Genomic DNA, 69,244 nt, shown 5'->3' with positions numbered 1-69,244 from the left:
TTTTTATAATCTTCTCTCATAAAAATAAAAACATGTTTGCACCTGGGTCATTGAAAGGTACCAGTATGTAAGCGGAGGGCTCCTGCTGGGTTCCCCTCTTACTGTCAATGATGGCGAAGGAAACCCTCTTAGCTTCGGCTATGTCATCGCTCATACTGCCTGTGGTGTCAATGACAAAACACAGCACTGAGGACTGGGAGAGGCCCATTAATCTGCAGGAACAGAAGGGAAAGAAAACAAGTACAGTTGATCACTGGTAATTTATCTGTTAGTCATTAATGATTACCATTTGACCTCGGGGAGAGAATATAAGTATTTAGGGACAGCCCAGTAAGTGTCAATGTAATGCTTTGCAAGACAAAAGACATCAAGCAGTTCTGGTAAAAGCTGAGCTATATTTGTTTGAAATATGCAAGCTTTCCAGGTGTCTAAGATACATAAATATGCTGTTTCAACACTTTATCAGTGACTTTATTTCATTGAAAACATTATTATAATATAACTTCCAAGTGGTTAAGGTGTTGGTGGCCCATACCGCAGGAAGTTCTTGTCTCCCACTGCTACTCTGACGTCCTCTAGTAGCTCCATAGTGGCATTCACAGCCAAATCAGCTGCTTTTGGGTGAAGTGAGCCATGACTGGACCCAAGGTCGTCCTTACTGATGCCCCCCACTGGGTCTTTTCTGCTGGTCCGGTCAAATGATCCACCGTGGCTGCATTTGCCTTGATCAAATAAATTATGTTTGTGATGATACTTATGTTCCTAAAATACTTGACTACAAAAGTTAAATTGTTTCTTAAATTCACCTGCAGGTTTTGCTGGAGAGAAGATGTTGAAGTAGCCTGAGGTGAGAAGCCCTTGCTGCAGCAGGTCAGGAAGAAGGTTGTTCTCACATTTTCCTCCAGTACAGTTTCTACAGGTGGGAACACTTAGGCCTGCAGAAAAGGTAACAAAAATAAATAATACAAAACTGGTCAGGTTCTTTTTCTAATTTATTTGTTTTACACATACATTATGTGACACATTGCACTACCTTAAATCGGAGAGAAATATATATATGTGTTGATAATGTAGAAGTTCCCCTTAAATGATTATTAATGTTCTTGGTTTGAGAAGTTAAAAGGAAACACAAATCAAGTACGGGAACTAAACTGTGGCCGTTTCTCAATGTCGAGTAGAGCTGCTGCAGAGCCACTATTTCAAGTATACTACGTCATCGAGTCCCGCCGAAGGACTGTTTAAATGCATGTTAAATGCCCAGCATTCGGCGCCACTCGATGACGTAGTATACTTGAAATAGTGGCTCTGCAGCAGGTATACTCGACATTGAGAAACGGCCTGTATGCTTGTGTGCTGAGTACATTGTTACTCAATATCTCATTGAGTAACAATGCACTGTACTTATTTCCACGAGTGGTTTTCGTATGCACATGCAGGGTGGGTGTATGTTAACTGACAAGGTGTCTAGTGTGATTTCTCAGTGAAGTATAAAACCAAATATATGAAAGTATTTTACCTGCCAGGTTTTCAAGAGGTTGGTCTGGGCTGATCAGAGTGCTGTAAGGACTTTTGTTCCCCAGCTCCACCCAGTTACTGTGGCTGTAAAAGTCCTACAATATGACATGAATCGTATTAAACACCACTATTGCTTTGTGTTTAAGATAATATCTTTCACCAAAAGACAACAACTACCCCCACAACAATCTGAACAATGATCATCATTGTGACCTGTAGGGTGTGACAGACTTGTCCAAGATTCCACCTCCCTGCGACGAAGCTCTCCAGCTTCACACTGGCCTTCACAGCAGCCACACCTTGGCAACATAATAGAAAGATTCAGTCAAACAAAACAACACATCTCCCTTCACTTAACATTCGCTTTTCATGGTACTCAGTCAAGGATGTAAATTCCTATTGATGATTCAAAAGTGTTGAAACCTCATTGTTCAAACCTTTCATTACCTCTCCGACCAAACAGTTTGGTGCAGTTTTCGCTGTTTAAATGTGGTAGACTTTCCTATTCCCCTGCACTGAACTTCATTTTCCATTCGTAGAAAAGTACTCAGAAGTCATGGAACTGTGAAGGGCATGGCTGCCTACTTGTGTTAACCAACAGTAAAAGTTAATTGATTTAAGATTAGTTTGCCTTAATGTGACTGTAAAAATGGTTTTCTTTCCAAAATAATTTCTTTAACTAACAAGCTGGTACCATATCTACAGCAATGAGACCACTGCATTTAAAGCTCCATAAATACAGTATAGAATCTTTGGAAAACAATGTTGCTAACAAATAATATTGAATGTTTTTTTGTTTCATGAATGTTCTGAGTAGGAAAGCATTGTTGATGTGTACCTGCTGTGATGACATCCCGTCCGTCTTGAAAGGTCTCATCATCAAAATGATGCTTCTCACTCAGCGCAAAAAGCTTGTCCACTTTTGCGTTGCTGAAGTACATATTGGCGATGGATGTTTGGAAAAGGACAGTTGAGAGGAGAGAGGTGGAGGTACCTGTCGTAGAACAGGCCCTTTGCACCTCATCAGTTGACAGGCTGTCATCAATCTGGAGACAAAGACATAACAAAAGACTGACTGCATGTTTTAAAATCTACGGTTAAAAATAATACTCATACGTGCCTTCCTCATGCAGTTTTGCACTGAATAACTCTTAAGTTCATCAGTGGTAGAAATGTGTACCTTCATCTTCCTTTAGCAGCAGTACATATTTGAAAAGCATTCCTAAAACAATAATTAGAATACCAAATACCTCCAGGAATGTCTGTCATACTATTGTCAGTTTCTCCAAGTGCTAAAACTGATACAATGTCACATTTAGTTATGAATGAATCTACTTATTTGCCATTGTAATGTCCAAAGGGCTGACCCTAACCACAAAAGTATAAGAGGACAAATTGTCTTAATGTCACACTATAATAATAATAAAAAAAAAAAATCATATAATAATTCATACTGATTTTTTAACCATAGTTGTCACATTTTCTCTTTTAGCGCAGCTTTTCAACTCACAGTCAGGCGGAAGTCCCGTCCCTCCGAAGCAGCCATGTCTCGGCAGACCTCAGCTGTCTTTCTGAGGACCGCCCTCAGTGTGATGTCACGGTGAGTGGATGAATTACCATCAGGTGAGAAGAGGGGTTGGAAGCTATGAATGAAGTCTGACAGGGAGATCACCACTGCCACGAGGAACACGACTGTTTGTCTGCTGGCCATGTTGGAGGACAAGGATGATGAAGTCTGATAATGAAGAAATCTGGATGGTTACGTCCTCTTCACCTTTTCACCTCTCCAAAACTTTCCTATTTTCCTGTTTTATTTTTTTTCCACTTCTTTCCCCACACCAAAACACAACTGAACACAATAAGGTGATGTCTCTCCCACTGTGTTTAGTTTTTGATCTATGGGTTGCCACAACAATTAAAATAATGTGGCCAACCACAGAGAGGTGACTGGCAGTGAATCAGGTGTATCTCGGCAATAAGTGACAAGTGAAAACACCGGAGGAAGAAAGAGGAAGTGAAATCAGTACAAAAAGAAAAGGATAAAATGTTAAGAATATACCAATCTTCAGTGTTTTTTGTATAATTCATGTTTACTTTTATTGAAGCAAACTTTTATTTTAATTTTATGATTTCTAAATCGTTGTACAATGCTTGTTAAGTTTTAGGGTGGCATGGAGAATGCTATTTAGTAAATAGGATAACTTGTTTTTCCTACATTTCAAAAATAATCCTCACCAATAAAAGGATAGCATAATCTCATATGCCTCCCTTTACATTTGAAATCAATAATTCACATAATCTGAACATATGTAACCTCTTAGTTTGAATAGAGAAATCTAATAAGAAAACAAAAACAGAAATTATACATTTAAAAAAATGAAAACAATTCAATATGGATCAATATTAATGAACACAGTGTAAATAATACAAAAGATTCATATACAATTTAAGGTCTTACCTGTGTGCTTTTTAGCACTCGTTGTATTCAGTCCCACTATGTCAGCATCTCATGTGAACACTGTACAGATTATATTGTGAGCAGATGTATGTGTTTCCTATGTTATCTTGAAAATGTATGTATGTCGATGTGTGTGTGGGTGTGTGCTGAGAGACGTGCGAGAATGAGAAGTGTGTGTCCTCATTCCCTCCCCTTAATGATTAATCACCCCAAAGTTGGCCAGTATGGAAAGTGTAGTTAGAGCAAGTCAAGACAAAAACGTTGTCTTGTGTTGCCTCTACCTTGATCAACATTGATGAAAAGAAAAATCTCACACACCTACAAAACCTACGTCTGTGTTGCATTGTGGATCGTTGCAACAGGCATGATCATTTTATTGATGTGATATTTTGTTGATGATGCATCCAATTTCTAATGTTTTTATCTTCAGTTTTGGGTGTATCTGATTGGGATGGCATTTATTTCAAATCAAATAAAGTAGAGACATTTTAGACATGTACATGCACAATGGCCCATTGAGTTGATTGCAGGTAAGAATCCTGTCACACATACAGTAACCCTGCTTAACAAGATGTTGCCTGTCATTCATTTATCTCACTGTACAGAAACTAAAACAACAAGTCAAAACCCTATTTCTCATCATGGGCAGGGCTCGGATGCAGCTGACATACCTCTTTGACCTCTTCTCAATAGGGTTGTTGAAATGTTAAAGGAGCTTTGTCCTACTATAACAACAAGAGATTGTGAAATATCAGAGAAAATGTGTTTATTCATGAGTGTAACAAAGATCGGTTGTCATAAAACATTCCTCAATTATGAATACAAAGTAAAGGTGACCAACGTTGGGTAATCTTTCTGAAAAAACAATACTCATGGTGTTTTACGGGAATCGGGTTGTGTAATATGCTCTTCATCTATTTCAACTGTGAACTGAGGAACAAATGAACAAATACACATGGTATTGTAATAAAGAAATGAATGAAAACCCAGTATTAGAAATAGGAGGATTTTTTACTTAATTTGAACATGTTTTCTGTCAAGTCCGACAATTTGTACACACTTATCTAAAGCATGGACAAATCCGCTGTCACAGAGACGCTGTGATTCCCTCTGTACTATGTGAGCTACACAGGGCATTATTGTATGGTAGAATTCAAATTGTGATGACCCTCTGTATAATGTGCCTACACAGAACATATTAAGTGTGTGTTTTTTAGCAAAAAAGCGCAGGTTTAATAAAATGTATCATTCCTGCTTTTAGTTTCAGGGTCCTGATATTATTGTTCATTGCCTTAGATCAGGGATGGGCAACTTTGATGGTGGTGGGGGCCACATAATTGATGTACTGGCCACCAGGGGGCCGCAGATTAACTTGGAACACACACACACAAATTCCATGTATTGTATGTAATTATTAACAAATATACTAAGTCTGACATCTTCATTGACATTTTACAATCTTTCAGGGAACATCCCCTAATAAGCTCACTAAACAAATATCAGTTCACAGACATTTTATTTTATTTTTACAAGTTGCATGTTTGTATTGAACAGGTTATTTAACAGTGGAATAAAACTATTTTAAACTATTGGAAAGCACGGAAAATGTGCTTGTCATGAACACTACCCCAGACATTAGTTGTCTAACTTGAACCTAAGACACTTGTAGCCTGTCTCTGCATTCCCCTTATTCCACAATAAGGGGAATGTCAACACAGACACCTGTCAACCCGCACTCTGCTGTTCCTCAGCGCCGCTCCCCTTCCCTCCCGCTGAAATTATGAATGAAAAGCGTATAGTAATCATAGATAACACGGCAGGGTTCGTGACAGTTTGTTTTCATCTGATTTTAAATAAACAAAGGCTTGGTTTTTAGAATACTAAACTTGTTTCGCCAAATTCAGATGATAAATACAACATTGAAGCTTGTAAAGGCATAATTACAAGCAGTAGCTTAACGTCACAGCAGGCATAACAACAGCCGGTGTTTCTTGTGAGTTTTTCTTATTTTTTAAAATTAATTACGTTGTTTATAAATGTATCTGAGGGCCGGAATAAGAGGAGGTGGGGGCCGCATGCGGCCCCCGGGCCGCCGTTTGCCCATCCCTGGCTTAGATGCTCCGTCAAATAATATATATTCATATGGGGATTTATGTTCTGATTCTTATGTCAAAAGATTGATAAAATAAGATTTATGGATAGACAATATTGACAAAAGGTTGGCAGTCCAAGTGATTTCTTATTTCTTAGCACACAAATCCTAAACTAAAGACAATAAGATATACTCAAAAATAAAACAATTCAACTTACACTGCTCTGTTGACTATTTTGCTACAAATGAAACGGCATTATTTATATGTTTTGATTTGTCCAATTATTTGTAATGACCCTTATGACCTGATTGTATTTCCCAGGCTTACTCACAACATTTCCTAGTGAGTTGCAAAGGCTTGAAACTTGGAAGTCATTGATTGAGTAACAGAACACTTTATTACAATTTGGCAAGTCAAATTTTTGAATATTATGTCATGAAAAGAAAAGTTAAAAAAATGTATGCATTCCAAGAATACGCTAACAATATTTACTTATACATGAAGTTTTAAACACGGAATTTTTGGTGTATGAATGAATTAGAATCAGTTGAAATGAAACCTTGCCTTTCAGATGACAACTCCAGCCGTGTAGTAAGAGTTGTTATGTAGATATGGGGCACTGTATACTGCTTTTTTATTATGATTTTCTAACACCTTCACAATGACAAAGGGTAGCAAAAGAGATACAATAATTACACAGGCAATGACAACAATTAGCCAAAACCCATCTGCAGGTAACGCAGATATAGGTTGCAACGTATTGCTCTCTATATCATAAACACAGTTTAGGTTGCTCTTCAGTCTGTATAAGACTGTATACCTCTGTGTGTCCGTGTCTGTGTCTGTGACTCTGAAAACCTCATAGGGAGGAATCAGCACCTGGCTGTTTAGCTGTAATGCAGAGTAATGTGTTATGTCAGCACCGAAACACGTGTATACTTCAAAACATGAAGCGTTCCTGGTAAAATTCCATCCGTCAGTGCCTAATATGAAGGTGCTGAACCGAATCAGTTTGTCAGAGATGTTCAGATTCAAAAGCGTCTCAGTTCGGTAATTCGTCCAGAGACATGTCACCTGGCTGTGCTTCAGAATCTGAATGGCTTTGCTTAAGGAAGAATAAAGGGAGTGTGGCTCAAATGTCTTGTTTAGTTTTCCAGTAATTACTTTAGTATCAAGGTTTGACTTGAAAGGTTGCATCATCACTTTTGTGTAAATGTAAATGGCTGTTGAAAGGTGTTTCTCCATATACTTGTGTGCTGGCTCTCTAGCTCTGTGCTCTGCGTTGCTCCAGGTTGTAATGACGTTTCTGCTGGTGTTCCATTTCTGCATAATAGCTTTATCCGTCACAACCGTAGCTTTGGTCTGGCAGTCGTCATACATGTCTTCATTCAGATCATAGGTCACATCCTGCATGATATGCTAAAATGAGGAAAAACATGTTGTTCAATAGTCATCCAGTAGATGGAGATATACACTAAATGGAACCTTGAACCTCTTTTGCCAATCCTTAACAAAACAATGACAGACCATGTAGGTTGGATACCTGTACTAGTGCAACATTACAAACATTTAAAACATGTGTATTTGTCACAACACTATTTGTTATCAGAGTATCACAATTTGTATTTATTATTCAAGTCCTGTCAAATATGTAGTTGTGTAAATAATACATTTTAAATACCTCCTTAACAATATCCTGCCAGCTGAGAGTCAGATATATGGTGACAAACATGAGCAGTCCCACCAAAAGAACAAGGGAACAAATGGCAGAAGCAGATACAGTTCGTCTCTGACATTCTTGGTTATCCGAGGAAGGCATAGTGCATCTGAAACAGAGGGAACATCTCATGTAAACCAGAAGAACTCAGATCTGAGTGACTGAGCAAAGTCCTACAGTGGAACTGAGCACTGTACTGTAGCGTATATCATTCATCCAGATGTATCATACTGTGTTATAATAAAGGGTCAATCTACTCCCATTTAATTCATCAAATTATATACATCTCTGCTGTAAAAATATTACATCTACATAGTAATTGATATGTGTGACTGCATATTAAAGTTATTTGCAATTTACTTTTCACTGCATTCTCTTTGTAATCCAAGTTTTAATAATGTGAGATGTTTTGAAATAACTCACCACATCCTGAGCAACACTACTGTGCAGTTTAGTCTTTTATTAAAAATGGGGCTGTCATCAGTCTTTTTCAGAATAAAAAGTGTACTTTATTTTTGTCGACGACATACAAGACCTTTGTTTGTTTGAACAAGCTACGGAACAAGTTTTACGAGTGTTGGCACATATGGAACCTCCCTCTTGCAATAATAGCAGTGAACTGACGGAGCCAGGGTGGGGCAAGGGTTTTATTTTTTCATTTGACAAATACACATTTACACATAACTTAAGAATATAATGCAAACTAGCAAAGGGTTAAATCAGTTTCTTTCTACTAAATGCTTTTTAAAATAGCATCAAAAGTGTAAAACTAAATTTCGCTGTACAGTGACACAGTGACACAGTGATTGCCGACAAACAGCAATGGCTCCACCCTTTTTCTAAAGAATATCATGCTGCTGTGGAAAGCCCTCGGCAGGAGAAAAGTAAGTCAAAAACAATCAGGTGTTATATTGTTGGTGGAGAATATAATGGTATTATGATGGTCTAGGACTTATCATATTGGTCCTGGTTATGGTTTATTGTTTATCTCTTTCATGTCAGCTAAGTTTGAACTTTAACTTGCAGATTTAAGCAAACAAACTGAATCAATGTGAATGCAAACAATGTTGAAGAATTAGAAAACACTTTTTTTCTTTGGTATTAAGAGCAATTTTTCAGGAAGTAAGAGGTTGTGTTTTTCATTTAGATATGACGTGTGGCAGCTGTGGACCAGTGTGCAAGCTGAGGTCACAGAAACAGTTGGCAACCCTTTGTTTGTTTTTGGCGGTGGCACTTCTATTAATCTATGACCCATTTCGACTCATCTGGTGGCCTCAGAATCCTGCTGAGGTGGGAGGACAGTTCTTTATTTTACATGCAGCAATACATTCACATTTTACCTGTCTCTTGTGTCAGAAGATGTACACTGTATATTCTAAAGCCTTCTGTAAGTGTTGCTCACTGTGGCTTTTCTTATCTGTCCCTGCAGAAAAGTGTTGCTTTGCCTCTGGATATGGCTACGGATTCCATTGATGACATGTATGAGGGTTGCCGGTCTCAAACGGCCTCAGTGATCGACCTGTTTGGCGTGTTTGAGTGGCACTACAACAGAAACTTCAGCATTGCCTGGGCTTTAGTTGAAAGCAGTGCAAAGAAACTTGTCCACACACAGCTGAAAGAAGACCATGCTATAGTACTTTACATGTACACAAAGCTGAAATATATACAACACGTCTTCAACCAAGCAGTGAAAACAGGGAAACACAAGTACAGCACATATACATTTAGGTTCCACTATTTCTACTTCTTCCTCACTGATGCAATTCAAGTTCTGCGTGAAAACCAGACATTGTGCAGAACCACATATCACAGGACATGGGAACTGTTTGACCACAATGTCATCAACACTAACATGCGTTTTGGTGCTTTTACCTGGGCAGCTTCAAGCAAGCAGTCTTTTGACTTTAATGGCAATGTTTCTTGTTTTGAGATCTACTCATGCTTTGGTGCTGATATAACACATTACTCTGCTACAAAACAAAAGGGACAGGTGCTCATTCCTCCTTATGAGGTCTTCAAAGTCACTGATGTCCTGACAAACGACCCATGGTGCAGTGTGGTCTACAAGCTACAGAGCACCAAAGCGCCAAGAAGGGATTTGAATTGTAAATTGAATCAAAAGCAATTAAAAAGATATGTTGAAGTTTATTTAAGATACTTGTATACATGGAGTGCTTGGATGATGTTTGCATACATATTGCTGTTAATAATAATCTCTGTAGTCCTTGTACAACGCAGGCAGAAGCGTTTTGTGGCTGTAGTGCTGGGGGCTCTTCTGGTAATGATAGTTATTCTGGTGATATGGAGAGTTGCTATTTGATAAAAGACGGTAGATGGTGTGTATCTGGGGTACTTTTTCATGTGTTGTTGGTCACTGAGAGAATTTACAATTTATGTTTGAAAGTAATAAGGAAATACAAATGTTATGTCACTGAAATAAAAAATGCTAAGAAACTCTCAAATCGTTTCTGTTCATTGTTGATATAAACAAACTGCTAAATGCAATAATGTGGCTTGTCTGTTCTTATTTTTCAGTGTCATGCTTAATTCAAATGTTTACTTTAACATTTACAAAAAAATGAGGATTAATGAGGGGATTAATAAAGGTCATCTTCTCACACCCTTACCCTATCAGCTGGTGGTAAAAGGCATCTGTTACATATATATTTCTAAATGTTAAATAAAGAAGGTGTGATGTGTTGGTATGTCAGCTTTGACAAAGCTGGGCTCAGTAAAATAAGTAATGTTTTAGTAATATGTTTGGCTGCTGACTAAATAACACATTACAGTTTTTTTCAATTGCTTACACGTCTTTTTGAAAACATGCCTAATTTTCTCAAAACACGTGACAAAATGTACAAAACCACAAAGTGCAAAACACCTCATATATCCTGCAGAATGACTTACTGAACTGAACCTGCTCTTTTTTGAAAAATGATTAAATCTTTAATGAACACGAGGCCGAGGTTCTCATCCCTCCATATGAGATGTTCATAATTTCTAATATAATTAATGAGTAACAGGTAAAAATGAAAGGTCTGGAAGATTGTTATGTTGTCTTTGTCTTGGAGAGTCTAGGAGCAAAGAGCGATCTTAACTGCATGATCGACAAACTTCATGCTTAGGGTTTGTTTGGTCATTGTGGGCTTATGAATGCTAAATGACTACCAGTCAATAAACTGCTCGATGCAGAACTGTTTCTTTTTGTTTTCATTTCACAATGTGAAACACTATAACACTAGATCTATCTGTTTTTTGTTTTTTGTGCATTTTCATGTTTCTGCCTGCACATCTTGTTGCTTCTGAAACAGTAAGTGCAGGCTTTGTTTTAACGGAAAAATGACGCGGACTGGACAGCTGGAGAAATTACACAATTCTCACACTCAAATGTCATCACCAGCCACCATATTGTTTATTTTTACACTTGAAATCAATTGTAATGTGTGCTTCCATGAACACACCAACAGATAATCCCTGAAACAACAATTGTCTGTTAACAACTGCCTTTAATACTTGTTTAGAAAATCTTTACTGTGGTGGATTAAAATGTCTAATCTCCGATACAAGTGTAAAAACCTGCACAACAACCATTATGGCCCTTCTGGGTCTGTTAAAAAAGACAGAGATGTTTAAGTCATTGCCAGTTAGAAAATCTTAATGAGCATGGGATCCAACAATTAAACTGAAAAATAACACGTTATCTATAGTGTATATTGTGCTTGCAGTAGCTTTGGCAGAGCAATCTGAAAACATTTGTTTATATATTCAAATAAATTGTATTGCATTGTACGCATTTCCTGCATATACAACTCCATATTTCCATGATTTCTTATTCTATCTTGGTAAATTGTAATCTCAACAACAGCTCATCAACACTTTACCCTCTTTAATTAAATCATGTACACATATGAATTTGCCAGCAAAATACTCATGGACATTATGTGGTTACTGATCCTCAGGTGATACAGGTGTTTTGTGAGCTGGAGTTCCTCCAGTGTACAGAATCAACTGCAATACACTCAGACCACGAGAAGGTTAGTGCTTTCAAATGTGTCCACTTCACATTTCAAGTTAATATCTAAAACAATGTATGAATTCAATTAACATGTTTTGTTAATTGGTTAAAATAGGTTACCGGAGTTGCTGGCTTGATTTTGTGGATCATTTTGTAACACTTCCTATGTGAGTAAGAACAGGTATCACACTGATATTCAAATTACATTGTACAATTTAATGTTTTACTATTTCTAAGGAAATTACATTACACTCTGATCGTAAGTTACTTTTTTTTTTTAATATAATATCTTTATTACATTTTTCAAATACAACACATAACAAAACAGCTCAGACATGACATGACAAGTAAGGTACGTAGATAAGAATAAGAAAATAAATAAAATACACTGCACAGTGTAGGGATCCCCAACCTCTACCATTCTCAATAACAAAATTAAGTTAGATAGTAGTAATTATCAAAAATAAATAGACAAATACAGATGACAGGGGTAACAAGGTTACAGGAAAGCATAAAAACAGTCAAATCCAAAGTACATAGGAGCGCTAGGCTGAAGGAGGAAACCCTCGTAATATGGAAGATGACAATGTTGGTCCAATATAGTCCAAGTAAGGGAGCCAAATTTTCTGGAAAGCATCCACTGAAGAGTGAAGCATACAAGAGATGTATTCGTTAGGAATGCACTCCATTACAAGGTTATGCCACAACTTCTTCGTTGGAGCAACATCCTATCGTAAGTTACTTTTAATGGTCAGCAGGTAAAGTAAAGTAATACATATTTGTGAAATATGATGCATAACTATAATGACACATCGATATTATCAGATTCTAATGCATTATAGACATGAGCGTCATAGAAAATGTTACAATTGATTTTAATAATGACCATTCTTGACAAATGTAGAACTTGAGTGCAGACTTATTTGGTGAGTACAATTGTGTGTCTCAGGCAAAGAGAGGTTACTGGTTAGCGAATGATTGTAAACAACACATTTTTGGTATTGCCGATAAATAAAGACAACATTTCCTTCTCATACAAAGAAGGATATGTAAAAGTCGGTGACATATCTCACACTTTGACCCTGATAACTATATTTAAAGGACTCTTCTGACATATCCTACTTATTTAAATAGAGTAAATAAAAAACATTTTTTTTCTAGTACATATTTCCAGGAAAGATGTCAAACTTCACAGCAAAAGAAAACAACGTAACAGCTTTCTGCGGTCTCTGTGTCAAGTCACCTGTCATTAATACTGCAATTCTGCCTTATATCCTAATCTCTCTGCCTGCTAATGGCCGGGTTCTGTGGCTGATGGTATCATCTCCTGCCTTCTGGACAGACAGGGTGGAAGTGTCTGAGTTCCACTTGGTTTTTACAGAGCTACTTTTAGGATTCCCGGGGCCACCTTTAATGGCCATACTGTAGGACATTTCTCCTACTCTATGGTTGCAGAGAAAGTGCTCGTACTCATCAAATTAATATTCACAGTTAGGGTTCAACTCCAGAGTGCGGTCTGTATTGAACGCTACCTTGCAGTCGTACACCCTGTGCTGTACCTCAGGTATAAACTCATGAGGTACAGGATGAGCCTTTGTTGTGCAATCTGTTCTTGCAAAAATGTTCTTTTGCAGTGAACGTCCGGAATCACTGGGCATGTATGCAAGCTCTTATTTTGCTGCCTTTATGGTCAACTCTTTCTGCTGCTTGTCACTTCTCAGGGCTCTGAAACAGCCGTCTCCAGGGGAAGGAGAGAGGCAGGGATCCAACTTAGTCAAGAAAAGAGCTTTTGATATAGTCTTGATATTCCAGTTGACTACCTTGGTCGGCCTTGTGCCCCTGGTCACTATGTTCTTCAAGGTGAGGGAAATGGAGTGGCACACACGTTGTATCTGGCAGCCCTTGGCATATGCTGTAATGGTTTGGCTCGGGGCTATCTATCCTCTTCTCTACCTGCAAAGAGCTGGGAAACACCTTGTAAAAAAGGATTTATGTGTACATTGTTTTTGATGGTAACTACACTGAATGTGCTGTTACTGTCATTCAGCATATCCTTTGTTTTCTTTTTTCTGTGCTATTCTGTAATGAATAATGTAACACAAGTAAGCTTCCAGATCTGCTTTATTCTTTACTGAGAGGCCTTCCATTAGAAGTTTTGAGAGTTTTTTTGACACGGTATTTAAAATGAAATAGTGGGCAAACAAGAGCCCAACAATGCTGAATAGCACAAAAACTAGCTATGCTAATACTTGTATCTCATGAAAAAGACATAGTAGCCATTTGTTTTGTTAGTAATTATTTGGTATCAGATTAGCTAAAGTATATGCCTTGTACTTAGTTTTGAAATAAAGTGCAGTGGTCTTTTTTTCTCCACATGACATGACTTGTGTTTTAAGTAAATCACATGACTGTTTGTATTTAAATACTTTAAAACTGCGTCAACTTTGCATGTATAATTAAATCTGTGCAAATTACACATTGTCTTGAAATGTATGATACGACAGCAAAGATGATTGACACATACACACTATGGGGAAGGAAACATGAAAAGGATGGATTTTTATTTAGTAGGCTCTGTATCTGTCTGTGACACTAAAGCGTAATTATGTGACAACCAATTATAATATTACTAAAACACCGGATTCACTACATGAAATGTAATACAGGACATTTCTGTTTATCTCAGGATACTGACAATATTGGAACAAAAATTTCATTTTTGTAATGAAAAGATGTTAATAAGAACTCTTGGGTCCAAATGCGGCCCGCGGACCATTTTGAATCGGCCCTCACTCAGCAAATTAAAAAAGTATAATGACTGAAGTATAATAAACTTCTGCTTGTCTTACTTCTTAAATATATATGTTCAAATATATTACACAGTATATTCATGTGTTAATAAGCCCAATTTTCAAATAAATTCAGTCAATTGAAGTTGAAAACATGTTCAAGTTGACAACAAATCTAAGTTGATAAGAACAAAGCCCAATATCAAAAGTACATAACAACCTTCAAATATACCCTTCATATTTCCTCTTTTTATAAGAAATCTAAAGCTTCTGTTTTAGGGATGAACATAAATGAAACCCTCTGGAGAGCTGTGATGTAGGCAGTTTTTTTCTAACAACATTTTCAAGATCAAGAATAATTTACCTACATTGGATTGACTTTTCCAACTTATAACCGAACTTATGAGGCAAAATACCTCTAGGGGCCCAGTCCTTCGTATATTTTTCTGTGTGTGGCCCTAGGTGAAAAAAGTTTGGACCCCCCTGGCTTAAACTAACAAAGAGGGAAACAGTGCCATCCAGTGGGGAATAACACAAATGAATCTGAACTGAAACAAGTGTCCAAGACAGTTAGTAACCTTTATTTATAATAAATAAAAAATAAAAAATAAAAAATGTATGAACGCTAAATCACCAACATCCCACCTTTTCCCTCTTTTATCACTTTTTTAAATTCATAATTCGAATAATCACGATCATTACTAATGATAAGTGTTTTACGAAACATTGATAGTTTATTTGCATGAACTGCTCAGAGTGCATTGCTTTTAGGTAACGTTACTGGAAATATTAAAAACTTTTATAAAGTAAACTGAATGTAATTTGAACCTTTTGATCTAGAAAACACCACACTTTTCAGGAAATCAGTTGTACAAACACTGTGCAATGGCAGTTATTTTATTTGAAAACCATTATACAGTACAACCATTATATATGTATAATTAACCACTACATGTGAAAACAAGAAAGCTTGTAAAAATTGAGTGTACATGAAGTTCATTGCATAAAAGAAAATACATTTAAAAAAAGATTTATATAAAGTCTTTCTAATCAACTGACTTATGGTTATCTCATTTTAGTTGGGACTTTGATGACCTTATTATAAATCACTTTTCATTCATTCCCAATATAGGTGAAAAATACACATTATTTAAAACATTTTTAAATAAGTAATCTATACTATTTTCACAATAATGAAAAAAAGATGCCACCACAAGACTCAAGAACAATTAAGGTACACGGAGACTTCCGTTTACAATATTGATCTTACATGTTTTTACACAGTAGACATTCAAAGTGATCATTAGAGTCCCCTGCAACAAAGAAGTTTTCCAGCCCTGTGGAGGTAGAGGAGAGGTTGTATAAACCCGGTCATTAAACCCAAAAAGGTGCTTATTGTTAGAGCATTGTAAAAGTCCCCACCATTCAAGCTAAATTGCATTGGAATTACAGCCATGCAAAAAAAGAAATTGATGCCTAAGGAAATCATGATAAACAAAATCATTTTAAAGGCCCTTCTCTTCATTCTATTGCTCTTCTTCTTCTCTGTGATTTTTTCTCCTGGCCCGGGCCGCTTCAGGGCTCTGAGAACTGAGCAGCAGCAAAAAAGAATTATTGAGTAGATAAGAATAAATTGGATGAAAATTGCAAAAAGATATAAAGGATCTGTAAAGTACAACAAGTAGAAGCAGTACACCAAGGTAATAAGCCAGATAACACAACAACAGCCCACTCGGTACCTCAGGGGTTTAAACCGTAGAAACAACACGGGGTGGACGACCCCTGCATAGAACTCAACACAGATGCAACATAAGAAGAGAGGTTGGGCTGTATAGAAAAGGCCTCGTGAAAACAAAAAGGCTTTTAAAGACCAGAATACATTTAACTTTAGAAAAACAAAAAACCAGATAGATGATAAAGCAAAAAAGATCTGAGACATGGCCACGTTGAGAGAAAAGAAGTCTGAGGCCAAAGTCTTTCTGGTCCCTGCCATTATCAGCCACAGGACATAAACATTCAAAGGTAGACCCACAATGTTGTTAAAGGCAGTTGCACCTATGATTAGTATCCCAAAGTTTGGGCTGGTTGTCGTGTTGTGGGTGCTGGTTGTCGTGTTCATTTTATGTCTGTAAGAAGAAAAAGAAAATACATTTTAAACTGAAATGTAATGTTTGCCTATGGGCTCTTTGTCAACAACTAACCTTTCTCAACAATTGGCACAAAAACAGCATAATGTACATAACTTAAGAAACAAACACCTTAAATATAGAGCTACACAATCCTTGATTCAAACCTGGTATTGAGCAGAGAGCAGTAGTCTGGTCGAGCAGCAGTGAAGAGCAGATCTGCAATGAGGCACAGCTCCAGACGTTGGTTGGTGTTTGAATAATGAAATACAATCCAAAACAACAATCAGTAAACAGGATGAATACATGGAAATGTTATGCATCAACCAACTTATTTATCATGATAGGGCTCAACATGTTTCCAGGCTGATTTTTGAAACCATAATATAGTATGCCATTACAATCATAGACACATTATAGCAAAATATGTCACATACAATAATCATAATATAGTGAGCAGTGAATATCTATAGTTTAATATGCTATAAAAATTCAACATCTCAAAAAAGTAAAATAAAATGTATGTCATGAAAAAAAAAAGATTATTTTGCACTGTATGCCACAAAAACGTGTACCATGTTGTCACACAATGTCGTGAAATAAATAATAATATCAGCTTTGTGTATTTTTTTATAAAGGAGGAAATGCATGGATCACATGAAGCTCAAGCAAACAAACAATGCTTTTTTTTTTCTGTTTGCGTTTCCAAAAAACAGAAGCCTACCTTTAACATTTGACATTCGGTATGTTTGTATACCATTTTATAATTTAGCACATACAGATATTTGTATTTAATTTGCATTGCTGCCATAGAAATAAATGTAAACTAAAGTTTTAGATCAACTGTCATGATATACACTGTTATTATTGCACTTAATGTGTTTATTATAGCGGTCACCAACATTTATTTAGTAGTTTTACTATTGACTGCCTCCAACACCTGCAAGTTTGCATATTGGGCCATGGACGTGCTTTCATGTCTGTTACGAACATGTAAAGCAGCGTTGTTTCTTCAGATAATTTCTCTTGCAAATCATGTTAGCTTAGAGAGTATGGACTTATTTTCAGCTTTTAAACACTGTGAAAGATTAAGTTCAAATTAGATTTTGGTTGAGAATGTTTTAGTGTCTCGGGCGTATTGCATTTTCTCATCCACCAACTATCGCTCAGTCTAATTTCAGACCTATTTACGTTCTTGAATGTAATATTCCTGAATACACGTCCTCTTGTGCAGAGCTCCATCTGTCTGAAATAATACCTTGCACCCGTCCACTCAGATATTTCTCAGGTGTAAAGCTCTGAGGTACAAGCTGGCATGTTGCTGTGTTTCTCGGCTGATAGTGATTACGTTATCCAGTGTATGGATACCAATTCACATAAAAGGGTTTTCTTGATGATAGCAGCTTTGTATCTGTTTGTCTTGCTGTTGATGACTTTCTGCTGCTTCTCAGTTCTCAGAGTGTTGATACACCCTGAACCAGGGGAGGGGCAGAGGGAACCACACAGCTTTCCTAAACTACTGTCAATATAATCAACACACTCTCACTCCCTTGAATGGGATGTGCAAAATAGTCATTATAGACAGTCTTTAATTAACTATTAGTAGAGAATAATAATAAAATGTTTAAGCTTTGCAACTAGTGGATATGTTACACTGAGGAATATACTAACTTGAACCACTGATTGTTCTATTGAGAAAGAACACTTTCTTTGTACTGTTTTGTTGATGTGAAATGCACCCTAAATTACTACGGCAGATATGTCATATTTAATGCAGCCGAAACGTGTATTACAATGCCGTTATGTGATGACTTTCAAAGAGAAAAGCAAGCACACTCGGAATAATGTATTATTTAATTGTTTTATACAGTCTATGGTTGCTACAGAGGATTGTGGGTAATGTAATGTCTTCGGCCATCCAAAACTCATAGAAAACGACTTGTTTCTCAGAATTGAAGGAGTAAACGTGACAAAAGCATTGTACACACACTGAAACCTATCAATGTTGTTTAATGAACAAGGATAATGTGGTGTTTTTGAGTTGATGAGTAGTGGAGATATCACTGTCAAATCAATCGACAGTAAGGGGAATACTTACTTCCGGGTGTACAATTCTCCGTTATCCAATGGGAATGGACGCTCACATTGCCTTTAACAGCCTCCGACACAAACGAATGCCGTGCTTCCCTGAGCGTCAAATACCGCCGCCGATGGGAATACATTGCAATCAGTTGAAAGCTCTTTGCGTCCGTTTATGAAGCTGAAGGAGCCTCGGCGCGTCACAACTGGACGCCACGGGACCCTGACCAAGCGTCGCTCCTGGACGCTTAGGGAGTGAGAGTGTGTTGATATAATACCTTTCTTAACAGGGTTTTTCCAACCAATCTTGTATCTTTATAGGGCAGGGAAACTTAAAAGCTATTGCAATCAAGCATGTATTTCACTGTTTGTTAATGTCACAAGATGTCTTGGCACCAAAGAGAGCATGACCAGAAACATATCCAATTTAAATATAAACAATGAGTGGCTAAAAGCAGTGCTAAAGTTAAAACAATCATATACTATAACTTCGTTTACATTTTTTGTAAAATATGAATCAATTGATGGTATTTGAAAAGTATAACAAAATAATACTGTCTCCTCATGTTGTCTTGCAATGTGTTTTTGAAGTTTGATGTTATCGCTTCCCACTCTTTATTATGAATGTAGATCTCTGTAAGACACTAAAACTTAAAACAAAAGCATAGAGATTATTTTTTTTACTGTTCATACAATCACAAATATAAACACAACACAAGTATATTGTTGTCATGTATCCGAAGATTGTTTTAGCCAATGCATAATGATTAAAGCTTAAGATAGGCCTTTAATACACTTGGTCACTGCATTAAATCGATATATAACATATATAACAGGAAGTTGAATGAATTAAGTTGAAACATTATTATCAAATGTTACAGGAACATGCTGAGTGTGGTCAAAACAACATTACATTTGTTTAAGAGAGGGGTTAAAAACAACAACCATGTCTTTGCATTGTAAAGTTCAGTCAATATGTGATAGTGCTGCAGAGTTAATACCCTTCACGATTGAATTTAACTTCCCTCATTTATTTCTTTACTTTAGTGAGGCTTTGCATTTTTCTTTAGCTGGCAGAGGGTTACAGAAGAGCCCACACCAAAACCAGCATACAAAGGCTCACTGAACTGAGCTTTGAATCTGTGGATCAGTGCCATGGTCTCTGATACCGAGTAAAAGGCCACAGTGTTTCCGGCATAATCCAGGTACACACCAATCCGTGTGGCTCTGGGAGCTTCAGGAAGGTTTCTGTCTACTTTGTTGTGCCAGGCAGAGTAGCCTGAATCGGAGCAGAGGAGACTCCAGGACTTGTCGTTGTAGCCCAGCAGGCTGTGCGAGTTCTTCCCTTTGCGACTGATGCTCTTGTAGGCCACCCCGATGGAAAACTCGCCACTCCACTCTGCCTCCCAGTAAAACCTGAAACCAGTAAAAGGCTCCTTGCACAACACCTGCGAGTAACCATCAAAGCGTTCTGGATGATCTGGGTGAAACTGGACTGTTTTCTTCCGCATGACCTTCTGGTTGCCCTCGGACAGGACCAGCTCTTTATAGACCGTGTTTGGATCAAAGGACATCTTGCAGGTGTCTGAGCAAAGACATACATACACAATGCACATGTATTATTTGTATTGGCCAAGACCAGATCAAGTTAAAGACTAACTTTAGAATTAGTCTAAAATTACAAGTCACATCCTGATAAAACATCATTACTAAACGATATGCTTTTATGCATATTGTTGTTTTCAAGGAATTCAACTATTAACACTACTCACATCTTAAGAAGTCCATCCTGGTTTTTGGCTCCTGAAAATCAACTCTGGAAGGAACTATGGATATGAAAACATGGACACCCACATTATTTTGAGATACATTTTGTCTTATTGTTTATTTGTAAAATAAATCTAAGGGGGAATAACATTATCATATAAGTTTGAAAACTGTAAAACACATGCATCGTCCTTGTGCTCTGTACAGTAGATAACATCTATGTAATCTCACATGTATTTATAGGTAGAGTTGTGCATCTTTCAATAAAGAGATGTGTACCTTTGAGTCGTTTGTCTCCATTTCTTGGCAAAAGTATGTACACTGGGGTTTCACTAACTGTGAAGAAAATACAGCATTATGTTAGCCTGTTAATAGTCTGCTTTAGAGTTTACATAGCGTAAAGATATTTGTCAAAATGATCTAATAAAAACAAACCTGTTTTGGAGATTTTGCTCAATTCCTTCTTACAGATGTCGTCCAGATGTTCCTTCATCTCCGTGGCCGTCTTGCTCATCTCTCCAAAGGAGAACTGAGGGTTGATGAGCACTTTGGGCACCATGGCCTCAGGAGGAATGCACAGAGTCGGAAAATTCTATTGAACGGGAGATAGGGGCTCCAGTAAACAGTCCAAAAGACGGACTAAAAAGTGACTTTTTAATAGATATAATAAGTCAAATGCATTACACTTTTGCTTGAGGAACCATAACTTTAGCAATATAAGTAAAATACATTGCAATATATTAGTCCTGTTAGCATTATTAGGAAAGAAAGCATCAAGATTAAGTGTAGATTTGATTGAATTATGTGCAAACAGGCCAGAAGTGCGAAGACAAGAATACTACAAGCTATAAAGTAGATTTTAAAAACGTTTTATAGAATAAAAGCTCACTGCTGGACGTTGTAGAAATGCGTGTGTGCACCACGACAAAGGAGCCCCATTCACTTTACATTGGGGTTGTTTGCGTGGTGCAGACACGTAAATGTAGCAAAGTTCGTGACTCCACCACGCAATGCGGTGTTAAGGAGTCGTGGTGGAGTCACGCATTCTGGTGAGACCAGGTTGGGTAGAATTCAAATTGTGATGACCCTCTGTATAATGTGCCTACACAGAACATATTAAGTGTGTGTTTTTTAGCAAAAAAGCGCAGGTTTAATAAAATGTATCATTCCTGCTTTTAGTTTCAGGGTCCTGATATTATTGTTCATTGCCTTAGATCAGGGATGGGCAACTTTGATGGTGGTGGGGGCCACATAATTGATGTACTGGCCACCAGGGGGCCGCAGATTAACTTGGAACACACACACACAAATTCCATGTATTGTATGTAATTATTAACAAATATACTAAGTCTGACATCTTCATTGACATTTTACAATCTTTCAGGGAACATCCCCTAATAAGCTCACTAAACAAATATCAGTTCACAGACATTTTATTTTATTTTTACAAGTTGCATGTTTGTATTGAACAGGTTATTTAACAGTGGAATAAAACTATTTTAAACTATTGGAAAGCACGGAAAATGTGCTTGTCATGAACACTACCCCAGACATTAGTTGTCTAACTTGAACCTAAGACACTTGTAGCCTGTCTCTGCATTCCCCTTATTCCACAATAAGGGGAATGTCAACACAGACACCTGTCAACCCGCACTCTGCTGTTCCTCAGCGCCGCTCCCCTTCCCTCCCGCTGAAATTATGAATGAAAAGCGTATAGTATAGTAGCCCCCGGGCCGCCATTTGCCCATCCCTGGCTTAGATGCTCCGTCAAATAATATATATTCATATGGGGATTTATGTTCTGATTCTTATGTCAAAAGATTGATAAAATAAGATTTATGGATAGACAATATTGACAAAAGGTTGGCAGTCCAAGTGATTTCTTATTTCTTAGCACACAAATCCTAAACTAAAGACAATAAGATATACTCAAAAATAAAACAATTCAACTTACACTGCTCTGTTGACTATTTTGCTACAAATGAAACGGCATTATTTATATGTTTCGATTTGTCCAATTATTTGTAATGACCCTTATGACCTGATTGTATTTCCCAGGCTTACTCACAACATTTCCTAGTGAGTTGCAAAGGCTTGAAACTTGGAAGTCATTGATTGAGTAACAGAGCACTTTATTACAATTTGGCAAGTCAAATTTTTGAATATTATGTCATGAAAAGAAAAGTTAAAAAAATGTATGCATTCCAAGAATACGCTAACAATATTTACTTATACATGAAGTTTTAAACACGGAATTTTTGGTGTATGAATGAATTAGAATCAGTTGAAATGAAACCTTGCCTTTCAGATGACAACTCCAGCCGTGTAGTAAGAGTTGTTATGTAGATATGGGGCACTGTATACTGCTTTTTTATTATGATTTTCTAACACCTTCACAATGACAAAGGGTAGCAAAAGAGATACAATAATTACACAGGCAATGACAACAATTAGCCAAAACCCATCTGCAGGTAACGCAGATATAGGTTGCAACGTATTGCTCTCTATATCATAAACACAGTTTAGGTTGCTCTTCAGTCTGTATAAGACTGTATACCTCTGTGTGTCCGTGTCTGTGTCTGTGACTCTGAAAACCTCATAGGGAGGAATCAGCACCTGGCTGTTTAGCTGTAATGCAGAGTAATGTGTTATGTCAGCACCGAAACACGTGTATACTTCAAAACATGAAGCGTTCCTGGTAAAATTCCATCCGTCAGTGCCTAATATGAAGGTGCTGAACCGAATCAGTTTGTCAGAGATGTTCAGATTCAAAAGCGTCTCAGTTCGGTAATTCGTCCAGAGACATGTCACCTGGCTGTGCTTCAGAATCTGAATGGCTTTGCTTAAGGAAGAATAAAGGGAGTGTGGCTCAAATGTCTTGTTTAGTTTTCCAGTAATTACTTTAGTATCAAGGTTTGACTTGAAAGGTTGCATCATCACTTTTGTGTAAATGTAAATGGCTGTTGAAAGGTGTTTCTCCATATACTTGTGTGCTGGCTCTCTAGCTCTGTGCTCTGCGTTGCTCCAGGTTGTAATGACGTTTCTGCTGGTGTTCCATTTCTGCATAATAGCTTTATCCGTCACAACCGTAGCTTTGGTCTGGCAGTCGTCATACATGTCTTCATTCAGATCATAGGTCACATCCTGCATGATATGCTAAAATGAGGAAAAACATGTTGTTCAATAGTCATCCAGTAGATGGAGATATACACTAAATGGAACCTTGAACCTCTTTTGCCAATCCTTAACAAAACAATGACAGACCATGTAGGTTGGATACCTGTACTAGTGCAACATTACAAACATTTAAAACATGTGTATTTGTCACAACACTATTTGTTATCAGAGTATCACAATTTGTATTTATTATTCAAGTCCTGTCAAATATGTAGTTGTGTAAATAATACATTTTAAATACCTCCTTAACAATATCCTGCCAGCTGAGAGTCAGATATATGGTGACAAACATGAGCAGTCCCACCAAAAGAACAAGGGAACAAAGGGCAGAAGCAGATACAGTTCGTCTCTGACATTCTTGGTTATCCGAGGAAGGCATAGTGCATCTGAAACAGAGGGAACATCTCATGTAAACCAGAAGAACTCAGATCTGAGTGACTGAGCAAAGTCCTACAGTGGAACTGAGCACTGTACTGTAGCGTATATCATTCATCCAGATGTATCATACTGTGTTATAATAAAGGGTCAATCTACTCCCATTTAATTCATCAAATTATATACATCTCTGCTGTAAAAATATTACATCTACATAGTAATTGAGATGTGTGACTGCATATTAAAGTTATTTGCAATTTACTTTTCACTGCATTCTCTTTGTAATCCAAGTTTTAATAATGTGAGATGTTTTGAAATAACTCACCACATCCTGAGCAACACTACTGTGCAGTTTAGTCTTTTATTAAAAATGGGGCTGTCATCAGTCTTTTTCAGAATAAAAAGTGTACTTTATTTTTGTCGACGACATACAAGACCTTTGTTTGTTTGAACAAGCTACGGAACAAGTTTTACGAGTGTTGGCACATATGGAACCTCCCTCTTGCAATAATAGCAGTGAACTGACGGAGCCAGGGTGGGGCTAGGGTTTTATTTTTTCATTTGACAAATACACATTTACACATAACTTAAGAATATAATGCAAACTAGCAAAGGGTTAAATCAGTTTCTTTCTACTAAATGCTTTTTAAAATAGCATCAAAAGTGTAAAACTAAATTTCGCTGTACAGTGACACAGTGACACAGTGATTGCCGACAAACAGCAATGGCTCCACCCTTTTTCTAAAGAATATCATGCTGCTGTGGAAAGCCCTCGGCAGGAGAAAAGTAAGTCAAAAACAATCAGGTGTTATATTGTTGGTGGAGAATATAATGGTATTATGATGGTCTAGGACTTATCATATTGGTCCTGGTTATGGTTTATTGTTTATCTCTTTCATGTCAGCTAAGTTTGAACTTTAACTTGCAGATTTAAGCAAACAAACTGAATCAATGTGAATGCAAACAATGTTGAAGAATTAGAAAACACTTTTTTTCTTTGGTATTAAGAGCAATTTTTCAGGAAGTAAGAGGTTGTGTTTTTCATTTAGATATGACGTTTGGCAGCTGTGGACCAGTGTGCAAGCTGAGGTCACAGAAACAGTTGGCAACCCTTTGTTTGTTTTTGGCGGTGGCACTTCTATTAATCTATGACCCATTTCGACTCATCTGGTGGCCTCAGAATCCTGCTGAGGTGGGAGGACAGTTCTTTATTTTACATGCAGCAATACATTCACATTTTACCTGTCTCTTGTGTCAGAAGATGTACACTGTATATTCTAAAGCCTTCTGTAAGTGTTGCTCACTGTGGCTTTTCTTATCTGTCCCTGCAGAAAAGTGTTGCTTTGCCTCTGGATATGGCTACGGATTCCATTGATGACATGTATGAGGGTTGCCGGTCTCAAACGGCCTCAGTGATCGACCTGTTTGGCGTGTTTGAGTGGCACTACAACAGAAACTTCAGCATTGCCTGGGCTTTAGTTGAAAGCAGTGCAAAGAAACTTGTCCACACACAGCTGAAAGAAGACCATGCTATAGTACTTTACATGTACACAAAGCTGAAATATATACAACACGTCTTCAACCAAGCAGTGAAAACAGGGAAACACAAGTACAGCACATATACATTTAGGTTCCACTATTTCTACTTCTTCCTCACTGATGCAATTCAAGTTCTGCGTGAAAACCAGACATTGTGCAGAACCACATATCACAAGACATGGGAACTGTTTGACCACAATGTCATCAACACTAACATGCGTTTTGGTGCTTTTACCTGGGCAGCTTCAAGCAAGCAGTCTTTTGACTTTAATGGCAATGTTTCTTGTTTTGAGATCTACTCATGCTTTGGTGCTGATATAACACATTACTCTGCTACAAAACAAAAGGGACAGGTGCTCATTCCTCCTTATGAGGTCTTCAAAGTCACTGATGTCCTGACAAACGACCCATGGTGCAGTGTGGTCTACAAGCTACAGAGCACCAAAGCGCCAAGAAGGGATTTGAATTGTAAATTGAATCAAAAGCAATTAAAAAGATATGTTGAAGTTTATTTAAGATACTTGTATACATGGAGTGCTTGGATGATGTTAGCATACATATTGCTGTTAATAATAATCTCTGTAGTCCTTGTACAACGCAGGCAGAAGCGTTTTGTGGCTGTAGTGCTGGGGGCTCTTCTGGTAATGATAGTTATTCTGGTGATATGGAGAGGTGCTATTTGATAAAAGACGGTAGATGGTGTGTATCTGGGGTACTTTTTCATGTGTTGTTGGTCACTGAGAGAATTTACAATTTATGTTTGAAAGTAATAAGGAAATACAAATGTTATGTCACTGAAATAAAAAATGCTAAGAAACTCTCAAATCGTTTCTGTTAATTGTTGATATAAACAAACTGCTAAATGCAATAATGTGGCTTGTCTGTTCTTATTTTTCAGTGTCATGCTTAATTCAAATGTTTACTTTAACATTTACAAAAAAATGAGGATTAATGAGGGGATTAATAAAGGTCATCTTCTCACACCCTTACCCTATCAGCTGGTGGTAAAAGGCATCTGTTACATATATATTTCTAAATGTTAAATAAAGAAGGTGTGATGTGTTGGTATGTCAGCTTTGACAAAGCTGGGCTCAGTAAAATAAGTAATGTTTTAGTAATATGTTTGGCTGCTGACTAAATAACACATTACAGTTTTTTTCAATTGCTTACACGTCTTTTTGAAAACATGCCTAATTTTCTCAAAACACGTGACAAAATTTACAAAACCACAAAGTGCAAAACACCTCATATATCCTGCAGAATGACTTACTGAACTGAACCTGCTCTTTTTTGAAAAATGATTAAATCTTTAATGAACACGAGGCCGAGGTTCTCATCCCTCCATATGAGATGTTCATAATTTCTAATATAATTAATGAGTAACAGGTAAAAATGAAAGGTCTGGAAGATTGTTATGTTGTCTTTGTCTTGGAGAGTCTAGGAGCAAAGAGCGATCTTAACTGCATGATCGACAAACTTCATGCTTAGGGTTTGTTTGGTCATTGTGGGCTTATGAATGCTAAATGACTACCAGTCAATAAACTGCTCGATGCAGAACTGTTTCTTTTTGTTTTCATTTCACAATGTGAAACACTATAACACTAGATCTATCTGTTTTTAGTTTTTTGTGCATTTTCATGTTTCTGCCTGCACATCTTGTTGCTTCTGAAACAGTGAGTGCAGGCTTTGTTTTAACGGAAAAATGACGCGGACTGGACAGCTGGAGAAATTACACAATTCTCACACTCAAATGTCATCACCAGCCACCATATTGTTTATTTTTACACTTGAAATCAATTGTAATGTGTGCTTCCATGAACACACCAACAGATAATCCCTGAAATCATCTCTGTTAACAACTGCCTTTAATACTTGTTTAGAAAATCTTTACTGTGGTGGATTAAAATGTCTAATCTCCGATACAAGTGTAAAAACCTGCACAACCATTATGGCCCTTCTGGGTCTGTTAAAAAAGACAGAGATGTTTAAGTCATTGCCAGTTAGAAAATCTTAATGAGCATGGGATCCAACAATTACACTGAAAAATAACACGTTATCTATACTGTATATTGTGCTTGCAGTAGCTTTGGCAGAGCAATCTGAAAACATTTAACCTTGTTTATATATTCAAATAAATTGTATTGCATTGTACGCATTTCCTGCATATACAACTCCATATTTCCATGATTTCTTATTCTATCTTGGTAAATTGTAATCTCAACAACAGCTCATCAACACTTTACCCTCTTTAATTAAATCATGTACACATATGAATTTGCCAGCAAAATACTCATGGACATTATGTGGTTACTGATCCTCAGGTGATACAGGTGTTTTTTGAGCTGGAGTTCCTGCAGTGTACAGAATCAACAGCAAGACACTCAGACCACGAGAAGGTTAGTGCTTTCAAATGTGTACACTTTACATTTCAAGTTAATATCTAAAACAATGTATGAATTCAATTAACATGTTTTGTTAATTGGTTAAAATAGGTTACCGGAGTTGCTGGCTGGATTTTGTGGATCATTTTGTAACACTTCCTACAGTATGTGAGTAAGAACAGGTATCACACTGATATTCAAATTAAATTGTACAATTTCATGTTTTACTATTTCTAAGGAAATTACATTACACTCTGATCGTAAGTTACTTTTTACGTTTTTCAAATACAACACATAACAAAACAGCTCAGACATGACATGACAAGTAAGGTACGTAAATAAGAATAAGAAAATAAAGAAAAGACACTGCACAGTGTAGGGATCCCCAACCTCTACCATTCTCAATAACAAAATTAAAGGGGACCTATCATGCAAAATGCACTTTTGTACGTCTTTTATACATGAATATGTGTCCCCGGTGTTCCAGGGAACTCACCAAGTGTCAGAAAACACAACCCTCTCTATTTTCCTCCATACCCAAATCTCTAAAAAAGGGGCTGCAACGGATCTGATAAAAACTGATCCAGATTTGAACACTGTCCTGACGTCAGGACAGTGGCGCTACGGCTATTGGGCCAACTCCACCAATCAGGAGGAGACAGCCACGGCCATTGCCGTTCGAAAGCGCTGGAGACGCTGTAGTACATATGCCAGGCCTGTAGATGGTGCTGTTCTCACAGAATCAGCCCTTGCAAAAACAGTGCTACAAAAGTGCAAATTGAGCGAAATGAGGCATGGCTAAAATGCATGATCTGTTTGGCATTTTGAACAAAAAAAAGTATAAATATGCCTTATATAGGTATGGTCCTACACTATATTATTAAAATATAGCATGATAGGTCCACTTTAAGTTAGATAGTAGTAATTATCAAAAATAAATAGACAAATACAGATGACAGGGGTAACAAGGTTACAGGAAAGCATAAAAACAGTCAAATCCAAAGTACATAGGAGCGCTAGGCTGAAGGAGGAAACCCTCGTAATATGGAAGATGACAATGTTGGTCCAATATAGTCCAAGTAAGGGAGCCAAACTTTCTGGAAAGCATCCACCGAAGAGTGAAGCATATGAGATGTATTCGTTAGGAATGCACTCCATTACAAGGTTATGCCACAACTTCTTCGTTGGAGCAACATCCTATCGTAAGTTACTTTTAATGGTCAGCAGGTAAAGTAAAGTAATACATATTTGTGAAATATGATGCATAACTATAATGACACATCGATATTATCAGATTCTAATGCATTATAGACATGAGCGTCATAGAAAATGTTACAATTGATTTTAATAATGACCAAATATATTACACAGTATATTCATGTCAATATAAATAAATTCAGTCAATTGAAGTTGAAAACATGTTCTAACAAATCTAAGTTGATAAGAACAAAGCCCAATATCAAATGTACATAACAACCTTGAAATATACCTCTTTTTATAAGCAATCTGAAGCTTCTGTTTTAGGGATGAACATAAATGAAACCCTCTGGAGAGCTGTGATGTAGGCAGTTTTTTTCTAACAACATTTTCAAGATCAAGAATAATTTACCTACATTGGATTGACTTTTCCAACTTATAACCGAACTTATGAGGCAAAATACCTCTAGGGGCCCAGTCCTTCGTATATTTTTCTGTGTGTGGCCCTAGGTGAAAAAAGTTTGGACCCCCCTGGCTTAAACTAACAAAGAGGGAAACAGTGCCATCCAGTGGGGAATAACACAAATGAATCTGAACTGAAACAAGTGTCCAAGACAGTTAGTAACCTTTATTTATAATAAATTAAAAAAAATAAATAAAAAATGTATGAACGCTAAATCACCAACATCCCACCTTTTCCCTCTTTTATCACTTTTTTAAATTCATAATTCGAATAATCACGATCATTACTAATGATAAGTGTTTTACGAAACATTGATAGTTTATTTGCATGAACTGCTCAGAGTGCATTGCTTTTAGGTAACGTTACTGGAAATATTAAAAACTTTTATAAAGTAAACTGAATGTAATTTGAACCTTTTGATCTAGAAAACACCACACTTTTCAGGAAATCAGTTGTACAAACACTGTGCAATGGCAGTTATTTTATTTGGAAACCATTATACAGTACAACCATTATATATGTATAATTAACCACTACATGTGAAAACAAGAAAGCTTGTAAAAATTGAGTGTACATGAAGTTCATTGCATAAAAGAAAATACATTTAAAAAAAGATTTATATAAAGTCTTTCTAATCAACTGACTTATGGTTATCTCATTTTAGTTGGGACTTTGATGACCTTATTATAAATCACTTTTCATTCATTCCCAATATAGGTGAAAAATACACATTATTTAAAACATTTTTAAATAAGTAATCTATACTATTTTCACAATAATGAAAAAAAGATGCCACCACAAGACTCAAGAACAATTAAGGTACACGGAGACTTCCGTTTACAATATTGATCTTACATGTTTTTACACAGTAGACATTCAAAGTGATCATTAGAGTCCCCTGCAACAAAGAAGTTTTCCAGCCCTGTGGAGGTAGAGGAGAGGTTGTATAAACCCGGTCATTAAACCCAAAAAGGTGCTTATTGTTAGAGCATTGTAAAAGTCCCCTATATTCAAGCTAAATTGCATTGGAATTACAGCCATGCAAAAAAAGAAATTGATGCCAAAGGAAATCATGATAAACAAAATCATTTTAAAGGCCCTTCTCTTCATTCTATTGCTCTTCTTCTTCTCTGTGATTTTTTCTCCTGGCCCGGGCCGCTTCAGGGCTCTGAGAACTGAGCAGCAGCAAAAAAGAATTATTGAGTAGATAAGAATAAATTGGATGAAAATTGCAAAAAGATATAAAGGATCTGTAAAGTACAACAAGTAGAAGCAGTAAACCAAGGTAATAAGCCAGATAACACAACAACAGCCCACTCGGTACCTCAGGGGTTTAAACCGTAGAAACAACACGGGGTGGACGACCCCTGCATAGAACTCAACACAGATGCAACATAAGAAGAGAGGTTGGGCTGTATAGAAAAGGCCTCGTGAAAACAAAAAGGCTTTTAAAGACCAGAATACATTTAACTTTAGAAAAACAAAAAACCAGATAGATGATAAAGCAAAAAAGATCTGAGACATGGCCACGTTGAGAGAAAAGAAGTCTGAGGCCAAAGTCTTTCTGGTCCCTGCCATTATCAGCCACAGGACATAAACATTCAAAGGTAGACCCACAATGTTGTTAAAGGCAGTTGCACCTATGATTAGTATCCCAAAGTTTGGGCTGGTTGTCGTGTTGTGGGTGCTGGTTGTCGTGTTCATTTTATGTCTGTAAGAAGAAAAAGAAAATACATTTTAAACTGAAATGTAATGTTTGCCTATGGGCTCTTTGTCAACAACTAACCTTTCTCAACAATTGGCACAAAAACAGCATAATGTACATAACTTAAGAAACAAACACCTTAAATATAGAGCTACACAATCCTTGATTCAAACCTGGTATTGAGCAGAGAGCAGTAGTCTGGTCGAGCAGCAGTGAAGAGCAGATCTGCAATGAGGCACAGCTCCAGACGTTGGTTGGTGTTTGAATAATGAAATACAATCCAAAACAACAATCAGTAAACAGGATGAATACATGGAAATGTTATGCATCAACCAACTTATTTATCATAATAGGGCTCAACATGTTTCCAGGCTGATTTTTGAAACCATAATATAGTATGCCATTACAATCATAGACACATTATAGCAAAATATGTCACATACAATAATCATAATATAGTGAGCAGTGAATATCTATAGTTTAATATGCTATAAAAATTCAACATCTCAAAAAAGTAAAATAAAATGTATGTCATGAAAAAAAAAAGATTATTTTGCACTGTATGCCACAAAAACGTGTACCATGTTGTCACACAATGTCGTGAAATAAATAATAATATCAGCTTTGTGTATTTTTTTATAAAGGAGGAAATGCATGGATCACATGAAGCTCAAGCAAACAAACAATGCTTTTTTTTTTTCTGTTTGCGTTTCCAAAAAACAGAAGCCTACCTTTAACATTTGACATTCGGTATGTTTGTATACCATTTTATAATTTAGCACATACAGATATTTGTATTTAATTTGCATTGCTGCCATAGAAATAAATGTAAACTAAAGTTTTAGATCAACTGTCATGATATACACTGTTATTATTGCACTTAATGTGTTTATTATAGCGGTCACCAACATTTATTTAGTAGTTTTACTATTGACTGCCTCCAACACCTGCAAGTTTGCATATTGGGCCATGGACGTGCTTTCATGTCTGTTACGAACATGTAAAGCAGCGTTGTTTCTTCAGATCATTTCTCTTGCAAATCATGTTAGCTTAGAGAGTATGGACTTATTTTCAGCTTTTAAACACTGTGAAAGATTAAGTTCAAATTAGATTTTGGTTGAGAATGTTTTAGTGTCTCGGGCGTATTGCATTTTCTCATCCACCAACTATCGCTCAGTCTAATTTCAGACCTATTTACGTTCTTGAATGTAATATTCCTGAATACACGTCCTCTTGTGCAGAGCTCCATCTGTCTGAAATAATACCTTGCACCCGTCCACTCAGATATTTCTCAGGTGTAAAGCTCTGAGGTACAAGCTGGCATGTTGCTGTGTTTCTCGGCTGATAGTGATTACGTTATCCAGTGTATGGATACCAATTCACATAAAAGGGTTTTCTTGATGATAGCAGCTTTGTATCTGTTTGTCTTGCTGTTGATGACTTTCTGCTGCTTCTCAGTTCTCAGAGTGTTGATACACCCTGAACCAGGGGAGGGGCAGAGGGAACCACACAGCTTTCCTAAACTACTGTCAATATAATCAACACACTCTCACTCCCTTGAATGGGATGTGCAAAATAGTCATTATAGACAGTCTTTAATTAACTATTAGTAGAGAATAATAATAAAATGTTTAAGCTTTGCAACTAGTGGATATGTTACACTGAGGAATATACTAACTTGAACCACTGATTGTTCTATTGAGAAAGAACACTTTCTTTGTACTGTTTTGTTGATGTGAAATGCACCCTAAATTACTACGGCAGATATGTCATATTTAATGCAGCCGAAACGTGTATTACAATGCCGTTATGTGATGACTTTCAAAGAGAAAAGCAAGCACACTCGGAATAATGTATTATTTAATTGTTTTATACAGTCTATGGTTGCTACAGAGGATTGTGGGTAATGTAATGTCTTGGGCCATCCAAAACTCATAGAAAACGACTTGTTTCTCAGAATTGAAGGGAAAAACGTGACAAAAGCATTGTACACACACTGAAACCTATCAATGTCGTTTAATGAACAAGGATAATCTGGTGTTTTTGAGTTGATGAGTAGTGGAGATATCACTGTCAAATCAATCGACAGTAAGGGGAATACTTACTTCCGGGTGTACAATTCTCCGTTATCCAATGGGAATGGACGCTCACATTGCCTTTAACAGCCTCCGACACAAACGAATGCCGTGCTTCCCTAAGCGTCAAATCCCGCCGCCGATGGGAATACATTGCAATCAGTTGAAAGCTCTTTGCGTCCGTTTATGAAGCTGAAGGAGCCTCGGCGCGTCACAACTGGACGCCACGGGACCCTGACCAAGCGTCGCTCCTGGACGCTTAGGGAGTGAGAGTGTGTTGATATAATACCTTTCTTAACAGGGTTTTTCCAACCAATCTTGTATCTTTATAGGGCAGGGAAACTTAAAAGCTATTGCAATCAAGCATGTATTTCACTGTTTGTTAATGTCACAAGATGTCTTGGCACCAAAGAGAGCATGACCAGAAACATATCCAATTTAAATATAAACAATGAGTGGCTAAAAGCAGTGCTAAAGTTAAAACAATCATATACTATAACTTCGTTTACATTTTTTGTAAAATATGAATCAATTGATGGTATTTGAAAAGTATAAAAAAATAATACTGTCTCCTCATGTTGTCTTGCAATGTGTTTTTGAAGTTTGATGTTATCGCTTCCCACTCTTTATTATGAATGTAGATCTCTGTAAGACACTAAAACTTAAAACAAAAGCATAGAGATTATTTTTTTTACTGTTCATACAATCACAAATATAAACACAACACAAGTATATTGTTGTCATGTATCCGAAGATTGTTTTAGCCAATGCATAATGATTAAAGCGTAAGATAGGCCTTTAATACACTTGGTCACTGCATTAAATCGATATATAACATATATAACAGGAAGTTGAATGAATTAAGTTGAAACATTATTATCAAATGTTACAGGAACATGCTGAGTGTGGTCAAAACAACATTACATTTGTTTAAGAGAGGGGTTAAAAACAACAACCATGTCTTTGCATTGTAAAGTTCAGTCAATATGTGATAGTGCTGCAGAGTTAATACCCTTCACGATTGAATTTAACTTCCCTCATTTATTTCTTTACTTTAGTGAGGCTTTGCATTTTTCTTTAGCTGGCAGAGGGTTACAGAAGAGCCCACACCAAAACCAGCATACAAAGGCTCACTGAACTGAGCTTTGAATCTGTGGATCAGTGCCATGGTCTCTGATACCGAGTAAAAGGCCACAGTGTTTCCGGCATAATCCAGGTACACACCAATCCGTGTGGCTCTGGGAGCTTCAGGAAGGTTTCTGTCTACTTTGTTGTGCCAGGCAGAGTAGCCTGAATCGGAGCAGAGGAGACTCCAGGACTTGTCGTTGTAGCCCAGCAGGCTGTGCGAGTTCTTCCCTTTGCGACTGATGCTCTTGTAGGCCACCCCGATGGAAAACTCGCCACTCCACTCTGCCTCCCAGTAAAACCTGAAACCAGTAAAAGGCTCCTTGCACAACACCTGCGAGTAACCATCAAAGCGTTCTGGATGATCTGGGTGAAACTGGACTGTTTTCTTCCGCATGACCTTCTGGTTGCCCTCGGACAGGACCAGCTCTTTATAGACCGTGTTTGGATCAAAGGACATCTTGCAGGTGTCTGAGCAAAGACATACATACACAATGCACATTTATTATTTGTATTGACCAAGACCAGATCAAGTTAAAGACTAACTTTAGAATTAGTCTAAAATGACAAGTCACATCCTGATAAAACATCATTACTAAACGATATGCTTTTATGCATATTGTTGTTTTCAAGGAATTCAACTATTAACACTACTCACATCTTAAGAAGTCCATCCTGGTTTTTGGCTCCTGAAAATCAACTCTGGAAGGAACTATGGATATGAAAACATGGACACCCACATTATTTTGAGATACATTTTGTCTTATTGTTTATTTGTAAAATAAATCTAAGGGGGAATAACATTATCATATAAGTTTGAAAACTGTAAAACACATGCATCGTCCTTGTGCTCTGTACATTAGATAACATCTATGTAATCTCACATGTATTTATAGGTAGAGTTGTGCATCTTTCAATAAAGAGATGTGTACCTTTGAGTCGTTTGTCTCCATTTCTTGGCAAAAGTATGTACACTGGGGTTTCACTAACTGTGAAGAAAATACAGCATTATGTTAGCCTGTTAATAGTCTGCTTTAGAGTTTACATAGCGTAAAGATATTTGTCAAAATGATCTAATAAAAACAAACCTGTTTTGGAGATTTTGCTCAATTCCTTCTTACAGATGTCGTCCAGATGTTCCTTCATCTCCGTGGCCGTCTTGCTCATCTCTCCAAAGGAGAACTGAGGGTTGATGAGCACTTTGGGCACCATGGCCTCAGGAGGAATGCACAGAGTCGGAAAATTCTATTGAACGGGAGATAGGGGCTCCAGTAAACAGTCCAAAAGACGGACTAAAAAGTGACTTTTTAATAGATATAATAAGTCAAATGCATTACACTTTTGCTTGAGGAACCATAACTTTAGCAATATAAGTAAAATACATTGCAATATATTAGTCCTGTTAGCATTATTAGGAAAGAAAACATCAAGATTAAGTGTAGATTTGATTGAATTATGTGCAAACAGGCCAGAAGTGCGAAGACAAGAATACTTTCATTTTTTGCAACCAGAAAGATCTTTTGGCACCTGCAGAAAGTGAATGTTGTCCTCTGTTTCGAGGATCTGCCGGAGCTCTGCGCCTCTGCGCTGTAGCTCCTGTAACTCCTGCTCCAGGCGGTCAACGTAGACTAAATAACACATTACAGTTTTTTTCAATTGCTTACACATCTTTTTGAAAACATGCCTAATTTTCTCAAAACACGTGACAAAATGTACAAAACCACAAAGTGCAAAACACCTCATATATCCTGCAGAATGACTTACTGAACTGAACCTGCTCTTTTTTGAAAAATGATTAAATCTTTAATGAACACGAGGCCGAGGTTCTCATCCCTCCATATGAGATGTTCATAATTTCTAATATAATTAATGAGTAACAGGTAAAAATGAAAGGTCTGGAAGATTGTTATGTTGTCTTTGTCTTGGAGAGTCTAGGAGCAAAGAGCGATCTTAACTGCATGATCGACAAACTTCATGCTTAGGGTTTGTTTGGTCATTGTGGGCTTATGAATGCTAAATGACTACCAGTCAATAAACTGCACGATGCAGAACTGTTTCTTTTTGTTTTCATTTCACAATGTGAAACACTATAACACTAGATCTATCTGTTTTTAGTTTTTTGTGCATTTTCATGTTTCTGCCTGCACATCTTGTTGCTTCTGAAACAGTAAGTGCAGGCTTTGTTTTAACGGAAAAATGACGCGGACTGGACAGCTGGAGAAATTACACAATTCTCACACTCAAATGTCATCACCAGCCACCATATTGTTTATTTTTACACTTGAAATCAATTGTAATGTGTGCTTCCATGAACACACCAACAGATAATCCCTGAAACAACAATTGTCTGTTAACAACTGCCTTTAATACTTGTTTAGAAAATCTTTACTGTGGTGGATTAAAATGTCTAATCTCCGATACAAGTGTAAAAACCTGCACAACAACCATTATGGCCCTTCTGGGTCTGTTAAAAAAGACAGAGATGTTTAAGTCATTGCCAGTTAGAAAATCTTAATGAGCATGGGATCCAACAATTAAACTGAAAAATAACACGTTATCTATAGTGTATATTGTGCTTGCAGTAGCTTTGGCAGAGCAATCTGAAAACATTTGTTTATATATTCAAATAAATTGTATTGCATTGTACGCATTTCCTGCATATACAACTCCATATTTCCATGATTTCTTATTCTATCTTGGTAAATTGTAATCTCAACAACAGCTCATCAACACTTTACCCTCTTTAATTAAATCATGTACACATATGAATTTGCCAGCAAAATACTCATGGACATTATGTGGTTACTGATCCTCAGGTGATACAGGTGTTTTGTGAGCTGGAGTTCCTGCAGTGTACAGAATCAACTGCAATACACTCAGACCACGAGAAGGTTAGTGCTTTCAAATGTGTCCACTTCACATTTCAAGTTAATATCTAAAACAATGTATGAATTCAATTAACATGTTTTGTTAATTGGTTAAAATAGGTTACCGGAGTTGCTGGCTTGATTTTGTGGATCATTTTGTAACACTTCCTATGTGAGTAAGAACAGGTATCACACTGATATTCAAATTACATTGTACAATTTAATGTTTTACTATTTCTAAGGAAATTACATTACACTCTGATCGTAAGTTACTTTTTTTTTTTAATATAATATCTTTATTACATTTTTCAAATACAACACATAACAAAACAGCTCAGACATGACATGACAAGTAAGGTACGTAGATAAGAATAAGAAAATAAATAAAAGACACTGCACAGTGTAGGGATCCCCAACCTCTACCATTCTCAATAACAAAATTATGTTAGATAGTAGTAATTATCAAAAATAAATAGACAAATACAGATGACAGGGGTAACAAGGTTACAGGAAAGCATAAAAACAGTCAAATCCAAAGTACATAGGAGCGCTAGGCTGAAGGAGGAAACCCTCGTAATATGGAAGATGACAATGTTGGTCCAATATAGTCCAAGTAAGGGAGCCAAAACTTTCTGGAAAGCATCCACTGAAGAGTGAAGCATACAAGAGATGTATTCGTTAGGAATGCACTCCATTACAAGGTTATGCCACAACTTCTTCGTTGGAGCAACATCCTATCGTAAGTTACTTTTAATGGTCAGCAGGTAAAGTAAAGTAATACATATTTGTGAAATATGATGCATAACTATAATGACACATCGATATTATCAGATTCTAATGCATTATAGACATGAGCGTCATAGAAAATGTTACAATTGATTTTAATAATGACCATTCTTGACAAATGTAGAACTTGAGTGCAGACTTATTTGGTGAGTACAATTGTGTGTCTCAGGCAAAGAGAGGTTACTGGTTAGCGAATGATTGTAAACAACACATTTTTGGTATTGCCGATAAATAAAGACAACATTTCCTTCTCATACAAAGAAGGATATGTAAAAGTTGGTGACATATCTCACACTTTGACCCTGATAACTATATTTAAAGGACTCTTCTGACATATCCTACTTATTTAAATAGAGTAAATAAAAAACATTTTTTTTCTAGTACATATTTCCAGGAAATATGTCAAACTTCACAGCAAAAGAAAACAACGTAACAGCTTTCTGCGGTCTCTGTGTCAAGTCACCTGTCATTAATACTGCAATTCTGCCTTATATCCTAATCTCTCTGCCTGCTAATGGCCGGGTTCTGTGGCTGATGGTATCATCTCCTGCCTTCTGGACAGACAGGGTGGAAGTGTCTGAGTTCCACTTGGTTTTTACAGAGCTACTTTTAGGATTCCCGGGGCCACCTTTAATGGCCATACTGTAGGACATTTCTCCTACTCTATGGTTGCAGAGAAAGTGCTCGTACTCATCAAATTAATATTCACAGTTAGGGTTCAACTCCAGAGTGCGGTCTGTATTGAACGCTACCTTGCAGTCGTACACCCTGTGCTGTACCTCAGGTATAAACTCATGAGGTACAGGATGAGCCTTTGTTGTGCAATCTGTTCTTGCAAAAATGTTCTTTTGCAGTGAACGTCCGGAATCACTGGGCATGTATGCAAGCTCTTATTTTGCTGCCTTTATGGTCAACTCTTTCTGCTGCTTGTCACTTCTCAGGGCTCTGAAACAGCCGTCTCCAGGGGAAGGAGAGAGGCAGGGATCCAACTTAGTCAAGAAAAGAGCTTTTGATATAGTCTTGATATTCCAGTTGACTACCTTGGTCGGCCTTGTGCCCCTGGTCACTATGTTCTTCAAGGTGAGGGAAATGGAGTGGCACACACGTTGTATCTGGCAGCCCTTGGCATATGCTGTAATGGTTTGGCTCGGGGCTATCTATCCTCTTCTCTACCTGCAAAGAGCTGGGAAACACCTTGTAAAAAAGGATTTATGTGTACATTGTTTTTGATGGTAACTACACTGAATGTGCTGTTACTGTCATTCAGCATATCCTTTGTTTTCTTTTTTCTGTGCTATTCTGTAATGAATAATGTAACACAAGTAAGCTTCCAGATCTGCTTTATTCTTTACTGAGAGGCCTTCCATTAGAAGTTTTGAGAGTTTTTTTGACACGGTATTTAAAATGAAATAGTGGGCAAACAAGAGCCCAACAATGCTGAATAGCACAAAAACTAGCTATGCTAATACTTGTATCTCATGAAAAAGACATAGTAGCCATTTGTTTTGTTAGTAATTATTTGGTATCAGATTAGCTAAAGTATATGCCTTGTACTTAGTTTTGAAATAAAGTGCAGTGGTCTTTTTTTCTCCACATGACATGACTTGTGTTTTAAGTAAATCACATGACTGTTTGTATTTAAATACTTTAAAACTGCGTCAACTTTGCATGTATAATTAAATCTGTGCAAATTACACATTGTCTTGAAATGTATGATACGACAGCAAAGATGATTGACACATACACACTATGGGGAAGGAAACATGAAAAGGATGGATTTTTATTTAGTAGGCTCTGTATCTGTCTGTGACACTAAAGCGTAATTATGTGACAACCAATTATAATATTACTAAAACACCGGATTCACTACATGAAATGTAATACAGGACATTTCTGTTTATCTCAGGATACTGACAATATTGGAACAAAAATTTCATTTTTGTAATGAAAAGATGTTAATAAGAACTCTTGGGTCCAAATGCGGCCCGCGGACCATTTTGAATCGGCCCTCACTCAGCAAATTAAAAAAGTATAATGACTGAAGTATAATAAACTTCTGCTTGTCTTACTTCTTAAATATATATGTTCAAATATATTACACAGTATATTCATGTGTTAATAAGCCCAATTTTCAAATAAATTCAGTCAATTGAAGTTGAAAACATGTTCAAGTTGACAACAAATCTAAGTTGATAAGAACAAAGCCCAATATCAAATGTACATAACAACCTTCAAATATACCCTTCATATTTCCTCTTTTTATAAGAAATCTAAAGCTTCTGTTTTAGGGATGAACATAAATGAAACCCTCTGGAGAGCTGTGATGTAGGCAGTTTTTTTCTAACAACATTTTCAAGATCAAGAATAATTTACCTACATTGGATTGACTTTTCCAACTTATAACCGAACTTATGAGGCAAAATACCTCTAGGGGCCCAGTCCTTCGTATATTTTTCTGTGTGTGGCCCTAGGTGAAAAAAGTTTGGACCCCCCTGGCTTAAACTAACAAAGAGGGAAACAGTGCCATCCAGTGGGGAATAACACAAATGAATCTGAACTGAAACAAGTGTCCAAGACAGTTAGTAACCTTTATTTATAATAAATAAAAAATAAAAAATAAAAAATGTATGAACGCTAAATCACCAACATCCCACCTTTTCCCTCTTTTATCACTTTTTTAAATTCATAATTCGAATAATCACGATCATTACTAATGATAAGTGTTTTACGAAACATTGATAGTTTATTTGCATGAACTGCTCAGAGTGCATTGCTTTTAGGTAACGTTACTGGAAATATTAAAAACTTTTATAAAGTAAACTGAATGTAATTTGAACCTTTTGATCTAGAAAACACCACACTTTTCAGGAAATCAGTTGTACAAACACTGTGCAATGGCAGTTATTTTATTTGGAAACCATTATACAGTACAACCATTATGTATAATTAACCACTACATGTGAAAACAAGAAAGCTTGTAAAAATTGAGTGTACATGAAGTTCATTGCATAAAAGAAAATACATTTAAAAAAAGATTTATATAAAGTCTTTCTAATCAACTGACTTATGGTTATCTCATTTTAGTTGGGACTTTGATGACCTTATTATAAATCACTTTTCATTCATTCCCAATATAGGTGAAAAATACACATTATTTAAAACATTTTTAAATAAGTAATCTATACTATTTTCACAATAATGAAAAAAAGATGCCACCACAAGACTCAAGAACAATTAAGGTACACGGAGACTTCCGTTTACAATATTGATCTTACATGTTTTTACACAGTAGACATTCAAAGTGATCATTAGAGTCCCCTGCAACAAAGAAGTTTTCCAGCCCTGTGGAGGTAGAGGAGAGGTTGTATAAACCCGGTCATTAAACCCAAAAAGGTGCTTATTGTTAGAGCATCGTAAAAGTCCCCTATATTCAAGCTAAATTGCATTGGAATTACAGCCATGTAAAAAAAGAAATTGATGCCAAAGGAAATCATGATAAACAAAATAATTTTAAAGGCCCTTCTCTTCATTCTATTGCTCTTCTTCTTCTCTGTGATTTTTTCTCCTGGCCCGGGCCGCTTCAGGGCTCTGAGAACTGAGCAGCAGCAAAAAAGAATTATTGAGTAGATAAGAATAAATTGGATGAAAATTGCAAAAAGATATAAAGGATCTGTAATGGTGTACAACAAGTAGAAGCAGTAAACCAAGGTAATAAGCCAGATAACACAACAACAGCCCACTCGGTACCTCAGGGGTTTAAACCGTAGAAACAACACGGGGTGGACGACCCCTGCATAGAACTCAACACAGATGCAACATAAGAAGAGAGGTTGGGCTGTATAGAAAAGGCCTCGTGAAAACAAAAAGGCTTTTAAAGACCAGAATACATTTAACTTTAGAAAAACAAATAACCAGATAGATGATAAAGCAAAAAAGATCTGAGACATGGCCACGTTGAGAGAAAAGAAGTCTGAGGCCAAAGTCTTTCTGGTCCCCGCCATTATCAGCCACAGGACATAAACATTCAAAGGTAGACCCACAATGTTGTTAAAGGCAGTTGCACCTATGATTAGTATCCCAAAGTTTGGGCTGGTTGTCGTGTTGTGGGTGCTGGTTGTCGTGTTCATTTTATGTCTGTAAGAAGAAAAAGAAAATACATTTTAAACTGAAATGTAATGTTTGCCTATGGGCTCTTTGTCAACAACTAACCTTTCTCAACAATTGGCACAAAAACAGCATAATGTACATAACTTAAGAAACAAACACCTTAAATATAGAGCTACACAATCCTTGATTCAAACCTGGTATTGAGCAGAGAGCAGTAGTCTGGTCGAGCAGCAGTGAAGAGCAGATCTGCAATGAGGCACAGCTCCAGACGTTGGTTGGTGTTTGAATAATGAAATACAATCCAAAACAACAATCAGTAAACAGGATGAATACATGGAAATGTTATGCATCAACCAACTTATTTATCATAATAGGGCTCAACATGTTTCCAGGCTGATTTTTGAAACCATAATATAGTATGCCATTACAATCATAGACACATTATAGCAAAATATGTCACATACAATAATCATAATATAGTGAGCAGTGAATATCTATAGTTTAATATGCTATAAAAATTCAACATCTCAAAAAAGTGAAATAAAATGTATGTCATGAAAAAAAAAAGATTATTTTGCACTGTATGCCACAAAAACGTGTACCATGTTGTCACACAATGTCGTGAAATAAATAATAATATCAGCTTTGTGTATTATTTATAAAGGAGGAAATGCATGGATCACATGAAGCTCAAGCAAACAAACAATGCTTTTTTTTTTCTGTTTGCGTTTCCAAAAAACAGAAGCCTACCTTTAACATTTGACATTCGGTATGTTTGTATACCATTTTATAATTTAGCACATACAGATATTTGTATTTAATTTGCATTGCTGCCATAGAAATAAATGTAAACTAAAGTTTTAGATCAACTGTCATGATATACACTGTTATTATTGCACTTAATGTGTTTATTATAGCGGTCACCAACATTTATTTAGTAGTTTTACTATTGACTGCCTCCAACACCTGCAAGTTTGCATATTGGGCCATGGACGTGCTTTCATGTCTGTTACGAACATGTAAAGCAGCGTTGTTTCTTCAGATAATTTCTCTTGCAAATCATGTTAGCTTAGAGAGTATGGACTTATTTTCAGCTTTTAAACACTGTGAAAGATTAAGTTCAAATTAGATTTTGGTTGAGAATGTTTTAGTGTCTCGGGCGTATTGCATTTTCTCATCCACCAACTATCGCTCAGTCTAATTTCAGACCTATTTACGTTCTTGAATGTAATATTCCTGAATACACGTCCTCTTGTGCAGAGCTCCATCTGTCTGAAATAATACCTTGCACCCGTCCACTCAGATATTTCTCAGGTGTAAAGCTCTGAGGTACAAGCTGGCATGTTGCTGTGTTTCTCAGCTGATAGTGATTACGTTATCCAGTGTATGGATACCAATTCACATAAAAGGGTTTTCTTGATGATAGCAGCTTTGTATCTGTTTGTCTTGCTGTTGATGACTTTCTGCTGCTTCTCAGTTCTCAGAGTGTTGATACACCCTGAACCAGGGGAGGGGCAGAGGGAACCACACAGCTTTCCTAAACTACTGTCAATATAATCAACACACTCTCACTCCCTTGAATGGGATGTGCAAAATAGTCATTATAGACAGTCTTTAATTAACTATTAGTAGAGAATAATAATAAAATGTTTAAGCTTTGCAACTAGTGGATATGTTACACTGAGGAATATACTAACTTGAACCACTGATTGTTCTATTGAGAAAGAACACTTTCTTTGTACTGTTTTGTTGATGTGAAATGCACCCTAAATTACTACGGCAGATATGTCATATTTAATGCAGCCGAAACGTGTATTACAATGCCGTTATGTGATGACTTTCAAAGAGAAAAGCAAGCACACTCGGAATAATGTATTATTTAATTGTTTTATACAGTCTATGGTTGCTACAGAGGATTGTGGGTAATGTAATGTCTTGGGCCATCCAAAACTCATAGAAAACGACTTGTTTCTCAGAATTGAAGGAGTAAACGTGACAAAAGCATTGTACACACACTGAAACCTATCAATGTCGTTTAATGAACAAGGATAATCTGGTGTTTTTGAGTTGATGAGTAGTGGAGATATCACTGTCAAATCAATCGACAGTAAGGGGAATACTTACTTCCGGGTGTACAATTCTCCGTTATCCAATGGGAATGGACGCTCACATTGCCTTTAACAGCCTCCGGCACAAACGAATGCCGTGCTTCCCTAAGCGTCAAATCCCGCCGCCGATGGGAATACATTGCAATCAGTTGAAAGCTCTTTGCGTCCGTTTATGAAGCTGAAGGAGCCTCGGCGCGTCACAACTGGACGCCACGGGACCCTGACCAAGCGTCGCTCCTGGACGCTTAGGGAGTGAGAGTGTGTTGATATAATACCTTTCTTAACAGGGTTTTTCCAACCAATCTTGTATCTTTATAGGGCAGGGAAACTTAAAAGCTATTGCAATCAAGCATGTATTTCACTGTTTGTTAATGTCACAAGATGTCTTGGCACCAAAGAGAGCATGACCAGAAACATATCCAATTTAAATATAAACAATGAGTGGCTAAAAGCAGTGCTAAAGTTAAAACAATCATACTGTATACTATAACTTCGTTTAAATTTTTTGTAAAATATGAATCAATTGATGGTATTTGAAAAGTATAAAAAAATAATACTGTCTCCTCATGTTGTCTTGCAATGTGTTTTTGAAGTTTGATGTTATCGCTTCCCACTCTTTATTATGAATGTAGATCTCTGTAAGACACTAAAACTTAAAACAAAAGCATAGAGATTATTTTTTTTACTGTTCATACAATCACAAATATAAACACAACACAAGTATATTGTTGTCATGTATCCGAAGATTGTTTTAGCCAATGCATAATGATTAAAGCGTAAGATAGGCCTTTAATACACTTGGTCACTGCATTAAATCGATATATAACATATATAACAGGAAGTTGAATGAATTAAGTTGAAACATTATTATCAAATGTTACAGGAACATGCTGAGTGTGGTCAAAACAACATTACATTTGTTTAAGAGAGGGGTTAAAAACAACAACCATGTCTTTGCATTGTAAAGTTCAGTCAATATGTGATAGTGCTGCAGAGTTAATACCCTTCACGATTGAATTTAACTTCCCTCATTTATTTCTTTACTTTAGTGAGGCTTTGCATTTTTCTTTAGCTGGCAGAGGGTTACAGAAGAGCCCACACCAAAACCAGCATACAAAGGCTCACTGAACTGAGCTTTGAATCTGTGGATCAGTGCCATGGTCTCTGATACCGAGTAAAAGGCCACAGTGTTTCCGGCATAATCCAGGTACACACCAATCCGTGTGGCTCTGGGAGCTTCAGGAAGGTTTCTGTCTACTTTGTTGTGCCAGGCAGAGTAGCCTGAATCGGAGCAGAGGAGACTCCAGGACTTGTCGTTGTAGCCCAGCAGGCTGTGCGAGTTCTTCCCTTTGCGACTGATGCTCTTGTAGGCCACCCCGATGGAAAACTCGCCACTCCACTCTGCCTCCCAGTAAAACCTGAAACCAGTAAAAGGCTCCTTGCACAACACCTGCGAGTAACCATCAAAGCATTCTGGATGATCTGGGTGAAACTGGACTGTTTTCTTCCGCATGACCTTCTGGTTGCCCTCGGACAGGACCAGCTCTTTATAGACCGTGTTTGGATCAAAGGACATCTTGCAGGTGTCTGAGCAAAGACATACATACACAATGCACATTTATTATTTGTATTGACCAAGACCAGATCAAGTTAAAGACTAACTTTAGAATTAGTCTAAAATTACAAGTCACATCCTGATAAAACATCATTACTAAACGATATGCTTTTATGCATATTGTTGTTTTCAAGGAATTCAACTATTAACACTACTCACATCTTAAGAAGTCCATCCTGGTTTTTGGCTCCTGAAAATCAACTCTGGAAGGAACTATGGATATGAAAACATGGACACCCACATTATTTTGAGATACATTTTGTCTTATTGTTTATTTGTAAAATAAATCTAAGGGGGAATAACATTATCATATAAGTTTGAAAACTGTAAAACACATGCATCGTCCTTGTGCTCTGTACAGTAGATAACATCTATGTAATCTCACATGTATTTATAGGTAGAGTTGTGCATCTTTCAATAAAGAGATGTGTACCTTTGAGTCGTTTGTCTCCATTTCTTGGCAAAAGTATGTACACTGGGGTTTCACTAACTGTGAAGAAAATACAGCATTATGTTAGCCTGTTAATAGTCTGCTTTAGAGTTTACATAGCGTAAAGATATTTGTCAAAATGATCTAATAAAAACAAACCTGTTTTGGAGATTTTGCTCAATTCCTTCTTACAGATGTCGTCCAGATGTTCCTTCATCTCCGTGGCCGTCTTGCTCATCTCTCCAAAGGAGAACTGAGGGTTGATGAGCACTTTGGGCACCATGGCCTCAGGAGGAATGCACAGAGTCGGAAAATTCTATTGAACGGGAGATAGGGGCTCCAGTAAACAGTCCAAAAGACGGACTAAAAAGTGACTTTTTAATAGATATAATAAGTCAAATGCATTACACTTTTGCTTGAGGAACCATAACTTTAGCAATATAAGTAAAATACATTGCAATATATTAGTCCTGTTAGCATTATTAGGAAAGAAAGCATCAAGATTAAGTGTAGATTTGATTGAATTATGTGCAAACAGGCCAGAAGTGCGAAGACAAGAATACTTTCATTTTTTGCAACCAGAAAGATCTTTTGGCACCTGCAGAAAGTGAATGTTGTCCTCTGTTTCGAGGATCTGCCGGAGCTCTGCGCCTCTGCGCTGTAGCTCCTGTAATCTCCTGCTCCAGGCGGTCAACGTAGCCCTCAGCCTGCGACATCGCAGACTGCATGTTGGCTGTTATCATCTGGTGGATTTCAGCCTTCCAGCGCTCCACCGCCTGCAGCATTTCATGAAAGGTCTTATCACTTTCTGCCTGTGCTCGCTGGGCACCACTCTGAAAGGGAAAAACATATTTTTCAAATGTAAGACCACATGATAATGACAATTCTATACAAAATGCTCTTATCATGGACAATATTGTAAAATATCTCATATGTGCATATTGTATATCATCTAAAATCACATGTCTATCTTCAAATGTACAAAAACAGTAATGTTTAATCAGGAAATGTCTAATCTTACTTTGAGAACTTCCACATTATGTCTGAGCTCCTGCAATTCCTTCATCCTCTCCTGAATGATGTACTGGACCTCAGACTGGGTGACCACCAGGACTTTCTGTTGGAAGAACAGCAATTAGATGGCTTCTGTCAACCATAGTATGTCATCCATCTTATTCAGTGCATAAAAGGCAGAGTCACAAAGGTTGACTCACTTACAATTAAGACTCACTTGTTTTTCGTTGCGCTCTTCTTCTGCTGAGGTAATGTTGTGGCTACGGTGCTCTCTGACCGTACACAGCACACAGATACACATTTGGTCCGTGCGACAGAACAGCTCGAGGCCTTTCTCATGCTGGGGGCATATTTTCCTGTCCAGGTGGCCCATCTCATCGACCAGCTTGTGTCTCTTGAAGGTGGATGACTCGTAATGTGGCTTGACATGAGTTTCACAATAATAGGCCAAGCACATGAGGCAAGACTTAACAGCCTTTTTGCGATGGCCGACACAGAAATCGCAGAAAGATTCTCGTTGCATGTCGGGGAAAGGAGTGAGCTCCGGGAGCTGGCGTCGTGTCTCTTGGTTCACGTCGGGCAGATTTCGTTTAAGCGCAGGCCGTGGTGTATAGGTGGCGTGACACTGTGGGCACCTGTACACACCCATGTGGTCAAACTGGTCCCAGTAAACCGTGATGCACTCCAGGCAGTAGGTGTCTCCACAGGGGATGGTGACCGGGTCTCTTAGTGTGTCCGCACACAGCGCACAGAAGTCCTCTGGTGGTAAAGGGAAACCAGACTCAGCCATGATGATGTTGATTCAGACAAATATTAGATGAACTTGATTTGTGTCCTAGGTCAAACCCCCAAAAATAATATCACTTAGTGTGCAAAGCGATGGTAAGTAAAGTTGTGTTTTAGGTCCAGAGAGAGTCCAAGCACAGGTTACTGTGATCCGACAATTTCATTACAAACCAGAGACAATGCTGTTCTCTGGTGATATTTATATAAGGGAAGGCTTTGTTTATAGTGTAAACACAAGGTGATGTCTTCCCACAGAACACTTTTCCAAGTATCTCAGTGAAAGTACAGAGGTCTGCAACCATGATGGAATCTGCTAAACAAACAAGAATGTCAGGTTGACTCACAAAGTAAGGTCAAGTTGTCAGCAAAGAAAAACTAAAACCTAGACAACCCTAAAGTGCAGACCGGTGCTAAGGAGCTTTCCATAACTAAAGCATTATGATCAACTCCAACATTGAATGGGTTCTCCCTTTGCCCGTTTAGACTTATCCACCAATGAAATTATGACATATCATGCCAGTGTCTTTTATCCGTGATCCGACTGAGAAACCAACAACCAAAACCAAACTGAACCAAAAACGTAACTTCCTTGGTGGAGAAATCCTATTTAAGAGGTGTCAACATGTTCCACCATTTATATTTATGTTGTACTCAAATGTGAATGTCCCTTAGCACTTTATCCTGTTTTAGCATCAACATTTCATACATTTACAAAACAAGGTTCATCATACCATCTAATGTCAGCACAAGGTGCTTGCCAATTGCATAAAAACACAGCACTCAGAAACCAGTAAGTGATTTGTGTTTTCCATTTGACTGCACAGCGAGTTTCATGGTGGTGCATGATGTCAAAACATGTGTTGTTTATCCTGTAAACAAATATCCGAACATCCGTGGGGGGGGCACATTGAAAACCTGAAAAACAATGCAAAACAAGGCAGTGCCATACGGACATTACTGAAACAATATTATACAAATATATATGTATGTTTTTATTTAAAGCAATGATGATTTAATGAATAACTAATGCAAATGAGTACTTGTGCAGTGATTGATGTTTCCAAATTTCAGTCACCTTCAATGACTACCATATTTACTTCGTAAGAATAGTATGCTGTATAAATTACTGTACATGGAAATAATGCCAGGATGATGTTTAGTAAAACAGTTGTTGATAGTTAGTAAGTATTGTTTAAGTGTTTTACAGTTGTGGCATATACATGATTATGCAGAAATAGGATCAAGATCTAGATCACACTACAGTATGTCATCAGTGTGGAACATTTGTACTTGTATTCAGTTTGATTGGTATCAAGCAAAGAGAAGGGATAATCTTTCCTGTAGTGTGTTAGCTTCATGCTGTCAGTACTCTTTGTCCTTTGAAAGGCCGCTCTCATCTTCATCCAGACAAGAGTGCTCTTGTGGCAATGACAGTAAGAGAGAAAAAACGAGAGAAAGAAAGAGGGTGGGAGAACAATGGAGAGCGGGCATGACAGATAGTGATGAGTTGTGTATAGAGGGATGAATGGATAGTGTACTAATCTTAAATGATGAAGCACCTGCCCCAGAACTTTACAAGAGGACATTTGAAATGTATGAGACAAAATGAATAAACGAGTTAATTGAAAGGAAGATGATAAATCTATCCACAGAGGCAGAGTCTGTGCTCAGTGTGAGGAGGAGAGCTGAGTGCCCATGATGTCATTGTGCTGGTCGGTACTCTCTCCCTCCCCCCACCCCCTTCCCTCTCTCCTATTCCCTCTCTGTATCTCTCCATCTGTGTCGTCATTGTGAGAAAGCCTGGGAGTGGCAGGAGGGAGTAGCGGAAGAGAAGAAAGAAGAAGAAGAAGAAGGAGGAGGAAGACGAAGAGGTCGAGCAGCTGTACGCAAATCAGGATTTCCCTGAATATTTTGAGAGCATCCTTCCATTCACGGCAGCAGGTACGCTTTACTCTCTCTTTTCAGCATCACCGTTCAGAGCACCTAATACAACAACAGGGCCATTTTAACGGCAGCAAAAACAAATGAGCATGACTAAATATTGAACAGATGCAGTAGATGTCTTATTTCATGCCTCAGGAATGACAATCAATTTGTTATATTTATGAGGAGATTTTTTTAGATACAGTACATCTAATAATAACATAATATTAGATTTTCAAAAAGGTTCAATGTAATTTACAAAAGTACATAAAACGATGCCAAAATGCCGAACTGAACCCCAGTGACATTTACCAACATGTTTTATATTTATTGAACTAAAGGTGAAATGTTTTTTTATTTCTGCATACAAATCTGTTTTTTATGTCTCTGTTTATTACCCAACCTAACCAAATGTAAATCGTCAATATTAGCAAAAAGCAGACACAAGTTATGGACAAGTATGTGTCGGTGTGCGTTTGTGTGTATGTGAGAGAAGAGGAGAACAGAAAGAGAAGGAACATGTTCAGAATGAACAGCAGAGGAGCCATTTGGAAATGTAGTTGATTTAATTAAATTGGCCTGAGAGCAGCTTGAGTAACACGAACATGAATGATGGATGTGAAAGTGTGTCTGCGTTTATTGTGTATGTGTGTGTGTGTGTGAGAGAAAGAGAGAGCGAGAGAGTGAGAGAGAAACGTTCACTTAGACTGACCTTAATGGAAGCCATTTCTTGGCAAGCTGACTACCAATCAGCTAATTCAGTCATCATGAATTTATGTTCTTTAATTTTACAAAATGTCCTCACAAGGATAGGAAGTGAACATCAGCTATGTTAGGGCGTTTTCTCATCTTTTTTACGAGCTTTTTATACTGATATGTGAACATTATCACTTTGATTATGTATTTTGTATGTGTATTTGTCAGTATGGCTGAGGGCACAGTGTCAGTAGCAGAGGTGGAGACCGCCTTCCAGAAGTTTGCGGTCCATGGAGACAGTAAGGCCACCGGGAAGGAGATGAACGGCAAAAACTTTGTTAAGCTCTGCAAGGACTGCAAAATCATCGATGGCAAGAACGTCACCACTACAGATGTTGACATCGTTTTCAGCAAAAACAAGTACGATTTCAGTCAAGCCCAACTATTTACAGCTAAAACAGCCAAGATGTGCATATGCCAACATGAACTGCGAAAAAATATGCAGTCACTAATTTGGTTTGTTGTTAAAACAAATGCATCTATACTAATCTTAGCATGCTAAGAAAGATGGTAGTTTTGGTCGTAAACCAAACTATGGAGCAAATACAAATTTGTACCTGATGACCCCAGATTCTGGATGGGAGGTGGGATATCATCAAAGTCAATTCATCCTCTCGACACCATGTTTATACTACATTTCATGGGAATCCATTCAATGTTAAATAAAAACATTTCACTAAAACCCCTGAATGTTAACCTCATTGGCGGTGCAGAGGAAACAGTCAGGGGGTCACCGATTGATCCTTGGCAATATGAGTATCTATAGCTACTATAGCCCCCTTCCTTTGCTAGCCTCATGGCGTTTTTAATAATAGGCACAACACATGATTTATATCATTTTGTATATTTAGAAAACATTTGGAAACCTGTTTTTGTTTCCTCAGGGCCAAGTCATCTCGTGTAATCACATTTGAGCAGTTCAACCAGGCCCTGACAGAGTTGGCTCCCAAACGTTTTAAAGGGAAGAGCAAAGAGGAGTCTCTTCAGCAGCTCTATAGTCTCATTGTTGGCAAGGAGCCTACCAACATCGGAGTCACTGTGAGTATTTAATCAGATCTAACCTCCACACACCTCACATTTCCACATTCAACAATGTGCCTACGTTGCTTTCTCGACACAACCCCCACTAAAATAAACAACCAACAAATTAAGTAAGTTTAAGGCAATAAACTAGAAGGACTTCAATCTTTGTTTGAGTGAGATTTATGAAGTTTGCATATCTTACCAGATCTGTGCCATGGCAAACACAGTAATGTGCATTGTTTTCTGCTGGAGCCATTATTGGTTAAACCACTGGATGGTGCCAAAGCTACATAACAATATAATTTGGTTATTTTTGACACTTTATAAATATTGAAATTTGAAATTTGTCTTTAGGGTGACTTACAAAATCTGTCCAGGGACTACAGATGAAAGATAGCTTCTTGGCTAACTCTGCCACATTTACAGAAATGTTGATTATTTAATAAATAAATAAAATAAATGAATAGAAAAGCGCATGTTGTGTTTGATTGAAATTACCACTTTGTTAACTCTTCTATTGTTTTTAGAAAGTGGCAAAGGCAGCAGCAGTGGACAGACTGACCGACACCACAAAGTACACTGGAGCTCACAAGGAGCGGTTTGACGAGTCAGGCAAAGGAAAAGGAAAGGTCGGGCGCGCGGACGTCCCAGACGACAGTGGCTACGTGGGGGCCTACAAGGGCAGCGGCAGTTATGATGAAAAAGTGAAGGACGCATAATTATGCTGAAACATTATGGAAACATTGTTCAATAACTTAAAATCAGGAGATGTTAAAGAAAAATGTAATTCATTGAATATTATATTTTTTAAGAAGGAACAAATATACTGTAGGTTTTTGGGCCTATCGCAATTATAATACTTATTGGGTCCGTAAAAACACAACTATATATAATTGGAGTTTCAAGGTTTTCACAAGTGACAACCAGGATCAATAACTTAAAGACATGATTTCCTGAAAATAATTTTAAGATATTCAAAATACTATGCCGTAAGTACACACATGTTTAATGAGATGAAGCATGAATATGTGATAGTGTTCTGTACACGATGATACTACAGGGATCAAAATATAAAACTGTACTTCTAATCAAGCATGCTTTATAGAAACTTCGTGCCTCAGTATTGATGTAGCCGCTAGCATGAATGCTTTGCTATACAGTAATGTGCTGCTATTCCCACTTAGCTTGGTGTAATGGACGTAACCTTTGCTGGTTTCAAGAAACCACACTTGCTAAGCTTATCACGTAGCTACAGGACCAAACACTCCCAAATATTCATGGTATATATTCATATATTTAAATGACAATTACATTAACAAGAGAAACATGTAACAAACAGTGTTATCATACTGAACTGATGAAGCTACGGTACAGGATACATCATGTTTAATCCATTTATGTTTTACTTAGTGACAACATTATGCTGTGATTGTTGATGCTCATATAATGTATCTTTTCATGCCATCTTATTTTCCTCCAAGGTCATGTAAGGTTGAAAGATGTGTTATAATAGAAGTGAATGTCAGAATCTTAAGAGTCATACATTGTAAGAGTATACATTTTATGAATCCTCTCAAACCACATTTAAGATCCTGGAGCTTTTACAGTGCACACTGGTTTCTAAGCAAGTGTGCAATTTAAACTGTGTGCTATTATACATATTTTACATACTTCTGCCATACATGACATTCATATAGACGTATCAAAGTGAAATATATATATTTTTTTAACAATCTTTGTGAGCTTACAGTATATACTACACAATACACTTAAGCAAACAGAAAACAACAGGAGTGGATTAACATTATTGACAGTTTTTGACAGTTTTTTTTTGTAAATGTTATCAGTGACTAACCCTGACTTAAAGCTTGCCGGCTGATTTCAAAAGATAACTGGGATACCATTTCACAACACAATGGGCCCTTGTAGAACAATAAACACTCAATATTCACTTCTCTTCTGGGCCCACCTTGTCATATGACACTGATGGCATTCATGAAGGATCCTTAGGAACCATTTTAATGCTCTTGTATGGTGCACATGTTTTAAAAAAAAATGGCTTACCTCCTCCATGTCTCACACAATAGGCCTGAGCTGATAAGCATCACCTGGGTTTTGTGCCATTGAACACCATAATAAACTGTATTCTCTGCATTTCCATGCTCAACTCATGCACTATCACTGCATATAATCACTGTGATCTTAATACATAATGAAGAAATAATCAAATAAAAAATGGAAAATAGTAGAACATTTGTGGAGCAATCACGTTTTTTCATGTAAACATAATATCACCTTATAAAGTTGATATGGTAAAATTACTTGTTGCACATCCAGCATATTTTAATTACAAATATTAAGCATTTGGATTTGTGTTTATCTCCTACTGTATGACCCGAAGGGCATATTTTGCTTTCAATCCCAAACAGCTTCTTCCCAGTCCTGCCATGATTGACAGAAAGATGTACCATACACACATGATTGGAAACACTGTTTTCCATGCAACTAAACAAGGGCCTTCTTTGATCCGGTGTCATCAGTTTCCAATAGGTGCAGAAGGATAATGCAACAGACTTATCATAGCCATCAAACTAAATGATCCTATCCGCCAACCTGACACCTTTGACCTTATAACTATATACACAGGCTCTGTAAATACAATCTTTAGACGACTTTGATACACACTGGGGAGCTTATCAGGATGGTCCTGCAGCACAGGGCTGAAAGTGGGTATGGGAGAGGAAAAACACCAGTGGGATGCCAGTTTACTAGATTCAGAGATGTCCCCACCCACTTGGAAATACAAAAGACGAGAAAAGCATATTACTATTATTATTATTGTGCATATTACTACAAGACCCTAACGTTCTCAGTATTTGTATATTTTCATTTACCTTTTATTGTTGTTTAGGATAACCACTGGATCAAATTCTTGTAAATACGATGTAATGTAGATAAAGATTGAAGAGGAGATTCTGTGCTGGACTGCAGTGAGTCAACACTCTCAAACTCTCAATTTTCGAACAAAAGCTATTGTTTTGCAGTTTTATGCAGGATAATCTTGTAACATTAAAACATTTATATTTCTAACCCTCGTTAGTTCACATTATATAGCAAAATTATAGAGTTTGTCTAGTTTTTCTAAATTCTAAATATCTGTACTAGTGTTTGTGTATAGCTGCTGAGCGGCAGGCAGCTATGTAGGAATGTCGAGGGCCTACACACCTTCTGTGGTTCCTTGATTCACTCCACTCTGGCACCACATTTATATATTATAACATGTCTGCCTGATCCAAACCGTACACACATTTCATTGGTTTACTCATATTTACTGCATTATTGTTTAACTTGAAGGTGCCAGATGTGAAAATACTGAAGAAAAGTAGGCTAATGTAACTCAATGTACACCTTTCTCAGTAAAAACTGTGTGGGAATTTCCAGAAGAACGTCTAGCTTGAATTACTTTTCATATGTATACAGTACAGTACAGCCCAACCATTTACACCTTTCTTCCCGTCAAAAGTTTGAATTGGAGACAGGGTAATGGTTATCGATGGTGCTTTTAAAGCCTATTGTATAATAACTGTGTGATTTCTATTGCTTTTCAAATGCATATAGGCCACCCATTTACACCGCTCTTCCCGTCAAGAATTTGAATAAAACTTAGTTTGGTCACTTTACATTTCTGCAAATTAATTTTTAATCACACACGTCTCCCCCGTCCCGAAAATAATAAAAAATAATAAAAAGAGGAAACCATTTTGAAGTTCAGTTTTCACCGTTTTATTTATAACAATGACATGACCAATTATCTGCAGCGGAAACCAGGACGAGGTGTTTCGGGATCAATTTTTCGGGGGCTCCTCAGTCTCTTGTTTACCCGGCTCCTAATCTTATGCCACTGGTCCATGTTCAGGTCTGGGAACCGATGGGAAACATAGGACTCAATTTTCTGCTTCACATTGAGGGGAAGAGGCATTTTCCCATTGCTCCCAGTCCAGTTTGTTCTCTTCACCAGTCTCCCATAAGTTTAAAATGGCATTATGCTCATGAAGAGATTAGCAGCATACATCTCAGGGCGATGCTGCCCCTTAAAAAAGCAGTCCTGATAGAAGCTTTCCTCGCGATCTGAGGAAACTGCCCTTGTGGGCGCATCAGGTGTGGCAGCCGATCTTGGTGTTGCCGCCGACCCTGGAGTGACCGCCGACCCTGGAGTGACCACCGACCCCGGAGTGACCGCCGGCATTGGAGTGACCGCTGGCACTGGAATGACCGCTGGCACTGGAATGACCGCTGGCAATGGTGTTGCCGCCGACACCAGTATGGGAGCTGACGGGGTTGGCACTTCTGGCTGCAGAGGCTGTGGGTCTCCTTCGTCCACATGGAACCCAAACAGTCTTCACCTGGTTGCGTGTCCAGCTGCGTGTCCAGCTGCGTGTCCAGCTGCTCCTGCTGTGCTGGTGGGGTCCCTCTTTCAATGTTTAAATGTCTTTGAGAAAGAGTCTCCAGTGCCAACCTCGTGGACGCCCGCTCTGACTCTGCAGTGGCTCAGTGGATAGTGTGCTGGACTTCGAATCAGGGGATAGCAAGTTCGAGTTCCACTGCAGTCAGAATGTAACAAATGAAATGTAATGTATTAAATACATATAAGTACATATAACTATTTGTACAACTTGTATTTAGAAATAAATGTGTTCATCCATTCAATGTGGCAGGCTATTGGGCCAACTCCACCAATCAGGAGGAGACAGCCACGGCAATTGCCGTTCGAAAGCGCTGGAGACGCTGTAGTACATATGCCAGGCCTGTAGGTGGTGCTGTTCTCACATAATCAGCCCTTGCAAAAACAGGGCTAAAAAAGTGCAAATTGAGCGAAATGAGGCATGGCTAAAATGCATGATCTGTTTGGTATTTTGAAAAAAAAAAAGTATAAATATGCCTTATATAGGTATGGTCCTACACTATATTATTAAAATATAGCATGATAGGTCCACTTTAAGATATATCCAAGATGCAAAGATTTGAGAAAACTACTAAATTAGCAATTCAAATGTTTTTGTAAAATTAGTGTCCCTTAACTGAAACAATTACATATAAGATAAGATAAGATACGATGGACCTTTATTAATCCCCGTGGGGAAATTCAGTAGTTCAAACAGCAACAGGGTAAGGATGAAAAACAGGACAGCACAGATTCACACAGATTAATAAAATCAAAAATAAAATCAAAGATAAAAATTAAAATGATGAAAAACTATGAAATAAGAAATGAATATGTGCCTACTGAATTGACCCTTGTAAGTGAGCTATACCCACATGTGCTTTTTAACTAACATAACTAAGCCACAGAGGCCTGAGGGGTAAGTTCCTTCAGTCCTTCAGTCCTTCTGTCCTGGGGAGTCCTCTGGACACTGGAGAGGTGGTGGGAGACAGGAGAATGGCAGCCAAGCTGTCCTCCCTGCTGGACAATGTGTCCCACCCCCTCCAGGACACCCTGTCTGCACTGTGCAGCTCCTTCAGCGACAGGCTGCTGCACCCCTGCTGTCTCACTGAGAGATACCGCAGGCCCTTCCTTCCTGCAGCGGTCAGGCTATATAACCAGCACAGCCCTTAGTAGCCATAAAACTAAATGATCCTATCCGCCAACCTGACACTTTTGACCTTATAACTATATATACAGGCTCTGTAAATACAATCTTTAGACGACTTTGATACACACTGGGGAGCTAATCAGGATGGTCCTGCTGAAAACCTACCCTCACAGTTCACACCTGTGAAGCACAGGGCTGAAAGTGGGTATGGGAGAGGAATAAAATCAGTGGGATGCCAGTTTACTAGACTCAGAGATGTCACCACCACCCACTTGGAAATACAAAACGTTGCGAATTTCTATTTCCCATCAGTCTACCCTGATTGTTGAAGAGTTTTTTGTTCAAATCTCTGATAATATATCAAATATAATTTAGACACCATTTTAAAAATAGCTTCACCAAATTGAGACTTTGGTTCCTTAATTTGATGGTTACATACTTTTCTACAATTTCGCAACAGAGAAGGCTGAGTTTGTATTACTGAGCCCAGCTTTGTCAAAGCTGACATACCAACACATCACACCTTCTTTATTTACATAAAAAAAAGAACATTTTTGAAATATATATTTTATGATGTGACTGTAAAACACTCTTTTTACCACCAGCTGATAGGGTTAGGGTGTACATGTTAAAGTAAACATTTTAATAAAACATGACACAATTTTTTTTTTAACAGAAGTCACAATATTGTATTTTTGGCAGTTTGATGAGTAGTATTAAGCAGAAGCATTTATTTTAGGTTTCTTTTTGACAATTACAACAATACAGGTCTTAAAAGTATCTTAGTAATTGGACAAAGAAAATATACCACATTGCTGGAGAACTGGATTAAACAAGTCTTCAATGATTGAACAAAGCCTGAGCATTCAAATTAAGCAGTGTAGAGAATATAAAGCCATGTTTAACACACATTTATGAAAAGATAGTTAGAAGGTTTAAAGATGGACATAGTATTTTCCATTTGTTGGACCAATACAGCTTCATTTCACAGGCACAACCTTGCAGTTCAGAGAGCTCTTGACCCCTGCACTCACCAAGACAAAGACAACTTCACAATCCTCTAGACCTTGAATTTGGAACCGACTTTTCTCAGTTATGTTGAATGTCTCATAGGGAGGGATCAGAACCTCGGCCTCTCGAACACCGTTGACTGGATAATTGTTCAGATATGCGCCATAACAGGTCTTAATTTTGAAGCAGGTCTTACTACCGAAGTTCGTCAAGTTTGATTTGATAGATGTTGAGGTAAAGGAGCCAAACCGAATTATTTTGTTGAGTTCGCCAGTAAATATATCTTTGGTTCGTCTGAAAGTAGAGTGACAGGAGTTGTTATTTAAGATCTGTATGGCAGATGTCAGCAGGTAATGTAAAGAGTGGTATTTGAATGATTTGGTATAGGAACTCCCTTTTGTCCGGACTGCAGTATTAAATTCCTTGTACAAAGTGTTAGCTGTGTAAACACAGATTGCACTAGTGTGATCTATGGTTAGAGCCTTATCCTTATCCTCTCTCTCATCAAATCCCCTTTTTGCACAAGATTGTGCCGCATTCCAGTGTTTTTTAAAACGTTTCTTTTCTTTTTGAAGGTATTTGTCCTTCACTATTGTCATCATTTGATCATTGCAGTCAAAATACATGTCATCAACCGAATCTTTAACCATGCTCAATGAGATTTTGGCTTCTCGTAGAGTGAAGTTAAAACGTATCTAAAATGGGAAAAGAGAGGAGAACAGACAATGATAAACGGGTACTTTGTTACAATCTTTAAAAAAAAATGTTGTGGTGGATGTTATTGCGTTGTGATGCCACACCCACCATTACATATTTTATTGAGTGAACCTAAATCAGTGAATAATGGTAAGTAACACTGCCACCATAGCACATGCTTACACTTGTGCAATATCCCTGTTGCTGTAGTTTCTCAAGAATACAATATTAAGCAAAATAAATGTCCATTAACTAATAAGTTAATGCAAAATGCACTGTTAATGATAATTTGTTCCCTAACCTGTTCAGGTGCATATAGAAGATTAATCAAAACAGATGCACAGATATTAAAAGCATAAACCACAGATCACTGCTTCCTCAAGTATCCTCTTAAGCATGATTCTAAATACAACATTTCACCAAATCTCTTAATGAAGAACATATTTTCTAGTATTTTTGCACCCAAAAATCATGGTAAATATGTAAATATATTTCCCTGCCATTGTTGGGAATGTCCACCCACTTCCACATGCTCAACTCACCGCCATGGAGTCAACAGGCATCATCCAGAAAATGATTAGACCCAGTGTTGCAAAGATCCACATGTTGCCCTCCATCACTGTAGTCAGGAAATCTGTTGAATCCAAGCAGATATTCAAAGCAAGTCACAAACAATCAGCTGCATCATCATTTGTACCAGTAACACAGATACGTTAGGACAGTGGCATGGCAAATGCAAAAAAACTATTTCAGAAAAAAAGTTATGATCAAAATATGATTTAAAAGTTCAACTCACCAGCCTTAAGGATGGGAAGATGTTCAAAGGTTTCAGACAACTGGTCTTCAGCATGTGTTCAGGGCTCATGGTCAACTTTATATATACCTTGCCTTCGTGACGGGTAGGTCACACATTTTCACACTTACGCCCACATTAAGCATATGGGAAAACTGTGTGCAGGTTTTGAAGAATTGGTGTGCGTGCAAATGAGTGTTTGTGTGGTGGACCACAGCAAACAAACATTCATGTCACTCAAGCAGAGATTGCAAAACCGAGATTATGAAGCAGCTTTTGACGGCATGCTATGCATGGGCAGTGGCGGCGCCAGAGATTTTCTTTTAGGGGTGCTGTGGGGTAGCTTGACGTTTCATAGAGGGTGCTCAAACATGTAGGGTTTCCCATTAATGTACCGGGCTACAGTTTTCTACTGCAACACTCCCCACGCACAGTATAACTGCGACTGTTACAATGAAGGCTCGATAATCAGTTCACGGCATATAGGTGTAAGCAGAGGTAAAGTGCAATTTTATAAGTGGGGGGTGGACCACATATCCTCTAGGGGGGTCCGGGAAGATTTTATTTTAAATATTTAAGTTAAAAGCATCAATCTGGTGCACTTTGAGAACAACATTTAGAGATCTATGTACACATCTCTCAACACCTACTGTATATGAAACATAACTGTAAACCGATTTTCTATTTCTTTATGGATATTTTACAAATCACTCCCCTTTTAAACTGTATTTTTGTTTCATACCTGTTTTTAATTTATTCTCTTATTTTGTTATACCTATAATGATCATATAAACGTGTGCCTCGGAAATACTTGTTTACTGTACATTAAGAGACCCACTGAGATAACTTAGACTAAAGTAAACTGTCTAAACACTGAGAGAGTCCTTTACCTCACTGAGCTGATGTTATTTGAGCCTCTCAGTCTGAGTTCTCCCTCCACCTTGTTGTTTAAAAAGCTCTTTATATCCGTTAGCGTAGCTAGCTAGCAACAGATGTTAACAACAACGATCTCGGTGCCGGTGCGCTCCCTCTCTCATGCATGCACACAAAATGGCTCGTGCCACACACACAAACAGAGCCGAGCTTGAATGAAACAGAGACCCAGAAGTACTTGTATTGTACTGTACTGTAGCATATTATTTTCGAATCAATCATTTTTCAAATTATGAATTGCAGACATAAAAAAAAGAAAAGACACATACATTTATTGGGGGTGCTTAGGGGGTGCTATGGCTATCCTAGGGGGAGCTACAGCACCCCCTAGCGCCCCCCTGGCGCCGCCTATGTGCATGGGGCCCCCTTGAGGGGGTTTCCCGACGTGTCATTGCAGTAAATTAAAGGGGGTTTCATGTTGTCGTTGCAGTGGACCGATTTAATCGACCTTCTTTCGGGGCTCCCTTCTGGTCCGGGGCCCCAAGTTGCCTGCCTTTCCTGCCTTGCCTACCGGCAAACGGCGCCCCTGGTAATAGGATGCCACTGTTGCAACAAGTCAGCTTGTGACATTTCTTCTCTCCTAGATTCCACGATCAAATGTAAGTGGTATTTTTGCAAAGTGGAAACGTTTAGGAACCACAGCAACTCAGCCACGAAGTGGCAGACCACGTAAAGTTACAGAGCGGGGTCGCAGATTGCTGAGGACCATGTATACTTAAAAAAGTGGCCAAAGCTCTGATGACTCAATAACTGCAGAGTTCCAAACCAGCTCTGGCATTAATATCAGCACCAAAACTGTGCACCGGGAGCTTCATGGCATGGGTTTTCATGGCCGAGCAGCTGCATGCAAGTCTTACATCACCAAGCGAATGCCAGGAGAACGTTACCTGCCTGACTGCATTATGCCAACTATAAAGTTTGGTGGAGGAGGGATAATGCTATGGGCTTGTTTTTTTGGGGTTGACCTAGGCCCTTTAGTTCCAGTGAAGGAGATTCTTAATGCTTCATCTTACCAAGTCATTTTGGAGAATTCTATGTTTCAAAATTTGTGGAAACAGTTTGGGGAAGGCCCTTTTCTGTTCCAGCATGACTGTGCCCCAGTGCACAAAGCGAGGTCCATAACGGCATGGTTGGATGAGTTTGGTGTGGAAGAACTTGACTGGCCCGCACAGAGCCCTGACCTCAACCCCATTGAACACCTTTGGGAAGAACTAGACATCAGTGTCTGACCTCACAAATGCTCTTCTGGATGAATGGGCAACAGTTCCCACAGACACACTCATACAATATTGTACAAAGCCTTCCCAGAAGAGTGGAATATGTTATAGCTGCAAAGGGGGGACCAACTTCATATTAATGCCTAAGATTTTGGAATGGGATGTCATAAAACCTCCTGTAGGTGTAATGTGTATGGTGTGGTGGGTTGACATAATTCACCCACGGAACCATGGGTGGGGGTATTGTTCCTCACCGACATTTTAGTTTATAGGACTTCCGGTTTTGCCGGTCAGTGATTTCCCCGGCTTGAGTTGTTTACTTTCTGTTCCATGCATAATAAAAGACTAGCTTTGTCTTTTGACACACCTTCTCTGACTCCCGTCTCTCGGCACTACATTGGTGACCCCGAAGTAAGTCTTGTGGAAGTATCCGAGACTGAACCGAACATGGCACATTTTCTCAAACTGCCGGAGTTTTGGGAGACGTCCGCGGCAGCATGGTTCGCACAGACGGAGGCTCAATTCGCCCTCTGCGGGATAACAGATGAAGGTGGCGGGGGGCACGGCCCACCTTTACCATCTGCTAGCGACACCCCTATTCGCACACAATGACGCACTGACATTTGCCTCGTTCGCATGTGTCCTCACTCTCACAGGGTGACAAGTATCAACACCTTCTCAGTGAGTTTCCCGGCTTAACGCAGCCCACCTTTTCTGCCGTCACTACCAAACACGGGGTCGAACACCACATTGACATTAAAGGCCCCCCAGTCTACGCTAGGGCCCGGCGGCTCAACCCTGACATGCTGGCAGTCGCCAAGTCGGAGTTCAACAACATGGAGCGTCTGGGCATCATCCGCCGCTCAGACAGCCCTTGGGCCTCACCGTTCCACATGGCCCCTAAACCAGCCGGCGGGTGGCGACCGCGTGGTGACTACTGCTGCCTTAACGACGCCACTACAACAGACCCATTCCCTCACATCCAGGACAAGTGGATCTGGTGCGGGGCTACCACCAGGTTCCGGTGCAACCCCCAGGGAGCTCAAGTACAGTGTGTTCAATAGGGAACTCATTGGCCTCTGGTTGGCGATTCGCCACTTCCGTTTCCTGCTGGAAGGCCGTGAGTTTACGGCGTTCGTGGACCACAAGCCACTCACATTCTGCATGTTCAAGGTGGCCGAGCCGTGGTCCGCCCGCCAGCAACGCCGGCTCTCATACATATCCGAGTACACCACGGACACCAAACACATTGCTGGTAAGACTAACGTGGTCGCGGACTGCCTCTCCAGAGCGGTCATCGGAGCTGTGCAGCTGGGCCTCGATTACCTCCGCATGAGCACGGACCAGGCCTCTGACCACGGGGTCCAGACCCTCAAGGCCTCGGACACAGGATTACGCCTGGAGGAGGTCACGGTCGGTGACTCAGGCGCAAAGCTGTGGTGTGACTTCTCCACGGGCCAGCCTCGACCGCTAGTCCCTGCGAACTGGCGCTGACCCGTTTTTGAGGCGATACACAACATTTCAAGGGCTTAAAAAGGACGTGAAGACCAGGGTCGACTCATGCGTGGCCTGTCAACTGGCTAGAGTGACAGCTGCCATACTAGAGTCCCTTTCGAAGTTTTTGCGGTTCCTGAGAGGAGGTTTGACCATGTCAATGTCGACCTCGTAGGTCCGCTGCCCCCCTCTCACGGTTTCACCTACCTCTTCACGATGGTGGACAGGATGACCCGCTGGCCCGAGGCCGTTCCCCTCACCTCGACGGCATGTTCTGACGTGGCCCGCGCATTCATCGGCACGTTGGTGGCGCGCTTTAGGACCCCGTCTGACCTCTCCTCTGACCGTGGCTCTCAGTTCACCTGGGAGCTCTGGAACGCTGTTGCAGAGGGTTTGTCTATACTTTTGTCTATATAGAGAATGTGTTGTATCTTTTGCATTTATATACTTGGTTCTTTGTCTTGGAGATGTAAATGCAATTGTGTTAGTTTTGTAGTGTACTATCAAAGTAGTTTTAAATGTATATAAATCATGTCTAACTTGTGTTTTTCTGTGTGATCCGGGAATAACTTAAAATGTTTTAAATATGTTTTGACATCAAAACATATTAAAACATTTAATTATACATGTTACAAACAATTTGCACTTTTTCAATAAATTCATGTAGTTTCTGAAGTTTAGATATGTATATTCCTTGATTAACAAGGAGAGTGGTTATAAGAGGTTAATGATAAGATTACATTTATTTTTGTCAAAAAAGAGACTCTGGACTATATTTTAATGTGTCTAATAATGGGTAAGCACAGGAAGGTTTCACAACAGAGTTGTTCCCACAGCTTTCTTCACACCTTCATGGTCTATCATGCTCTCTTTCACACTTTAACCACACAGAGGTTATACTTCTGCACCCCCCCCCTCCACATTCACACGATATAGCATGAAACATGTCAGTGTTCTTTTGTTGTGACATTTAATGTGTTACTTCTTGGAAACCGATGCTGATGTGTCATTTATGTGGTAGGCTAGCCCTTTGAGAAACCACCAGTTAAAAAAAAAATGTATTGTCTTTTGTGCATGTGAGAAAACACGTATGCACCACACCAGGCCCACGTGTGGCTCCTACCACTTGCAACTGGGATCCTGCATGACAAACCAAGAGCTAGCAAGCACATATTTCGTCTACGCGCACACACAGGAGAACTGCGCAAAATCAGCTGATCACAACATTCACGCTCTGTGTTCAAGCTGCTGCAGTTTCAATTACAACAAGGTGGAGCAAAACACACAGCTGCAAACTTACTCAGGGTGTTAATGGAAGAGTTAGCGGTGGAAGAAGTAGATCTTGTACTTGAGTAAAAGTAGAAGTACCAGAGTGTAGGAATACTCTGTTACAGTAAAAGTCCTGCATTCAAAATGTTACTCAAGTAAAAGTAGACAAGTATTATCATCCAAATACAGTTTCAATACCAAAAGTAAAAGTATTTATTTTGCAGATTGATCCATTTCAGAACAGTATGCAGTATGATATGTTTTATAATTATTGATGCATTAAAGTGTTATCAAAGCTGGTAAAGGTGCAGCTAGTTATAATGACTTTGTATACTGCATGGTAGCTTGTGAATTTACTCCAGGTGTAACTAAAGTCTGATTTAAGACTTGATTATATTTCACATCATTAATCCAAATCAGTAAAGTAACTAAAGGTATTACATAAATGTAGTGCTGTGAAAGTACACCATTTACCTCTGAAGTACACAGTAGCATAACATAGACATACTCAAGTAAAGTACAAGTATCTCAAAAGTGTACTTAAATACAGTACTTGAATAAGTGTACTTAGTTACTTCACATCTAAAATCAGATATGACTTCAAGTCATGTGATAATTTCTTAGTATTTGATCCTTCAACTATAGAGGCTTCTCAATTCTTAAATTTCCCCTCCTCGACTCCCCTCCTCGACTCCTATATCCTCGTGTCTTAGTCCCGCCCACAGTAGATGCGAGCGGAGGAGTCGAGGAGGGGAAGCAGCAGGCGGTTAGAGAAATGAGAACTCCTCTCCTCTGAGCAGTCATTTTAAAGAGACGTCCATTAATGATGACAGGAGGCACAGCAGCATGTCTGATGGACAGATGTGATCATGACGACTTATATATTTACTTTTAATTCATTGACAGTGCGGTATAATGAGACAATAAAAGGCTATAGACACACACACACACACACACACACACACGCACACACACACACACACACACACACACACACACACACACACACACACACACACACACACACACATATATATATATATATATATATATATATTTATATGAATATATACAATTTCAGAATCAAACAAGTATGAGAGCACTCTCATAATAACGTAACACAATCAGAGACTGGATATATCCCCCCCTCTCTCTGGTCGCTGAAATGGGGAATTGAAATTACGGGCCAAAAGTTGTATTTACAAGTATTAAAAGTAAGCATAGGACACCAAACCAACCGAGACCCGTCTGTCCGCCGCATCTACGCACTGTACAACACGCACCTACACACTGTACCACACACACACCTACACATTGTAGGCCTACCACACACACCTACAGCTCCTAAAGCATAATCAGGCTACAGCCGTTGTGTATTTTATTATGTGAAGCACTAAATGGTCTTAGAAAAATATCGACTCTTTGTTTGTAGATATCTACTAAACTACAGCATACAAATACAGAGAGTAATGTAGGCCTGTTATACTGAGTGATATATATGTTACACATTGCTCTGCAGGGACGTGCACAGACATTTGGAGGGGCTATTGCTCTAAACTGGAAAAGTATATTTGTGTGGGCTTATCATGTTGATTCGGCCACAATAGAAAAAAGAAAAAAAACTCTCGCTCTCTCCAGAGGGGCAGGTCAGACAAAAATGGCAAACGGGCTGTTGCCCGGGCAACAATAGCCCGTACCTGTGCACGTCCCTGCTGCTCTGCTTTCTGCACGGACCTCACAGCTGTTCTCACTGGAAACGTCGCGATGAAAGCAGTTACTAAAATAATATCCAGGGGATGCATGCAGACCTGTCATTGGCTGAGATAAGTCCGGCCGTGCGTCAGTGTATCCTCGATCATAGCTCCTCCAGAGAGCCTCCTCGATGCTCGGTCCTCGATGTGCATTTAGAGAAATGAGACGTCCTTCAACATGAAATCCATTTCCGGGTCACTACCGGAGGACCGAGGAGTCGAGGAGTCGAGGAGTCGAGGAGGGGAAATTTAAGAATTGAGAAGCCTCTTTGGCCTCAGAAAATGCAAGGACTTCACATTTTTGGAGAAAGCAAATTGGAGGCTTAAACAGGGACAGGGAGGTGCATCTGCAGCATCTTCATCATCTACGCAAGAAGTGTAAATAGAGGACAGTGAAGGATAGTGAGGAGGACTGCACTTATTAAAACCACGCTTCGCGTGGGGTGAGTACCAAACACTGTCTCCTGGTACTCATCTGAGTATCTCACTAAAAAAAGTTATGTGCACCCCTGGATATAGCACTGCCACTGTTTTGAGGGGAGAGCCCTCAGAGCCCGTCCTTTAAATGTTTTAAAGGGGACCTATCATGCAAAATGCACTTTTGTACGTCTTTTATACATGAATATGTGTCCCCGGTGTTTCAGGGAACTCACCAAGTGTCAGAAAACACAACCCTCTCTATTTTCCTCCATACCCAAATCTCTAAAAAAGGGGCTGCAACGGATCTGATCAAAACTGATCCAGATTTGAACACTTTCCTGACGTCAGGAAAGTGGCGCTACGGCTATTGGGCCAACTCCACCAATCAGGAGGAGACAACCACGGCATTGCCGTTCGAAAGTGCTGGAGACGCTGTAGTACATATGCCAGGCCTCTAGATGGTGCTGTTCTCACAGAATCAACCCTTGCAAAAACAGAGCTATAAATTGTCAAATTTAGGAAATGAGGCATGGCTAAAATGCATGATCTGTTTGGTATTTTGAAAAAAAAAAAGTATAAATATGCCTTATATAGGTATGGTCCTACACTATATTATTCAAATATAGCATGATAGGTCCACTTTAATATACTTCCATGCTGGATCCTGTTCTATTTTACACTCCATTTGTAAGAACATTTACTGAACTTTAAACAAATAATGACAACTATTTGTAACTATGGATATGTGTGTGTAATTGTAAAGCACTGTCACTGTTTGAGGGGAGAGCCATGTAAATGTGGTTCGATAACCCATAACATGATTTAGAATGTTCTCAAAGTATGTCTCTTTTACAGTAAAATGAATAAATGTAATTCTGATATAACCTGTTATTCTGGCCAGAGGTGGCTCAGTACCTTTTGACAACACCGCCATCTAGTGCCATCATTCTGTAGACTGACTATATTTTGTATTAAGCCAACCCTTTAACAGAAAGCTTCTTGCAATAAGTGGAATCAACCATGAAGATAGTCTCAGAATAGCCTAATTCACGGCATCAAGTAAGCTATACCATTTTCGAGGGAACATAATTAGCTTACCAAGAGCATTTTAGTAGATAGACATGCAAGATTTTCAATCTGTTAAAAATGTTGGTGCTTGAGTTTAAAATCAAATTCTGGTCATATTTAAACATTTCAATTGCGTTTCTCCTACAATGAGAACATTTGTTTATATATGGAACATATATGTTACTACATATAAACCGTCCTTTTAATGTTTTAATATACTTCCATGATGGATCCTGTTCTAGTTTACACTCCATTTGTACAACTTTGAACAAATGACAACTATTTGTAACTTTGGCCTATGTGTGTGTAATGGTAAAATAAGACCAGAGTGAAAAACGGAATTCCCTCTTGTGGATTAATAACAGAAGATCTTAATCTTTGAAATTAACCAAAATTGAAGAAAGATAAAAAAAATTGTTTTAAAAAAATCTTATAACAATGCTATAATGATCTGTACATCATAGCTGAGAGTTGATTGTTATGACATTCCATCATTAAACAATTATTTTCACTAAATGGTGAACTGCTCTTTAGATTTAAGGCTGGAACAGAACGACTGTTTAAGATATATCCAAGAAGCAAAGATTTGAGAAAACTACCAATTTAGCAATTAAAATGTTGTTAAATTAGTGTCCCTTAACTGAAACAATTAGATATGTGCCTACTGAATTGACCCATGTAAGAGAGCTATACCCACATGTGCTTTTTAACTAACATAACTAAGCCACAGAGGCCTGAGGGTGAGGGGTATATAGTTCCTTCAGTAGGAATAATGAAACCAATCACTTCAGTAAAGAGCTTTAATGATTAAATAAAAAAAAAAAAAACACACATGCAGAAAGTTCTTCAATGCAAAATGAACATTGTGTCATGTTGCTGTTCACTGCTGACGCCTCGCTGTTGCCCAACACAGTAAGTCGCTCTTCCTCAAGTTTCCGTGTTCCATGGCCAACATGCGGCTCCTTGTCTTTGGGATTACTATTGTTATTA

General features: G+C 38.3%; 10 protein-coding genes across 14 annotated transcripts in view; 3 read left to right on the top strand and 7 right to left on the bottom strand.

Moving 5' to 3' along the window:
* The window catches only part of vwa10.2 (von Willebrand factor A domain containing 10, tandem duplicate 2), an 8,267-nt gene extending 4,179 nt beyond the window's left edge, over positions 1-4,088 (bottom strand). Inside the window, exons 1-8 of one of the 2 annotated variants that reach the window (XM_034120688.1) lie at positions 3,974-4,088; positions 3,026-3,250; positions 2,354-2,561; positions 1,729-1,814; positions 1,517-1,610; positions 807-935; positions 536-722; positions 43-212 (exon numbers count right to left, since the gene is read on the bottom strand). In XM_034120688.1, coding sequence (XP_033976579.1) covers positions 43-212; positions 536-722; positions 807-935; positions 1,517-1,610; positions 1,729-1,814; positions 2,354-2,561; positions 3,026-3,226 — 1,075 coding nt within the window. In that variant the 5' untranslated portion in view covers positions 3,227-3,250; positions 3,974-4,088. Of the gene's footprint in view, positions 1-42; positions 213-535; positions 723-806; positions 936-1,516; positions 1,611-1,728; positions 1,815-2,353; positions 2,562-3,025; positions 3,326-3,973 lie in introns of those variants that run through there. The other variant, XM_034120689.1, reaches the window with a different exon arrangement.
* A 1,863-nt stretch (positions 4,089-5,951) lies between these two features.
* On the bottom strand, positions 5,952-8,333 carry LOC117474819 (T-cell ecto-ADP-ribosyltransferase 2-like). The gene is made up of 3 exons (XM_034120828.1): positions 8,207-8,333; positions 7,748-7,892; positions 5,952-7,485 (listed from the first exon to the last, which is right to left on the bottom strand). Exons 2-3 carry the CDS (start codon positions 7,883-7,885, stop codon positions 6,634-6,636), a joined length of 990 nt encoding a protein of 329 aa, XP_033976719.1. The 5' UTR covers positions 7,886-7,892; positions 8,207-8,333; the 3' UTR covers positions 5,952-6,633.
* An 84-nt stretch (positions 8,334-8,417) lies between these two features.
* LOC117474817 (ecto-ADP-ribosyltransferase 4-like) lies at positions 8,418-10,239 on the top strand. 2 transcript variants are annotated; one of them, XM_034120826.1, is made up of 3 exons: positions 8,418-8,667; positions 8,931-9,073; positions 9,213-10,239. In XM_034120826.1, the coding sequence occupies exons 2-3, from the start codon at positions 8,933-8,935 to the stop codon at positions 10,101-10,103; spliced, it is 1,032 nt and encodes a 343-aa protein (XP_033976717.1). In that variant the 5' UTR covers positions 8,418-8,667; positions 8,931-8,932; the 3' UTR covers positions 10,104-10,239. The 2 variants fall into 2 exon arrangements, with proteins under 2 accessions (XP_033976717.1, XP_033976718.1); XM_034120827.1 differs by lacking the exon at positions 8,418-8,667 and having other exon boundaries at positions 8,676-9,073.
* Positions 10,240-19,359: 9,120 nt separating this feature from the next.
* LOC117474629 (tripartite motif-containing protein 16-like) lies at positions 19,360-21,385 on the bottom strand. The gene is made up of 4 exons (XM_034120535.1): positions 20,995-21,385; positions 20,839-20,895; positions 20,565-20,618; positions 19,360-20,377 (listed from the first exon to the last, which is right to left on the bottom strand). Exons 1-4 carry the CDS (start codon positions 21,116-21,118, stop codon positions 19,836-19,838), a joined length of 777 nt encoding a protein of 258 aa, XP_033976426.1. The 5' UTR covers positions 21,119-21,385; the 3' UTR covers positions 19,360-19,835.
* A 904-nt stretch (positions 21,386-22,289) lies between these two features.
* LOC117474628 (T-cell ecto-ADP-ribosyltransferase 2-like) lies at positions 22,290-24,561 on the bottom strand. The gene is made up of 3 exons (XM_034120534.1): positions 24,437-24,561; positions 23,978-24,122; positions 22,290-23,715 (listed from the first exon to the last, which is right to left on the bottom strand). Exons 2-3 carry the CDS (start codon positions 24,113-24,115, stop codon positions 22,864-22,866), a joined length of 990 nt encoding a protein of 329 aa, XP_033976425.1. The 5' UTR covers positions 24,116-24,122; positions 24,437-24,561; the 3' UTR covers positions 22,290-22,863.
* A 121-nt stretch (positions 24,562-24,682) lies between these two features.
* Positions 24,683-26,518, top strand: LOC117474627 (ecto-ADP-ribosyltransferase 4-like). Of its 2 annotated transcripts, XM_034120533.1 has the most exons (3): positions 24,683-24,897; positions 25,161-25,303; positions 25,443-26,518. In XM_034120533.1, the coding sequence occupies exons 2-3, from the start codon at positions 25,163-25,165 to the stop codon at positions 26,331-26,333; spliced, it is 1,032 nt and encodes a 343-aa protein (XP_033976424.1). In that variant the 5' UTR covers positions 24,683-24,897; positions 25,161-25,162; the 3' UTR covers positions 26,334-26,518. The 2 variants fall into 2 exon arrangements, with proteins under 2 accessions (XP_033976424.1, XP_033976423.1); XM_034120532.1 differs by lacking the exon at positions 24,683-24,897 and having other exon boundaries at positions 24,925-25,303.
* Positions 26,519-34,049: 7,531 nt separating this feature from the next.
* On the bottom strand, positions 34,050-38,902 carry LOC117474791 (tripartite motif-containing protein 16-like). Its single transcript, XM_034120795.1, has 6 exons — positions 38,758-38,902; positions 36,124-36,224; positions 35,685-35,841; positions 35,529-35,585; positions 35,255-35,308; positions 34,050-35,067 (listed from the first exon to the last, which is right to left on the bottom strand). Exons 1-6 carry the CDS (start codon positions 38,900-38,902, stop codon positions 34,526-34,528), a joined length of 1,056 nt encoding a protein of 351 aa, XP_033976686.1. The 3' UTR covers positions 34,050-34,525.
* Positions 38,903-45,033: 6,131 nt separating this feature from the next.
* LOC117474626 (tripartite motif-containing protein 16-like) lies at positions 45,034-48,507 on the bottom strand. The gene is given in 8 exon segments (XM_034120531.1): positions 45,034-46,051; positions 46,239-46,292; positions 46,513-46,569; positions 46,669-46,825; positions 47,108-47,179; positions 47,181-47,342; positions 47,531-47,626; positions 47,741-48,507. Coding segments are annotated over 8 exon segments (1,713 nt in total). The 5' UTR covers positions 48,314-48,507; the 3' UTR covers positions 45,034-45,509.
* Positions 48,508-50,082: 1,575 nt separating this feature from the next.
* On the top strand, positions 50,083-54,259 carry tppp2 (tubulin polymerization-promoting protein family member 2). The gene is made up of 4 exons (XM_034120750.1): positions 50,083-50,250; positions 51,157-51,348; positions 51,873-52,026; positions 52,539-54,259. The coding sequence occupies exons 2-4, from the start codon at positions 51,158-51,160 to the stop codon at positions 52,728-52,730; spliced, it is 537 nt and encodes a 178-aa protein (XP_033976641.1). The 5' UTR covers positions 50,083-50,250; position 51,157; the 3' UTR covers positions 52,731-54,259.
* Positions 54,260-55,792: 1,533 nt separating this feature from the next.
* On the bottom strand, positions 55,793-60,175 carry LOC117474481 (ecto-ADP-ribosyltransferase 4-like). Of its 2 annotated transcripts, none has more exons than XM_034120281.1 (3): positions 60,106-60,175; positions 59,852-59,943; positions 55,793-56,414 (listed from the first exon to the last, which is right to left on the bottom strand). In XM_034120281.1, the coding sequence occupies exons 2-3, from the start codon at positions 59,924-59,926 to the stop codon at positions 56,166-56,168; spliced, it is 324 nt and encodes a 107-aa protein (XP_033976172.1). In that variant the 5' UTR covers positions 59,927-59,943; positions 60,106-60,175; the 3' UTR covers positions 55,793-56,165. The 2 variants fall into 2 exon arrangements, with proteins under 2 accessions (XP_033976172.1, XP_033976171.1); XM_034120280.1 differs by lacking the exon at positions 55,793-56,414 and adding an exon at positions 57,065-59,308.
* Between the last annotated feature and the right edge of the window lie 9,069 nt (positions 60,176-69,244).

Source organism: Trematomus bernacchii, unplaced genomic scaffold (assembly GCF_902827165.1).
Source record: "Trematomus bernacchii unplaced genomic scaffold, fTreBer1.1, whole genome shotgun sequence".
In the NCBI taxonomy this organism is placed as follows: Eukaryota; Metazoa; Chordata; class Actinopteri; order Perciformes; family Nototheniidae; genus Trematomus; species Trematomus bernacchii.
Note: the sequence above shows the minus strand (reverse complement) of the source record. Positions and strands in the feature narration are given on the sequence as shown.

Excerpts from the sequence above, each read along its gene's own strand:
- LOC117474629 (XM_034120535.1), bottom strand. The coding sequence starts at position 21,118 with ATGGTGCCCAAAGTGCTCATCAACCCTCAGTTCTCCTTTGGAGAGATG. Across the intron at positions 20,619-20,838 it reads TGGAGACAAACGACTCAAAG|TTCCTTCCAGAGTTGATTTT; the intron begins GTACACATCTCT and ends TCATATCCATAG. Across the intron at positions 20,378-20,564 it reads CAGGATGGACTTCTTAAGAT|ACACCTGCAAGATGTCCTTT; the intron begins GTGAGTAGTGTT and ends GTCTTTGCTCAG.
- LOC117474627 (XM_034120533.1), top strand. The coding sequence starts at position 25,163 with ATGACGTTTGGCAGCTGTGGACCAGTGTGCAAGCTGAGGTCACAGAAA. Across the intron at positions 25,304-25,442 it reads GGCCTCAGAATCCTGCTGAG|AAAAGTGTTGCTTTGCCTCT; the intron begins GTGGGAGGACAG and ends CTGTCCCTGCAG.
- LOC117474791 (XM_034120795.1), bottom strand. The coding sequence starts at position 38,902 with ATGTCCTACAGTATGGCCATTAAAGGTGGCCCCGGGAATCCTAAAAGT. Across the intron at positions 35,842-36,123 it reads ACAACATTCACTTTCTGCAG|AATTTTCCGACTCTGTGCAT; the intron begins GTGCCAAAAGAT and ends CCCGTTCAATAG. Across the intron at positions 35,309-35,528 it reads TGGAGACAAACGACTCAAAG|TTCCTTCCAGAGTTGATTTT; the intron begins GTACACATCTCT and ends TCATATCCATAG.
- tppp2 (XM_034120750.1), top strand. The coding sequence starts at position 51,158 with ATGGCTGAGGGCACAGTGTCAGTAGCAGAGGTGGAGACCGCCTTCCAG. Across the intron at positions 51,349-51,872 it reads ATCGTTTTCAGCAAAAACAA|GGCCAAGTCATCTCGTGTAA; the intron begins GTACGATTTCAG and ends TTGTTTCCTCAG. Across the intron at positions 52,027-52,538 it reads CTACCAACATCGGAGTCACT|AAAGTGGCAAAGGCAGCAGC; the intron begins GTGAGTATTTAA and ends TATTGTTTTTAG.
- LOC117474817 (XM_034120826.1), top strand. The coding sequence starts at position 8,933 with ATGACGTGTGGCAGCTGTGGACCAGTGTGCAAGCTGAGGTCACAGAAA. Across the intron at positions 9,074-9,212 it reads GGCCTCAGAATCCTGCTGAG|AAAAGTGTTGCTTTGCCTCT; the intron begins GTGGGAGGACAG and ends CTGTCCCTGCAG.
- LOC117474481 (XM_034120280.1), bottom strand. The coding sequence starts at position 59,926 with ATGGAGGGCAACATGTGGATCTTTGCAACACTGGGTCTAATCATTTTC. Across the intron at positions 59,309-59,851 it reads TGCCTGTTGACTCCATGGCG|ATACGTTTTAACTTCACTCT; the intron begins GTGAGTTGAGCA and ends TTCCCATTTTAG.
- LOC117474819 (XM_034120828.1), bottom strand. The coding sequence starts at position 7,885 with ATGCCTTCCTCGGATAACCAAGAATGTCAGAGACGAACTGTATCTGCT. Across the intron at positions 7,486-7,747 it reads GGCAGGATATTGTTAAGGAG|CATATCATGCAGGATGTGAC; the intron begins GTATTTAAAATG and ends TCCTCATTTTAG.
- LOC117474628 (XM_034120534.1), bottom strand. The coding sequence starts at position 24,115 with ATGCCTTCCTCGGATAACCAAGAATGTCAGAGACGAACTGTATCTGCT. Across the intron at positions 23,716-23,977 it reads GGCAGGATATTGTTAAGGAG|CATATCATGCAGGATGTGAC; the intron begins GTATTTAAAATG and ends TCCTCATTTTAG.